General features: G+C 40.1%; 2 protein-coding genes across 6 annotated transcripts; one reads left to right on the forward strand and one right to left on the reverse strand.

Moving 5' to 3' along the window:
* Window positions 1-23,788: 23,788 nt before the first annotated feature.
* Window positions 23,789-43,152, reverse strand: LOC127456093 (E3 ubiquitin/ISG15 ligase TRIM25-like). Of its 4 annotated transcripts, XM_051724443.1 has the most exons (8): window positions 43,064-43,078; window positions 41,013-41,091; window positions 40,259-40,915; window positions 39,884-39,979; window positions 38,762-38,995; window positions 38,579-38,601; window positions 28,989-29,134; window positions 23,789-25,332 (listed from the first exon to the last, which is right to left on the reverse strand). In XM_051724443.1, exons 3-8 carry the CDS (start codon window positions 40,880-40,882, stop codon window positions 25,112-25,114), a joined length of 1,344 nt encoding a protein of 447 aa, XP_051580403.1. In that variant the 5' UTR covers window positions 40,883-40,915; window positions 41,013-41,091; window positions 43,064-43,078; the 3' UTR covers window positions 23,789-25,111. The 4 variants fall into 4 exon arrangements, with proteins under 4 accessions (XP_051580403.1, XP_051580395.1, XP_051580387.1 ...); XM_051724435.1 differs by lacking the exon at window positions 41,013-41,091 and having other exon boundaries at window positions 43,064-43,152; XM_051724427.1 differs by lacking the exons at window positions 41,013-41,091; window positions 43,064-43,078 and adding an exon at window positions 41,660-41,800.
* A 7,550-nt stretch (window positions 43,153-50,702) lies between these two features.
* LOC127456143 (zinc finger protein 160-like) lies at window positions 50,703-59,249 on the forward strand. 2 transcript variants are annotated; one of them, XM_051724481.1, is made up of 4 exons: window positions 50,703-50,916; window positions 51,269-51,315; window positions 56,895-58,000; window positions 58,417-59,249. In XM_051724481.1, the coding sequence occupies exons 1-3, from the start codon at window positions 50,781-50,783 to the stop codon at window positions 57,978-57,980; spliced, it is 1,269 nt and encodes a 422-aa protein (XP_051580441.1). In that variant the 5' UTR covers window positions 50,703-50,780; the 3' UTR covers window positions 57,981-58,000; window positions 58,417-59,249. The 2 variants fall into 2 exon arrangements, with proteins under 2 accessions (XP_051580441.1, XP_051580438.1); XM_051724478.1 differs by lacking the exon at window positions 58,417-59,249 and having other exon boundaries at window positions 56,895-58,197.
* Window positions 59,250-72,089: the final 12,840 nt, after the last annotated feature.

Consider the following 72,089-nt stretch of genomic DNA (forward strand, 5'->3'; position numbering starts at 1 on the left):
TGCAGATGAGGACTTTGAGATTTACGCAGTCAATGCAGAAAATGATAAAGTGGTTTGGGAAGCCAGTATATGGTAAGGTAAGACAATAACTGAACTTTGATTGTATGTTTTATTGTATTTTTAATTTTATTTTTTTGGAAAATAAATTAATAAAATGTAATAAAAAAATTAAATAAAAAAAAAACATAAAAAGTTTAACAATAGGGCTGTCAATTTAGCATGTTAATTCTGTGCAATTAATTCTAAAGAAATAATAATTAAAAAAATAAAGCAATTGGTCAAATGACCACTGACACAGATGTAAATTTAATACAATTGAAAAAAAAACAAAAAAAAACACGGGGCTCATGGCGTGAGACACTGAAAAACAATGAGACACGATACAGCAGGCAAAGATGTCTTCCTGCAACATGTTTACATATATATTTGGGTGATTTTTTTTAAGCAAATACTGAAGTGTGATTAATTGCAATTAATTTGGTTAATCCAAATCATGTAACTTGTCTAAAAACTTGAATTGATTGGCAGTTATATTAAAAAGTCTATTAAAAAAGCCTTAATGCAAAAAAATAAAAATAAAAAAATAAAAAATACTTTATATTCAAGGTACTTTTACAGTAATTGTAAATAAATTGATAATATTATACTTCTTTTGTTGAAGAAAGATCATATAGGAATGATTCATTTTCATTTTAAGATTAGTAAACCTTTTCTGCATTGCAGGGGTATATTTAAGGGGAGATGGTAAGATGCTTTATATTATGTTAAAGCACATATCTGAGACTGGTAGTGCTCCCAAAATAATTGAGTCTGCATGGGGTTTGAGTTAATGCATCACTTCCCTAATTTAGCTGGATATAAACATTTTATAAAAAAAAATAAATAAATAAATAAAACAAATTAGGCCTTTAATATAAAGATATTAAAATCTGTCCAAATCAAAAGTTGCCATCATTTACTCATCCTCATGTTGTTCCAAACCCGAATTAATTTTTCAGAACACAAAAAGAAAAAATCAGAAAACAGTGCTGATCGCTCTTTTCCATTACATGCTATTTTCTATTACAGTAAACGGGAACTAGAGCTTGGTGCCAGAATCATCATGGCTTACAATTTCCGCTGATGAAAACGTTCAGATCAGCATGCGATCTTGTCAGTTCTTCAGTAAAAGAAGAAGCTCATTGGTCACTTAACGAGAACACAAGAGCCCGCCCCAGAGACTGAAAATATTTTCTATCATGTTTGATGTGCTTTTCCAGTTGCTGGAATCATTAACTCAGCAGGGAGTCCTGTCGGTCAAGGATTTAACAACCTCCCACAGGTAGATACTGTACTAATCCAACCTCTGTCTCCATTCTACTGGCAGGCGATTATGTAAATGAAGGTTCCGCCTGAAAATCATTAAAAAAATCAGCTAGTGTCTAGTATCGAATTGACATGTTCATAAGAGAAGTTGCGATTTCCGATTTATGTCTTGAGTCAGATTTTTTCAGTGAATCGGTTGATTCCGTTCACAAAATCAGTCTGAATGTTTCATTCACAAATTAGATTGATCCAATTCTCAAGTTCAACTCACTGACTCAAAAGCTGCTTTTCCACCATGGGGCCAGTGCGAGCCAGGACTATCAACTGCCTCTGCCCTTGAGCCGCGAGACCAAAATTAGGGCCAATAGTCCCGTAGCGTTGACCTAAAACCCGCCCCTTAATACGGCACCCTGGTGCCAACGTCACACATCCCGCCCATTTCACAAGCAAGAGGGAAACTTAAGATGAGGTACCAGACTCTGGAGACTAGCTAGCCCTCAAATTAAAATGAATTAAATCACTGACAAAAACGCTTTTTTGATTTCATCAACATGAACCAAAACGAGACGAAAAAGATGCATCATGACTATAATTAAACAATTTTATTAAAGCATACTGTTGACGAAAATGGGATGAGAAAAATTATATTACTACAAAATATTAACAGTGCAAGACATAAACAAAAGAATAAAAATCTAGCGAAATATCTGTTTTATAAAAGAAGATATTAGATATGGATTCATCTGATCTAATAACCCAGTATGTTGGGGATTTCCCTGCTTGAGGTGTGTGAGTTGAACGCACTGAACACTGGCAAAATGAACCGCTTAAAACGGGTTAATTAACTTACTCAAACATATCCTATTTATTCATGAGATTAATCACTATATCCACAACATATTGTAATTTTACGACTTGCATACACAGACAACGAAGCGAATGAACAGGTGAACTTGAACTAAATTACGCGCTAGTCATAATATGCAAAACTTGCGTGTGCGTTGTGAAATGACATGACGAAATATTGAAAAATTTTAAAGGACATTTTCATCAAAAGACTAAAACTATGACTAAAACAAAAAACTGTGAAAAAATTAATAATGTTCGGCAGACGCCGTTGCTCTGATTTTGCATATTTTCATCAGCCCAAATATTCAGAAGAGCCCTGATTTCATCTACTGACCAGTACTGACGATTCTCCTTTCTTCGTTGATCTGTTGTGGTAAGCTAGATACTGTATGAAAAATTGAGGAATGAGTATCTTGGTGCTGAAACATCTGAATTGACCCCGTCTCAAGCCCCAGTTGGTCTTCTTTGTCCCAAGGGTAATCGGGGGGCCAGGGCGCATGGCCGTTGGCCCCAAGCAGGCACGATGAAGCCCCGGAAGTGAAAGTGGGAACGCAACTGGTCCTGGCACACACTAGCTCGCCCTCATTTGGCCCAATAGTGGAAACGCGGCTAATGATCCTGTCAGAGCTATCATATGACTTCAGAAGACTTGGAATATAACGCATGAGTCATATGGACTTATGTTTCTTATACATTCATGTCTTTTTTGTAGCTTTAAAGTTTCAGTCCCCATTCATTGTAAATGTATGGAAAAGAGCAACCAATACATTCTTCAAAGTTTCTCCTTTGATGTTCTGCATTGGAAAGAAAGCCATATGAGTCTGGAATGGGATGGGGGTGAGTACACGATGACATCATTTTCATTTTTCACTTTTCCTTTAAGGGCAATTTTGATGTGGCATTCACTTGCATTGTATGGACCTACAGAGCTGAAATATTCTTCTAAAAATCTTCATTTGTGTTCTACAGATGAAAGAAAGTCATACACATCTGGGATGGCATGAGGGTGAGTAAATGATGAGAACATTTTACATTTTTGAATGAACTATGCCTTTAATTCAATTACCATTATTTTTGTTAGATACCGAACATAACTACAGCATGCCCAGAGTAATGGCAGCCTTTTAAATTTCTCAGTATTACTTTCCATCTTAAAAACATATCAGAGAATATAGGGATATTGATTGAATTTACATAACTGCAATATGTGGTGCTTATTGCTGTATCTCTAAACACTGAAAGGCACACTTAACCCTGCATTTTTTTCTTTTTTTCTTCTTTTCTTTTTTGTACTCAGAAGGACCCAAAGCATGCAGTGATCTGCTGTTAGACTGCCTGGAACAGCTGGGAGATTTAAATGGTATCTCAGTCAGAATGGGAAAGGCTTTCCACAAGTCCTCAGTGGCAAACTGGAGAATAAATCATTAGAACTGAAGAAGTGCTTTAGTAAAGTATTGTGAGAAAGTTGGAGGAAGGCCACTACAAACATTTAAATCAAAGTTAAGCAATTAAATGTCTGTGCCACTCAAATCTAACAAAGTGCATGTAAACTTAAGCCACTGAAAATCTGATAAATTAATGAATTTATCTGATGAAAATAAATCTGTCTCTTTGCTTTTTTCTTAAAAGTCCTCTTATGGAAATTAACCCTTAAAAGCATGGTCATTTTCCCAAACACTTTTACATACACTTACTGTATATACATTTATTCTGTTACATTTACTTGAGTAACTTTTTGGAAAAAATTTACTTTATGAGTATATTTTATTTAGTCAAGTAAATTTCAAATGACTTTTTTAACTTTAACTTTGTTACAATGGGCGACGTTCCTGTCGTTTCATTACTGGTTTTCATTTAATTTTAAGTGTTAATAAATGCATCATTTATTGAGATTTTTGAATGGGACTTTTAGGACAGCGGAACTTTACAGCGGCGCTCTGTCACTCGAGTCGAGCTCATCACTGCTGCAGCAATGCGCAAAACAAACACTATCTTTTGTCACGCAATGCCTTCATTTTACACCAAGGCAAGCGGATATTTCAAGATTTAAATTGCAGCGCAGTAAGTGTTGGCGATACTGATAACGTGGGCTTGTCTGTGTCATGGTCATTTTTAGGGTGATTCTGTAACTATGGACTCTTATGACCTCAGATTAAAAGCATACATTTTATATTAGTGTTTGACTTCTGGAGAGCGAGCTGACAGTATGTGTGCGCTTGCACAGCATTTCTGCATTTGACAGATGCGACGCATTTTCCCCTGTACAACAGAAAACAAGCTCTGAACGTAAATAAGCCTAATACGTTTTCTAACATGTGCAGTTTTCCCTTAGTGTACAGAACTAATGATCTAAATTATTTTGACATTGAAAATACTGTAACTACATTGATCTAAGAATCAATACAGGACTTTAAAAAGTGACAGGACTTTTGAAATAGCGACAGTAGCCATTAATAAAGCATGATCTTTATTATACAGTACTGTATATTATTGGGCCTGTGGGATGATTTTAACCATAAAAATGACTAGAAACTGGTTTCCTAACTTCTCTTCTAATTGAAAGATTCGTCCAAATCTGAAAAGCGTCCTTAAAGTGATAGTTGATTTATAGTAAAAAAGGACTTAAATATTATGCACACCAGAGTAAACAACACTTGCGCCTCTGTGTTTCGCATGCTGTAATTCAGCAGTTGTACATGTCCAGGGGAAGGAGACTATATCTGATGCTCACAAACTATCTTTTTTGAGAACACTCACTCACATGTATAAAAAGAACCTCATCTTTTCTGTGTCCTACAGCGTTTCCCTTCTACTCATGATGCATGTGTGTGTTTGTTTGTGTGCAGCTGATGATGTCATCATGCTTAAATCGACATAAACACATGCGCAAGTCATTTTACATCCTGAACAAGTGCAGACCTGAGTACAGGTTGCTTTCTCACTCATGCGAACCGTGCCACTCAGTCCACCTCCTACAGGTAGTCTCGGGTTCGGTACTGCGGTCTACTCCCTGGTCCGCAAAACAGCTTTCACATTACCAACTTTTCATGTGAACCGTGCACTGTTTCGGACTAAACTGCCAGAGTGAAAGCCCCCTCAGTCACCATTATATGGAGGAAAAATCATGCAGTGAAAGTAAATGGAGACTAATGCTAACATCTCCTTAATTGTGTTCCATGGAAGAAAGAAGGTCATATGGTTTGAAACAACATGTATGATGAAAATTTCCAATAATAATTGTTAAGAAGAAGAAGAAGAAGAATGATTAGTAGTATAATTATTGTGTAATACATGTTAAATGTGTATTATGTAATGTTGGGGAGTAAACGTCTATTACTCGCTACTTGAGTGTTCTTTTAATTGGATACTTTCTTACTTTCTTACGAGTAATTTTTTACATGACTACTTTTACTTTTTACTTTTACTTGAGTAAAGATTTTGGCTACCTCTACCCACCTTTGCTTATATCTATAAAAAATGGATGTACAAAATGCTCATAGTGTCAAATTATTTTCAAGACTATTCGAAAATAATAAAATAAAATATATTTTGATACATTTTGATGGTTTATTTTTCATAAATCAAAGAGAAAATGCAACAAATAAGGACAAATCTAGAACAGAATTCATTATTTTTGTCACGTATTCCCTGTGTTTTTGCTTAGATTTTATTTTGAAATTTTTGTTTAGTTCCCCATTCCTGTTTCCTGTTAATTTTGTAATCCTTTGTAGTTTCTTTTTATGATTGGTTTTCCCCTGATTGTTTTCCCCAGGTGTTCCTCATTTCCTTGTTTGCCCATTTGTATTTAAGCCCTTGTTTCCCCTGGTTTCTTTGTCAGTCTTCACATGTGTTGTCATGTTCTGTGCCTGCTTTCCTGTGTTTTGTTACGTTTTATTCTGAGTACTTTGTTTATCTTTGATTTCCATTAAAAGCTGCATTTAGATCCTCATTCCTCATTCCTCACCTGCCTCTTCACAGAAAGACTGACCAAGGAATGGATCTAGCGGCTGTCAGAATTCTACTCCTTCAACAAGGGGATCATCCAGTTGAGGATCATGTCCGTGAGTTTTTAGAGCTGGCAAATGAAGTGCACTATCCCGACCGCTCTCTGGTGGTTTTCTTCCGGGACGGTCTGAATAGTGCACTGAGGGAACTGATGCCTCCGACTGATCCTCACTGGAATATGTGGAGAAGGCTCTGGAACTTTGCGGTTCCCATTATACAGTGGATTATGGCGGGAACCCCGGTGCCAAAACCTTTGTCTTCAGCTCCCTGTCTCGAAGCCTTCCACGGCCCCTGTCTCCAAGTTGTATGATCTGCCACTGATGTCGGTGCGTAGGTCCATGAAGACCCTACCTCAAAAATTGTCTGCGCCAACGCCCACGGCCAACAAGCCAACGCCCACACCCGCCACGGCCAATGAGCTAGAAGCCTCGTCCGTCCCGGAGCCTGCTTTGCCAGCCTCGTCCGTCCCGGAGCCTGCTTTGCCAGCCTCGTCCGTCCCGGAGCCTGCTTTGCCAGCCTCGTCCGTCCCGGAGCCTGCTTTGCCAGCCTTGTCCGTCCCAGAGCCAGCATTGTCAACTTCGGCCATCCAGAGAAGGAGAAGAAAAGTTTCTGTTCCCGAGTCTCCGCCCGTGCCCACGACCACGGAGGTCGTTTCCCAGTTTCTGCCCATGTTCTCAACCACGGAGGTCATTTCCCATTCATCCAGGACTCTTTGTCTCGAGCCTGCCATGGCTTCGCCACCTTCTGCCAGAATCCATTATCCCTGAAACATGTTTTATTAGACTGTACTGGTCTTAACCCCGTGAGAAACCTTTTTTATTCAGTCAGCACTCTGGAAGAAATTTTTAACAAAGTCAAACCAAATGCAATTTTAGAGTTTTTAGGAAAAATAGATAAAATTCATTTATAAAATTCCTTACACATTTCTCACCATGGAAATAGCCGTAGAAGCTGGCATGGCATTAAAAACAAACAATCCACAGCTTTGCCCCTCGAGCCAGCCATGGCTCCGCCTTCCACGGCTTCGCCCTTCGAGACTGTCATGACTCCGCCTGCCACAGCTCTGCCCCCAGAGCCTATTCCTCCAGCGGCTCCGCCCCCAGAGCCTTCCACGGCTCCACCCCCAGAGCCTTCCACGGCTCCGCCCGCTCCCCCAGAGACTATTCCACCTGCGGCTCTGCCCACTCCCCCAGAGACTATTCCTCCTGCGGCTCCACCCGCTCCCCCAGAGACTATTCCTCCTGTGGCTCTGCCCGCTCCCCTAGAGACTGCTCATACAGCGGCTCCGCCGCCTGTCCCTGTCCTGCGGCCACCTCCCAGGCCTCCTGACCCTGTCCCAGCCCTGCAGCCGCCTGACCCAGTCCCCACCTTGAGGTCATCTCCTTGGTCTCCTGGCCATCCGCCTGATCTGCTCTGGTCTCCTGGCCATCCGCCTGATCTGCTCTGGTCTCCCTGGTCTCCTGGCTGTCTGCCTGATCTGCTCTGCTCTCCCTGGTCTCCTGGCCATCCGCCTGATCTGCTCTGGTCTCCTGGCTGTCCACCTGATCTGCTCTGGTCTCCCTGGTCTCCTGGCCATCCACCTGATATGCTCTGATCTACTTGATCCTCCGAGCCTGCAGCGTCGCCCTGGCTCTCCATCCCTCTGGCTCCACCTTGGTTCCAAGCCTCCCTGACTTTGCCTTATTCCTCTGCTCCCCTTGCCCCTTGTGCCCCCCTGAACTACCTGTTTTCCCCCACCCCCCATGGACAATTTCTTTGTTTTTGTTTTATTTTTGGAGTGTCTGGAATCCGCTCCTTAAAAGGGGGGCTCTGTCACGTATTCCCTGTGTTTTTGCTTAGACTTTTATTTTGGAATTCTTGTTTAGTTCCCTGTTCCTGTTTCCTGTTAATTTTGTAGTCCTTTTGTAGTTTCTTTTTATGATTGGTTTTCCCCTAATTGTTTTCCCCAGGTGTTCCTCGTTTCCTTGTTTGCCCATTTGTATTTAAGCCCTTGTTTCCCCTGGTTTCTTTGTCAGTCTTCACGTATTGTCACGCTCTGTGCCTGGTTTTCCGTGTTTTGTTTCGTTTTATTCTGAGTACTTTGTTTATCTTTGATTTCCATTAAAAGCTGCATTTAGATCCTCATTCCTCGACTGCCTCTTCACAATTTTCACACTGAAATTTCACTAGATACAACTGACTGACAAACACATATTGAGCTACATATAACGTATACATATAATACACATCAGCTACACCTAAGTTACACAAACGTTATACATATGTATTTTCTCAGGCACTTGTAGTGAACAATTTACATTATTTCAATAGTACACCTAAATGACAATAGTCATATAATACTGTTCATGTGTTGTTCTTGCTATAGTTTACTTCAATATAGTCTTTTCAAGTGGCGTACCCTCCACGAAGTGCCCTTTAAGAGTGCAAAATGCTGTTTAGAATTTGCCCCTTATATGGTAGTTTATTTTTCAATGTGTGGTTTTCCCATACTTCAAACACACGTCTGAATCCCAGCATGTTAATTTGGTGGCCGTGACTCCTAATGGATAATATGAATTTAAATAAAACTTTGGAGAGTGAGAAACTGTTTAAAAAACACAATTCACATAACGAGATTTGGAATTATTTTGGGTTTTGCCTGATGAGACCGGGAAAACCCATCTGCCGTTAATGTCGACAGAGATTTCATGCCAAAGGGGGAAATGCCAGCAACCTTATTAAACACCTCCGGACACATCCCACTGCCTCTGCAGAATACATACGGTTTAGTGCCACTTCATTTAACCTAAATGCTTTATCTTAACATTTACAGATTCTCTGAAAAATCAAACAGTTGCAGTTGTTTATTTTTTTCCAATTACAAATGCATGGTGGTGGTAACTTCTCACTTATGTTCACCTGCATTTCCCAAAAGCATCGTAAGCCTAAGTAGATCATAGAAACCATTGGTGCCAATGGTCTCTTCGATCAGCTTAAGGTTGCAATGCTTTTGAGAAATGCAGCCCAGATCGTTTGATCGCGTCCCTGAGCCATGCGATCAAATCGGTGTGTGTGTAATCTGCATTTGTGCTGCTGTTTACTAGGAAAGAGGGGCTGAAGCAGTTGTAATAATGAAACAGTTGCTCAAAACAGTATTTTCAACATTACAATATCTGTGTTTTTATGTTACCAACATTCAAATAATCAAATAATGGAATAAAAGTTTAAAGCCGTTGCCGTTTGAACTGGCTGTTTTGATATGGCAACGTTTTTTTTTTCTTTTTATTTTATTTTTTTACATCAAACTAAGAATGTTATAGGTAACAAGTTAGTTCATTTGAGCCTTCAAGTTCATCCATCAATTATTTTCACCACTTGAGAAACAAGTGGCTAGTTTTTAAGAACCACCTTTGCTATGACAAACTGTGTTAAGAATTAACACTATCTTGTGGTATCTTGATACTTTAGCTGGTATAGTATTGTAAGATATGATTATGGTATCGTGACAACCCTACTTCAAAGTTGTTTCTTCATCAAATAGCAATGTCAAATGTAAATGAAGTTAATCACTGAAACATCAGCACCATCTTGAGTAAGAAATAACACGTATAATATGTATGTGTATACGCATATAAAATACTGATAATTCACCATTGTTGATAGTTCATTGTTGCACAGAAAGTCAACATGATATAGGGTTTATTTGTATGAATATAGTACTAATTTCTCTTGTAATAAACAAAGAAATATATATTCTGTGATAGTAAACTTAAATAGATATGAAATAATGGGGTTCACCCAGGGCACCATACAAGCTAGAACCGGCACTGATTTAAACCATTATAAAAAAATTAAAAAAACATAAACCTCAAAAGGTATCAGTCAATGCATTTATATGTATCTGATTTTCGCCGTTATTTATAACTCTAATCTCTTTGAACCAAACATTCTATCACAATATACAGATCTGAGAGGCAGGGGACACCCCAGTGCTTCAAAAGCTTGTAATAAAGGCTCTGTTTGCTTGATCCCCTTACTTTTAGTCTTAGATCAATCCACTAGATGGCAGCAAACACTAGAATTTTTTTTCTATCACCTTCTTGTCACAATATACAGATCTTAAAGGCATTGGGCGCCCCAATGTGTTTTGTGATTCCGCCCACAGACATCCAGTCTTTTTTGCAAAACCTCACCATAAAATGGTAGAAAAGTTCAAAATTTTATTATAAGTACACTCACACTCATCACTTTACACACACACACACACAAAGGGAGAATAAATGCAAATTAAAGTTATTAGTTATTGGATTATTTTGTTCAAATAATCATCGAAAGAAAGTCTGGGTAAATAATCCACTGTTATGTCTCAAATGTCCATAATAAATGCAGTTCAGCAAAAAAGTATTATAAACAAATCACCATTTGAATATGCTCCTGACTATTGATGATAAAAGGCATTGCAAACCTGAGGCTCTTAGCTTTCAAATGACACCAAGATCACGTGTGTAGTCCATTCACAGGCTGTGAAATTCCACAAAATATGAGGAAGGGTGGGGCTTCCCAAAAAAAAGTCACAAATCACATTGGGGCACCCTTACTTTTCAGATCTGTATATTGTGATAGAGAAAAAAATATTTTTTCTAGTGTTTGCTGCTACCTAGAGAAACAATTTAAGACCAAAAGTAGAGAGAATGAGCAAACAGAGCCTTTATTACAAGCTTAAAATAAAAAATAAAAATAAACAAATGGGTCAATTTGACCCTGTAGGTTCAAATTAGGGACTTGATCGTTAAGCCCATGGAAGTGTTAATGGACAAATCCTTAAGTAAACATTCACAGAGCCTTCAGGATCAGATTGACAATAAAGGAACAGCTTTAATTTTGGTAAGAACAAACAAGTTTAACGGGTTTGGCATTTACCAAGAAAGATAACAAATGTTATTCTACTAAAATGTTCATCCACTTGAAAACATAGATCCATACTATAAACTGCCAATAATGTCATTTGTTTTCCCGTAAATGTGTTCAAAATGCTGGCATATGTATTTAAAAGCAGTCCTTGTTTTGATACTATTTTTAAGTCGCAAAGTAGCTGAAAGCTCCGTTGCACACGGTTTGATATACATGGATATTCAAGCATGTGGGGCAGAGAGTCTGCTGGCATCCAGAACTCCACAGAGCCTCTCAGATTTTCCAGTGGAAAACTGTGGTCAAATATAGTACTGCAACTATTCCTCATTGAGACATATTGGGGCAGAAATTAATCTGCCCATAAAAAAAACCAAAGGTAACATTAGTATTAGTGCACGGCAGCAGTGTGATGGATCGTGAACATGGCGAGCACTATTAATGAACGTGTGTTTAACAGTTTGTCGTTTCTATTGCAAACTCAAGACAAATTGACCATCAAACAACTTGGTCCTGAAGCACCAGACATAAAAAATAGTTTGGCAATGAAAAGATAAGGGTTGGCGATAAGACATTGTATGTTTTGAATGACGACAAATTGTATGTCAAAAAGCCTTGGCTCTTGAAAATTCTGTTTTAAATTTAATGTGATTTAAAACATTTTTATCATTATAAAGCATTTAGTGTTTTTACTCTGGAAACGTGTAAATGGCATGTAGTTCTGTTTCTCTCCATCTCCTTCCAAATAACATTTGATTTAGATTTTGATCTACATCAAGTAAATATTCTGATATAAAGCGTTCTTATTTCGAATATTAGAATGAACATTATTATGTAAGGGTGATGTGCCCCACCTCACGAGCCGCTACTGGTGACTATGAATTATTAACAATGGTGAACTATAACTATCTCATGCATACACACACATAATGTACATGCTGTTTCTTACTGAAGATGGCACTGATGTTTCAGTGATTGACTTGATTTACATGTTATTTGATGAAGAAACAACGTGGAGGTAAACTATAGCAAGTGTAACACATGAACAGTGTGATTTGACTATTGTCATTTGGGTGTACTACTGAAATTATGTAAATTATGCATCTAATTAGACTCAACAAGTGCCTGAGAAAATACTTATCTTATGTGTAGATTATGTGTTATGTGAAGCTCAGTATGTGTTTGACAGCCAGTTACGTCACATGAAATTGCAGTGAATCCTGTTCTAGATTTGTCTTGATTTGTTGCATTATCTTTATAGTACATGATAAATAAAACATCAAAATATATCAAAATATAATTTTATTCTATTATTTTCTAATTGTCTTGAAAATATTTTGAAAATTCTTCACTATTTGGGCATTTTATAGATCCATTTGTGATGTATAGTGTATATGTGTGAATTATGTACAATACGAGTGTTTGGTGAAATTCCCATGCATTACAAGTTAAAATGTGTTATCAGTGACTACATACCTCATTCTCAGATTTCAACTTTAAATCATCATCAAATGGTTAAAACAGCATCTTTTACTGATCTTGTCTGGATTCGCAGTAGATAAAGTGTAGTCTTTCGTCAGGACAGTGGCGTGGACGGTATTCAAATGTTCAAAAACAGTTGCACAGCTGTTTCAATTTTCTTTTTAGCTCTGAGCGAAGAACACTGTGAGTGTTTCGGAGCCTTTAGGCGATGTTTTGTGTGCCATCTGAACAGACTGTTTGAATTAGATTGAAGATTATTGGTGAGGGGCTGAAATTAGGATGTTCACATCCAAAGAAAGGCTATTCCATATTGTAGAGCACATCTAAAAGCGTTCAGTGGGTAACGCAGATATAAACACGGAGACAGCACGCATCTCCAAAAGCCGTCTGGGTAGCACACACTGATGGGATAACTGACCCCCTCTCCTGTCAGACAACGGACTGGAGGGGGGCACGCTGAACACATTTTGTACAGGGCCCAAGAATTCCTAACTGCAGCCCTGACTGAATACGTACACACATTAACATCACCAAACTTTCCAAGACAGGAAGGCCAGGAATCATAGTCAGCTCCCACTCTAGCGTTGAAGTCACCCAGTAGTATCAGGTGCTCTACTTTGGGGATCCTGCCGATGAGTGAGTCTAACTGTCTATAAAACTCATCCTTGATATCCTTGGTGGCGCTGAGGGTCGGTGCGTACACACTGATCAGGTTGGTGGGCCCAGTGGAGGTGTGGAGGCGGAGTGTTAGCAGTCTTTCAGTTCCTTGTTGGCAGGGTTCTGTCATCCCCAGCAGTGAGTTCCGGACGGCAAATCCAATGCCGTACTCTCTGACTTCCTCAGCACTCTTCCCTTGCCAGAAGAACGTGAAGTCTTTTTCCCTGAGGGACCCAGAGTCCAGCAGCCGTATCTCCTGTAGTGTAGCGAAGTCAATCTGGAGCCTTGCAAGTTCGTCGTTGATGACTGAAGTCTTTCGAACATTGCTGATAGCCTGAAATTCATCTGACAATCCAGATGTCATTGTTCGTACATTCCAGTTTTCCTTGTCAATTTCCTTTTGTTGTTGTCTGGTGCGAAAGCCGCAGTCCGCTTGTCAGGTACTTAATTACCCCAGTAAGGCAGGTGAACTGTGGTGAGACAGCACCTAATTGGCTGGGCATTGCCCAGCTTGAGGCAGGCGGTAGCTGTCCATTGAGATATGGTGATCTCTCCCACCGTCGGAAGCAACCCCTGGCGCCAGCTTTACGCCAGTCGAGCAAGTGGCTTATAACCAGTAACTGCTGCTTCCCGTGTTGTGTCAACGCTGTGAGGCAAAGCTGGAGTGACCTTTCCAGGGCACAAGCCTGGGCTGGGTGGTATAGAGAATCCGCTGTTGCCCATGCAGCAGATCCCCTCACTCCACGCAGCTGATGAATCCAAGGGAAAGGCAAGGCCGATACAGCTTGGCACCAGTGGCGTCACAGGAGTTGCTAGAATGATGTTGTAGACAACATCAGACCACCTTAGGGACTCCGGCTCCGGATTTGATGTCGAGGTTTACTCCCCTAGCCTTTCACATGGGTGGGTCTTGCTGCAAGGCAGCGGAGGTTTGATATCAGAGTTTTACTTCTCTTAGATGAGCAGCCATCCATGGCTGACGAGCCCCATCTGCCCGAAGCAACTGGTTTTAAGGCGCCACTGGTCCACCTTTCACCCCTTCTCCTGTTAGTTTGAAACAGGTTCCGCCGGACTTAGTAACTAAGTCACTCGTGAAGGCCAGGAGCTGTCAGAGGCACACAGAGACGCAAGCCATTGGAGCATTTCTTGAGAAGTGGGAGCTTGTCCCCACTTCCACCACCGGCTATGACAGCCCTTAGAACCCAAGATGTAGAATATAAGCCAAGTATTGTATGTGTACAAGAACCATGGCTTAAGCCATATCTAGAGTTTACTTTATCATGATATAACTCTGTCCGGAAGGATAGAATGGGAGCACATGGTGGAGGGGGAGTGACATTTATACAAGAAGGAATAGCATATAGAACACTTACAGATGTAATAGAATTATAATGTGTCAGGCCTTCACGAGTATTCTATGAAGGGTAATCAATTATTGTATTTAACTTTTACAATAAATGTATTCAAATTTCATAAAATTTACTTGAAAAGGTTAGTGGGAATATAGGGAAAAGGGACTTTAATGGACATAACTGGTTATGGGGTAGTACAAAGACAGATTGCAATGGGGAAACAGTGGAACAATTTATGAAAGATAGATCACTAGTGTTTAAACACAGGGGAAGGCACTAGATATAATGTAACAGGGAATTCAACATCAAGTATAGATGATCTCAAATGAGATGGCAGAGTTGTGCGAAAGGTACATGATCAGTGATACCACCATTGGTATTATCTGCAAAGAAAATGGATGTATGATAAAACAGACTGGGATTCCTTTAATAATGATTGTGAAATAAATATAAAGTGAATTAAAAAGTTTTTGTTTTTGCTTTTTTGAGAAAAACAAATTTGAGAGAGGAAAAAAATGTAGAGAGAAAAAATATTTTTGAAAGGAAAAAAAAATGTATGTCATAAGCTCAGAAAGGCACAAAGACACCTAAAAATGTTTTTTCACCTAGTGAAAAATGTTTTTTCACCTAGTGAAAAATGTTTTTTCACAGGGCTTCCATACAAGCGTGAAATGTCTCGAACACATCTGCGAATTCGCTGTTATTCCTTCTAAATGTAATTTCAAGCCAGCTAGCCCATAACCAAGGAAGTTTGGGATAAGAAACAGGAGTTTTGGAAGGAAACAGCCAAAAAATACACCTTTTCATCTCTGCATTAGCTACTTTGACCAGAAAGTTTGTGTATAGTGTCCCAAACGACACACTATACACTTACAAAATATACTATGCACTCAGCCATGTAGTGTATGAATTTTCAAAGTGTAGTTTCATCCCAAATGGAACACTTAATGTTTTTTTACTACATAGATGCATTCACTGTTTAACAGCTGACGGAAGTGACGTTTCAAGCACCTGTGATGTGTTGCCGCTAGCTTTAGCGCGTTAGCCAATCTCAGTTCAACAATTGTATCTCAAACAATGTACATAATCACACAGCTTGGGTGCTTTATCCACTGAAGCTTCACTAGCTGCCACATTCATCATTATTTACAATTGTTTTGTCAGACCAGCAGCGCAGCCAGGTATCTTTGCCCCTTCCACTATGTACGGCAGGGTTGGGGAGTAACAGAATACATTTAATGGTGTTACATATTTAAAATACAAAATATGAGTAACTGTATCCGTTAGCTTTAGAGCATTAGCCAATTTCAGTTCAACACTTGTATCTTAAACAACGTACAAATTCACACAGTTTGGGTGATGGCAAAGCATTCAACTCACATTTGTAAGGTGCTGTATCCACTGAAGTTTCACTAGCTGCTACAGTCTTCATTATTTACAACTGTTTTGTCAGACTAGCACTGCAGCCAGGTGACTCTGCCCCTTCCACTATGTACGGCAAGCCGTGTGCCTTGAGTGCATGAAGTGTCCAACATTCCACACTCCGTTTTGATGAAGATGTGCATCATCCGTGTACTTAAAGTGCACTTCTTGGCGTAGAATAGTGCAGAAGTGTGCGGTTTGGGATGCACCTTCAGTCATTTCTCTGGAAGAGCACGTTATGACATTTTTATGACAAAGATTACAAGGTCATTTTTTTATTTATATTTTTATACAAAATAGCAAATATGCATGGAAGAATCCTTAACAATAAGACCAGAAACATGCATTAATAAAATTAATAGGGTCAATTTTGATTTCATGCCGAATTTAAGTGACAGAAATTGGTCCTGTGTCATCTCAGGCTGTATAATTTAAACTTTAATCAGTGGTTTTCTTTTCAAAGTTTTGGATATTTTGTCTACCCTGTTACACATGTACATTAATAGAAAGTCTAGTCAATTGTCAATAATCAATACTTGTATGGAAATTACTTTAGTCCCTTGCTTCATTGAGTTTATTTTTTAAAATCAGCAATATTTGTTTCCCTTTCGATTATGTTGCATAATGCCGCTGTTGGGACACCTCAGTGGTCATGTGGTCTGAAGCCCTATACAGTCACGCTAATTCATTGGCTGATGGCACTTAAGTGATGCCCATAAGGAGCTATGTCATGCTTCGGTGCCATTTCCTCAGATTTTCTTTACTTCAGTGCACGAATATTGTCTCAGCCCGTGTTGTTTTCTGGCGACTCACATCGAAGCGAGGACGAATTTTTCTCCCTTTTTGAGTGCCAACACGTAAGGATGATGATGAAAACAGTGTTACTTTCAGAGCAAATTTCCTATGCGACTTAAGAAAACCAGCATTTCAAAGAACCAACAAAGACAACAGCACTTCATTGAGGCTTGCATTTTGTCACCACGAGGCACTATTCATAGCCAGTTTGGAAAATTCCAGCTCTGTGCTTGATAAAATGTAGTACAGACAGACACTGGACTTGTCGCCCTCCCCCTGAGCGAAAGCACCACTCTCGCCAGTCGAACATGCTTGTGATGGCTGCTATTTGGCCCAGATCGGTGGCCATTTTCTGGTGAATCTGTGTGCTGCCACCACTAACAAATGCTGCATAAGAATGGTAAGAAAGCAAAATGGGCCCTACTGCCCCCCATTGTCTTTTTTCTGTGTAGTTCCGAGAGAGCTCACATGAAAGAAGCAGTTGGAGAAGCGGCCTCTGCCTCTCTTTCTCTTTCTCCCCTGTTCAGAGCGCTGTCTCATGGTGGATGAGATCCTGCATGGACCGTGAACCCTGGCTGCAGAATAAGGAGGTCGGAATAAGAGATAATTCCCCAAATGTGTGATGGCGAACAAACGCGCAGAGTGCTTCATCAGTGCCATCAGGGCCGTAGTGGCAGATCAGCTTGTTTCCAATTTCCACCATGTTTTCACACTCATCCCCACTAAAAACGCCAGGGTAGACATTTTCTCAATGAGCGTCCCTGCTGTATACACACTCAGGGTGACTTTTATACATGCCTAAATATCATAAAGGCAGTACCCCCTGTATTCTTACCCATTCAACATGCCAGGGAAAAGGTTTTATCAATTAGTATTCCTGCTGTATACACACTTCAGGGTGACTTTTGTGTATGTCTTCATATAATAAAGGCAATTCCCTCTATATAATCATACACTTTTTCCCAAACAAAATACCAGGAAAGAGAATTTTTCTGGGTACGTCCCTGCTGTGAGTACATTTCAGAGCAACCGCCATTTATGCCTAAATACAATAAAGGCAAAACCATTATTAAGCCCCAGTCAATCAGCCACAGTAGCAGAGGCACAAAAGCTCCCCTCCGCTCTGCCGCTGATTGCAGGGCAGCCACCAAAAGTAGGCCAAGAGTGCCATCTAATGGTTACACATTGCGCTACAAGGGATAATCATGCATGAATTCCTCTGTCTGCCCATCGATTGGCTTAGCAACAGTTAATAAATGTATCAAGTTGGGTAATTATTACGATAAAACATGGTTATGTCATTCAATTCAGGCAGGCATTGCCAATGTTCAACAGGGTTATTCCAACAGATGTTTCTATTTAGGAATCCCCGTTCTTGATTTTGGAAATTCAGACTCTTTTGAGAAAAGGTACAATAGAAAAGATTCCCCCTTCTCAGAGAGAATGCGGTTTTTACAGCCGTTATTTCCTAGTTCCGACAAAGGATGATGGACTGCGTCCCATTCTGGATTTGAGACGTTTGAATTTCACTCTAATGAAATGCCGATTCAGAATGTGGACGCAGAAACAAATAATGTCACAAATGCAGCTGGGGGACTGGTTTGTGACAATAGAACTGAAGGACGCTTATTTCCACAGCCGTTTTCTCAGATTCGCTTTTAGGGGCAAAGCATACCAGATTCGCATCCTTCCATTTGGACTTGCTTTGGCACCACGCATGTTCATGAAATGCATGGATGCAGCTTTGACCCCTTTGAGGCTTCAAGGCATCCGCATTTTGAATTATCTCGACAACTGGTTGGTGTTAGCTCACTCGGAGGGTCTGGCTGCCCAACATCGAGATGTCATTCTCAGCCATTTAAACAGTCTAGGGCTGCAAGACAACCTAGACAAGAGTGTCCTGTTGCCAAGGCAACAGACTCTGTTTCTAGGTCTGGAGTTGGACTCATTGGCAATGCGGATGCATCTGTCTATGGCTCACGTTCAGAAAAGGGCATGTTCTCCCTTCAAGAACATTTCACAGGCTGTTGGGGCTAATGATCGTGGTGTCCGCTGTCATTCCCCTGGGCATTTTGCATGCGAGACCTTTCCAGTGCTGGATGGGCTTCATCCTTTCAAAGTGATGCGTGGATGATGCCAAGCTCTGTTACCATGGAGACAGACCTTCTTTCTGATGTTGGACGTTTCGTTGGGACAGGTGGGTTGCGGCAATGTGATAACGACATACGGCTCCTCCGTTTGTTGGGAGATTGTGAATGAAGGCCATCCAGTTTATGGAATATGGACAGGCCAGCGGCTGGATTGGCACATAAATTGCCTGGAGATGTTGGCGGTGCTGTTTGCATTAAGATTTTTCCTTCCAGACATTCAGCACAGTCATGTCATCATCGGGTCGGACAACTAGACAGTGGTGTCTTATATTGATCTCACTCCTCTATGGGTGCAGGACAATGTACAGTCTCTATGAGCCGTACATGTCCTGGGCCATTTGAATTGGGGGGGCAGATCTCCTGTCCAGACAGGATTTGATATCCGGAGAATGGACATTACATCCTCAGATTGTGGAACAAATCTGGAGGAGGTTCGGCAGATCAGGAGTGGACCTATGAGAAATCACATTGTCCCCTGTGGTTCTCACTCTCGCCCCCAGCACCGCTGGGCAAAATGTTCCTGTGCCTGGCCGTTCTGGTGCTCAGTGCTCTGTTGCACTGGTCAGAAGGCAACAGTTCGAAAAGGAAGTGTGCTGGGTGAATGGGGTCAACAGTGATTTTACCAACCCTTTTTGTCACTCTGGATGTGTACAGTTCTATCAGGGTGGGTACAGGAGTGCCAATAATCCTCTCAGCAGTCCAAACTATCCTTTGAAGTCTTCTGATGTCTGACTTGGTAGCTGAACCAAACCAGACAGTTATAGAAAAGTAGAGGAAATACTCAATGACTGCTGAGTAGAACTGTATCAGCAGCACCTGTGGTGAAGGAAGTACAACCTCTGCTGGGCCTTTCTCAAAATTTAGTCTATGTGGGTCTCCCACTTCAGGTCCTGTGAGATGGTAGTGCCCAGGAACCTGAATGACTCCACTGTTGCCACAGTTCTCTTCAGAATGGTGAGCGGGGTTAATGTTGGGGTGCTAAAGTCCACTATCATTATGGGATTTATCTGTGGTGTTAGAGGCGCTCTCGGGTGCCCCATCTGAGCCCTTAGCATCAGTTTCTGATACGTTTTTGACTCTTAAAACTGCCCTGCTTTTGCACTGGCATCGTTTAAGAGGGATGGTGATTTACATGCCCTGTCGATCAACCCTTTGTGTATTTATTTCGAGCCAGGGTTTTTAACGGGGTTACCGCAGACTATTACTTTGCAGTCTCTCTCTCCTTTGTTAGGGCTCTGCGGGTTTATGTTGACCGCACTAGCCAGTGGCGTAAGTCAGAGCAGCTGTTTGTATGCTTTGGTTACCGCAACAGAGGTGTTTCAGTCTCTAAGCAGAGGCTGTTTCATTGGCTTGTTGATGCAATTTTGAGTGCTTATGAGGCATGCGTTTTGCCTTCACCTCTGGGTATTCAGGCCCATTCTACGAGGAGCGTGGCATCCTCGTGCTTTGGCTAGAGGTGCGTCCTTGGATGACATTTTCATGGCAGCAGGATGGTCCTCTCTGCATACTTTTGTCAGATTTTATCATCTTGACCCTTTTTGACTCTTGCTTCCCAGTTTCTCTCTGTTGGAACAGGAGTAAAGCCATAGTTTTTATATTGTTAAGCTTGATTGTGCACCGCTGTATGCTTTCCACAAGGGCCGAAACAATTGGCAGCAACTCTTCGCATGGCGTGAATGTGTATCGTTCCCCATTGCATCATTACGCGATATAGAAGTTCCTTTTAAAGGAACTCAGTTATGTACGTAATCTTGGTTCCCTGAGAGGTAACGGGACATTGCGTAGCTAGCCATATTCACTAGTTGCTGCATAGGCTCATGCCATTTGCTGAAAATCTGAGGAAATGGCACTGAAGCGGGCACCTATAAGGAGCCCATGACGTAGCTCCTTATGGGCATTGCTTAAGTGCCATCAGACAATGAATTGCCGTGATTGTATAGGGCTTTAGACCACGTGACCACAGATGTGTCCCCATTGCATCATTACGCAACGTCTTGTTCCCTCTCAGGGATTCTCCTCTGACCTTTGTCATTAACAATCCGTTTTCACCCACAGAACTACAACTAGCTGGATGGTTTTTGTTTTTCACACTATTCTCTTTACACTCTAGAGACTGTTGCATGTGAAAATCCCAGAAGATCAGCAGTTACAGAAATACTCAAACCAGCCCATCTGGCACCAACAATCATGCCATGGTCTAAATCACTGAGATCACATTTTTTCCCCATTCTGATGGTTGATGTGAACATTAACTGAAGCTCCTGATCCATATCTGCATGATTTTATACATTACACTGCTGCCACATGATTGGCTGATTAGATAATCACATGAATAAGTAGATGTACAGGTGTACCTAATAAAGTGGCCAGTGAGTGTATATTCCACATTAACATACAGTAGAAGTCTACAGTAGTATAGCTCTTATATAATCCAGATCTTGTATAATACATTTTATTTTCATTCGTGTTGAATGTGTTTGCAGATAGAAGCAGAGAAACTAAAATATTTTATGGCAAGTTTCCATTAAATTGAAGAAAATACAGTATATTTCACATTATAGGGTTTGTCAGATCTGACCTGATTTTCATTCTGAGAACAAAAAAACAAAAACAAAAAAAGCATTTGATCACTCATCTAGATGCATTTGTTGTGTCATCCAACTTAATTGTTTTTTTCATTAGCTGGAGGCAACTATCAATGAAATTCTCTTGGAGCACTTGAATGAACTGGAATCTGAGGATCAGAAAACATTAAATGGCATTTGACTCAAGGTGTAAAAGACTTCAAGATCGCTTAAAGTCGACTGGAGAATAAATCAAGATGTGAAGTTGTGGAGTGCATGATTGATCATAATCGTCCAAAAGGAGCCTCTGTAATTACTATGATCATCTTGGAAAAAATGAAGAAGAACGATCATGCAGAACAACTGCGGGAAAAGCCTATTGTGAATTAATGTGGGTTGATGATACATTATCTCCTGTCAGTTGTAGTTTTTATGAACTAAACACTGTTTAACCCTGCAAACTAAAATACTAAAACTATGAACACAAATTTGTACTGTATATGGCATAAATATTATGTACATGTAAACAGCTAGAATATGACGTTGAAGTTTTTTTAAGTCATAATGTAGCTGAAACCTCCATTACACTTTGTGTGAAAGCTACGAGCATGTGGGACAGAGAATCTTCTGTCCACCCAAACTCAACTGCGCCCCTCATTTTTTCCAATGGAAATCTGTGGTTAAATATGGAACTGCAACAAGCCCTAGCTGACAGTCGTTGGGGCAGAATTTAACCTACCCCACCTGCCACTTAATGCAGTGCCAAACCTAAGGACAAGGTAACCTATATTAGTGCACACTAGCAGTGTGTCACAGATTGCGAATAAACAAACGAACAGATGAAGAGCAATTCCAGTGAACACGTGTGTTACAGCATTACGTTTCTATTGAGAACCTCATTAGGTTTGTTCGTTAAACAACTCAGTCAAGACTGAACATACCAAACCGACTGGAGAACATTGAAAAATGAACTGGCAAACAGAGGAAATAGGGAACTTACATAGAAAGACATAGCGAGGTTTAGAATGAGAAACAGGTGACATTGACTAAACAAGAACTGATGCCAAAGGATTCTCATTGAAAACACTATACAGATGGTAAGGGGTGCATAAAGCCCATTCACACCGCCGGCGACATCGTGCAACGAAGCAACAATGGTCACATAATGGGTCACATATATTTTATGGTCTCCGCCGGCCATTACGATATCGAGTGAAGCCCGACTGAAGCCTCGTTCACACCGCCAGCAGCATAAAGCGACAAAGCAACACAATCCCATTCATTTACAATGGGAGCAGAGCGACTTCAGGCGAAATTAGCTGCAGTGACCGTTAGCAACAGAAATTGTCATGGCGAGCGACAAGACAAAGTTGAGAAAATTTCAACTTTATGCCAATGATGAGCGACATTCGGCAGTGACTACCAATGAGAATGAAGACAGTCGCGCTCACGTGATCCATCTGAGTGTGTGAGATACTGGAGTCGAGTGCGGGCAAGATGGAGAAGTTAAAAGTCTCTGTGAGTGGTTTCACTGTTCTATATCATTTGTCTGTAACCACAAACATGGATATAGCCTAATAAAAATCATGTGTGGAAAACCATGTCGGCATTCCGAGTGAGTTTGATTCCTACATTGACAGACCGTTGAATACATGTGATAGTAAACAACTGAATCATTATGTGCAAACATGTTTTCAAACAAATTTAAACGATGTCGATGTTTCCATGTAGGCTTGAGCATCCTCGTATTTAAATGCTCCTCTAAACACATCCGACAGCGATGTGGCCGGTGTCTGAATGTTCTCAAACATTATGCCTTGCACAGCTGTTTCAAACTTCTTTTTGACTCTTTAACGAAGAAGCACTTCACTGTGAGTGCATAAGAATAAACAAACAAACAAAAAAATTACACGAACAATTCTTCAGATGTAGCTAAGTTTGCAGCAGCTCGCTAATAACTCTGCACGCTGGTGTGTTTATGTTGACTGATCGGGAATTAGTTGTCGGCCTCAAAGTGGAGCTCCAGGTTACACCTACCGATGACACTGACCAATGGCAGTAAGGCCTTTAGAAGCCGGTAAGAAGTTTTCATGAAAGTTTGCCCTGGCGAGCTGTTATGAACCACCGAAACAAATTCGAAAACATCTTTGTTTTGGCTAGATTTTGTTCTAAATGATGTCAAACCCGTTCCTTCTTTGATTTCATATGAATTGTACAGGACTCTTAAGCGGTTAACCTCATCTTTCTGTTCCAAAACACTGAGTAACTTTCATTTGAAAAATAATTTAGTAAAAACCCAAAACCCATGAAACGGTTGTAAATAAATAAACTATACTTTATTACATATTATTTCCCAAAACATCACATCACCTCACCTCTTCTTGCAAAGTCACTATCAAAATTTGGTTTTTAACCCTTGTGCGACCTTCAAGACATTTGTGTCTTTTTCAACTTTGTTTTTTTGATCATGTTAATGCCAACGGCATACATTTTGCCAAAGGTGTATATTTTTGGGGGATTTTTTATATTTCAACCTCAGTTCCTATAATACATCTATAATACACTGTGTACACATAATAGTTACACTTAGGACATTCAGGACAAAAATGTCCGCATTGAAACCCATTAAAACTGTAATATTTGATCCCAGTGCCATTACAGCATAAAATCATGAATTCTATATTACGCTTTCATTCCGGAGCCCTGGCTTCAAAATTTAAATGGTTTAATATTTTACACCAGATGGCGCCATTTTTCTCATGTTTAGCCTATGGAGCAAATACATGCTTTTTTCCTATTTTCTGTTTGCTGTATTATAGAGCACTGAAGGCCAATTGAATAATTAATGTAGCTAAATTTGTGTGGGTGTGTTTTGTATGTGTGTTTTGAGAAATTTGTGTGTGTGTGAAAAAACAACAGTAGCATTATGTAAACAAACTGGCATTTAAAGGGTTAAAATCTTGAAAATGAATGAATATTTGGTAGTTATGATCAGGACTGATGTTGGTTAAAAAACTCATTGAAAGTGGAAAATAATATTAATATAAAATATTATGGCAGTATTTTGACACTGATATTTTTGTCCTCTAAGGACCTCTGATTAACTTTTTTTATTGACGCACAAGGGTTAAACATATTGACAGAAAGACAAGAAAACCACCAAAATGAAGTGCAAATTAAGCCAATCCCAAAGAGCAATCTATATTAACATTTGTACCCTGAGCTTTTTAACAGATCCAACTGGAAATATATATATATATAATATTATATTATATTTTATTCCTCAAACAAAAAATACTGTCAAGAACATACAATTTTTTTTTTTAATATCTCTAGTTCAACACACAAGCCATTCTCTTAAATATACTGGCAGATGGTCACTTCATGGAGAGAATTCATGTCAAATTGACATAGTGGAATCACGTTTTTTGTTAAGAGATTTCATACTTATTGCTTAAATAACAACAAAACAAACATTTTACCAAAAAATGTATAACTATAAGAACATTCTGTATAATGCTCCTCTCTCTCTCAGCACACACACTTCAAATGGCAATCCAGTGCATCATAAATGCATTGTGTGTGAACACATGAGATTGTGGCTGGTTTGGGATCAGTCTTTGGCTCTGTGAACTCTGCAGTGCTAGTTGTCGTCATCCTCCTCCTCTTCCTCCTCTGGAGTGTAGTCTTCATCTACTGACTCGATGTGGTTCTGCTCTTCTTCTTCCTCACTCCTCATTTCCTCCTCACCCTCTATATCACTGCTGCTGTCAATGTCTTCATAAAAGCTTCCATCATCTTCATCTTCTTCATCATCATCATCATCTTCCACCTCTTCCTCACCATCTCCACCATCAAATTCACCTTCAAAAAGGAAACAAGAGACAACAGAACGATAACATATTAAATGTTCATAATACCACAGACCACATTTACACCTGGTATTAACATTTGTCTCAGGTAATCTGATCCCAAGTGATCATGTGAGACACATCACTGTTTTAATATGCATCTCAAATGAGTTCCTTGGAAAAGTAAAATATAAATAATCTTAAATAGTACTTCTTAAAAAGTCAATTTTGCTTACATACTAATGAAATGCTCTCACAGCTAATGCTGCTAAATTATTTAGGCGACATTTTGACTTCAAATATTGAAATGTACCTCTTCAACTCTGCCAAAAGGGGGTGCTATGTCATGAAAAAAGTTTAAGCTTAAAATGTTAAAGTCTCTGAATACATAAGTCAGTCATATGTGGCATTGTTTGAAAGCTGAACTTTTCATAGATAACCATTACATCTGTATTTATGGTACATAAAATAACAAAATAAGGCCTGAAAACATCTGCAACACAAATATACCTAGAGGTCATGTGGCAGAAATATTAATATGAATATAAAAATCTTTCAAATAGCATTTAATTAGACAAATCTTATCAAATAAAAGCTCTTGTTCTCAATGCAAATGTATAGCTTATTTTGTAGCACTAGTACCACAGTTTTTAAGATTTTCAAAAGAATCCAAAGTAAAATATGATTTCTGTAAGTCAGCTAAAAACGTTATATCTGCTTTTACCGTAGGCAGTTTTCTAACAATTAGCTATTTTTTACTTGTCTGTGAGCTTGCTTGCGCGATTAAACCAATGCTATATCTTAGATGTCCAGAACAAAATATGCGGTTCCGCAGGAAATGCATGCTAAACAAATCATCGGAAATACATAATATAAATTATTGATGATAAAATGTTTTATATCATCACAAAGGCGAAGAGCTCAGCTTTCTGGGGCTGACACCTAGATTGAGCTTCTAGTCCACTCAGAGGCCGAGATATTAAATGAAAATACACTTATATAACAATGAAAAGGGTGGTGCTTGAACTGAAAATTAGACTGAATGTCTATGGACGCGAACATCTGTGAGGGCTAAAATGCATTAGAGCGCCACCTACATTTCAGATCGGCATTTTGTGACGAAATGTGATGGAGAAAAAAATACTTGCTGCCATCTAGTGGGGTATACAGAACCAGAATTACATGCTTACAAAGTTAGGACCAAAAAAATATTTAAACAAAACCTATTCAACATAAGACTGTAAACATATTAGCGGCAGCCCAAAAACGCACCATAGTTGAAGAAGTTAAATTTAGTTAAATTAGTACAATTATTAGTTTTTCATCATTTTAGCTTTTTTTTTGTTTTTTTTTTTTTTTTAAATGCACAAATTCCATTTACAGGTGCATCTCAATAAATTAGAATGTCGTGGAAAAGTTCATTTATTTCAGTAATTCAACTCAAATTGTGAAACTCGTGTATTAAATAAATTCAATGCACACAGACTGAAGTAGTTTAAGTCTTTGGTTCTTTTAATTGTGATGATTTTGGCTCACATTTAACAAAAACCCACCAATTCACTATCTCAACAAATTAGAATATGGTGACATGCCAATCAGCTAATCAACTCAAAACACCTGCAAAGATTTCCTGAGCCTTCAAAATGGTCTCTCAGTTTGGTTCACTAGGCTACACAATCATGGGGAAGACTGCTGATCTGACAGTTGTCCAGAAGACAATCACTGACACCCTTTCACAAGGAGGGTAAGCCACAAACATTCATTGCCAAAGAAGCTGGCTGTTCACAGAGTGCTGTTTCCAAGCATGTTAACAGAAAGTTGAGTGGAAGGAAAAAGTGTGGAAGAAAAAGATGCACAACCAACCGAGAGAACCGCAGCCTTATGATTGTCAAGCAAAATCGATTCAAGAATTTGGGTGAACTTCACAAGGAATGAACTGAGGCTGGGGTCAAGGCATCAAGAGCCACCACACACAGACATGTCAAGGAATTTGGCTACAGTTGTCGTATTCCTCTTGTTAAGCCACTCCTGAACCACAGACAACGTCAGAGGCGTCTTACCTGGGCTAAGGAGAAGAAGAACTGGACTGTTGCCCAGTGGTCCAAAGTCCTCTTTTCAGATGAGAGCAAGTTTTGTATTTCATTTGGAAACCAAGGTCCTAGAGTCTGGAGGAAGGGTGGAGAAGCTCATAGCCCAAGTTGCTTGAAGTCCAGTGTTAAGTTTCCACAGTCTGTGATGATTTGGGGTGCAATGTCATCTGCTGGTGTTGGTCCATTGTGTTTTTTGAAAACCAAAGTCACTGCACCCGTTTACCAAGAAATTTTGGAGCACTTCATGCTTCCTTCTGCTGACCAGCTTTTTAAAGATGCTGATTTCATTTTCCAGCAGGATTTGGCACCTGCCCACACTGCCAAAAGCACCAAAAGTTGGTTAAATGACCATGGTGTTGGTGTGCTTGACTGGCCAGCAAACTCACCAGACCTGAACCCCATAGAGAATCTATGGGGTATTGTCAAGAGGAAAATGAGAAACAAGAGACCAAAAAATGCAGATGAGCTGAAGGCCACTGTCAAAGAAACCTGGGCTTCCATACCACCTCAGCAGTGCCACAAACTGATCACCTCCATGCCACGCCGAATTGAGGCAGTAATTAAAGCAAAAGGAGCCCCTACCAAGTATTGAGTACATATACAGTAAATGAACATACTTTCCAGAAGGCCAACAATTCACTAAAAATGTTTTTTTTTATTGGTCTTATGATGTATTCTAATTTGTTGATAGTGAATTGGTGGGTTTTTGTTAAACGTGAGCCAAAATCATCACAATTAAAAGAACCAAAGACTTAAACTACTTCAGTCTGTGTGCATTGAATTTATTTAATACACGAGTTTCACAATTTGAGTTGAATTACTGAAATAAATGAACTTTTCCACGACATTCTAATTTATTGAGATGCACCTGTATTCCATCAATAAATATGATGTCTTTACAATTGCATATTATTGCATTTAAACAAATTGCATTATTTATTTGTATATACCGTATTATGTTTTCCATGAATAATGTGTAATTTACAAGTATTTACATTGGCATGTAGAACACAAGTAAAAAACTGGTACTGTCTCTTTAAAAACAGCAGCAGTTCAGCGAGTGTCTCACAGAAGTGTTTCATTTGAGCGCATATTAACAAGAATGGAGTCGCATCCGCACTATTCGTGATTAGAAAGAAATGTTTCTGTATTTGTTGTTTTGATCAACAACTGACTGTAAGGAACAGGAAAGGGTATTAAAAGAGACATTATTCAATGACAAATGGATTGTGTGGATCTTGTCTTTGGACACACATTACACAGAACAGGACCAAACTTTTACGCTCAACACACATCCATATGCAAGTGATTTACTGTCATTGTAGAGGGTTGCACATAGAGTAAAAGATCGATCTTGGGATTTAAGAATCAATATCGTTCAAATGCAGATCACGGTTCATCTGAAAATTTATATTTTTACCAAGCACTAAACTGCAAGCATTTCTATCTGTCAAATGCTCCATCAGAGCTTTCCCTAGTGTTAAAGTGCCCTTACTCTATACATGCGATGTGGCCGCATGCGTTTCTGACTATCTCTGAATAATAATAATACCCAGTGTGCACGGGATCTCAGACTCACAGATGTTGCTGATGAGTGTGGTGGCGTGCTGCCGTAGTTCAGCAATGAAATCCCCCATCTTTCCTTCCATAGTTTCATACAGCGGCTCAGTGTCGACTGTGGGCTCATCAGGGAAGTACAGAGGCTTTCTCAGCTGTCTCCGGTACCTGACACACACACATTTACAGTGACATAACTTTCAAATAAGGCTGTTAATAAATAAAAAAATAAAATAATTAACATAATCACTTGTATGTAAATTCCATGATAAGGAATTTTCCACCTTTATGTTTTTGCACTCTACACTCAGCAGGGGGCTGTCAGCACAGCACCTGCATTTGCCACAGGATGTTTTTCAAACTACACATAACTTGACATGTGAGACACTAAAAACTAGTTAAAAACAATAACCACAGTGAGTACAGTAACAAAAATAGTGCAGCTGCCAGACAAGAATGAGTCCTGTGAAAACAGTCCAAGCATACCTGTGGCAGATTGACAAACTCAGTTGCAGGATTGATGTAAACTGTACAACAGTCATAGGCTTACATAAATGATATGAAAATTAAAAAGAAAACTATATATCAAAAGCCACTGTTTGTATTTTCTAATCAGTGCTTTAGTCATCCGTCACAATTTTGTAATATATTTGGATTATCTGAATTATATTTATTACATATGTGTGTTTCTTCAATTTTGGGCACTTTCATGTCCCATGGGTTGAATTTTATTACAAGAGATTTCAACTTTTTTCTTTTTGTTAAATGAACTGAATTGGAATTTTTTACCAGGCTTTAATCACTTATTTTAGGTACTTTTCAAATATCTTTTATGTATAGATTTGACTGTTTTAGCCTTCTCCCAGACCCATTAATATTAAACTATGGAAATCCAATATAAAAATACAAATTATTACATGTTTAAATTAGGGCTGCAACTATCGATTATATTGATAATCGATCAATTTAACGATTATTAGAACGATTATTGCACCAATTAATCATAAGCTCTTAAACGATTATTCAGCTTGTGCCCGACTTAAAAGGTTGTATTAAACATGCTTACTAACAATAAAGAGGGCAAAATCATCTTTTAAAAATACCTCTAAATGACATTCACTGAATAAAGGGGAAAAAAATACTTTTATAAAGTTTAATTCAGTAAAGAAATTCACAGCAAAAAATCCTATTGTTATCAAGTGTTTTTGTCTTGTTTTCCATTTAAAACTGTCTAAAAATCATTAAAACAAGATGCATTTACTTGAGAAGCAACATATAAGATATTTAGACTTGCTTTAAGAGAATGTATCTTAAATACACTATTTTGTATATAAGTGTATTTTTTCACCGTTATACTTCTGCGAGTGCAATAAAGACAAAATATACTTATATTCAAGATCTAAATATCTTATGCTGCTTCTCAGGTCAATGCATCTTTATTAAAGGATTTTTAGATATTTTAAAATATTTGTATTTTTAATATTATATTCAACATTCTCAGTTAACAATTTTTTCTTCTGCAGTATAGCTGCTAAAGTAAATGTACATTGTTTTAAAGGAGTTTTAGATATTTATATTGGAAAACAAGCCAAAAAACAAATCAAAAACGTATTTTGTTGCCGTGTATAAGACTACCCTCTCTCACCTTTCTGTTCACTTCAATCCATCTTTAACTCACAAAAAAAATAAAAATAAACTCTCTCTTATTAGTAAAGCTGTGAATTGCCCATTTTCTTCATGATAGGAAATGCACAGTGACATATATTATGATTCAATAAGTCTCGAGTCATCACGTTATAATCTAGCTGCATTAAGCATGTGCGCTCGAGGGATGAGCGTCCCGTGACAGAGTGTACATCAGCCGGGTACAGTTTCAATCTCTCCCCCTTAGATCGGGACACTTCACACAACTCATTGAAGAGGCACTGACCACACAGAGAAATGCCAGTTTCGGAGTTTGTAGTTATTTACATGATCTGCTTCCATATTATGTGAACTTTAATAAAGCTGTAACGCATTAAATATAACTGCATTTAAGATGTAACGCCGGGGTGTTTCCTTTAGAGGCTCCGACTCTGGCTTATTCCACAATGAGAGTGCTTCTGTATTTACATATTTTGTATTTTTGCATTATATTTCCCTCAAATTTTACGATCTACACCACCTGAAGCTGTTTGGAGTGCCTGATGCTTCAAGATGGTGCTGAGTATGGCTGCTGTGCTGCAAGTGCCAACCCAATGTTGCAGTTTTTTGTTTGTTTTGTCTCAAATTCTTATGTTTGTTGTCTTGGATGTCGTCTGCCTTATTGTCTACGATAGACAAACACTTTTGGACATTGGTTCTTCAATAGCACACTGAAAACCAGACTATAAATTCCTCAATGCTGACCCACTGTTTTCAAACACAACAGCGGAGCCCTTTGTCTGGGCAGCCCGACTGCGGAAACGCAATCGGATAAAGGGAAGGAGAGCCAGCGTTCTCGTCAGACTAAGACGTCATGCAAATCGACCTCCGCTACTGAGCATTCTACTGGCAAATTTTCAGTCTCTGGACAACAAGCTCTGCGAGTTGAGAGCGCAGATCTTTTTCCAATGAGAGATGAGGGACTGCTGCATTATCTGCCTTAGAGAAACTTGGATGTCTGCGGAGATTCCAGAATCAGCCATCGAACCCGCGGTGTTCTCAGTGCACCGAGTGGACAGAGTGAAAGACCACTCAGGTAAAAGCAGAGGTGGTGGTGTATGTTTTATGATCAACAATCCAAGTCTTTCTGCTCTCCTGATCTGGAAATTACCATGCTTCTGTGTCGACCATTCTGGCTACCGAGGGAATTCACAGCGGCCATTATCACAGCTGTGTACATCTCCCCACAAGCCGACACAGACTGGGCACTCAAGGAACTGTATGAGAGTATAAGTGAGCAGGAAACCGCACTGAACCCACATTCATTGTGACCGGAGACTTTAACAAAGCCAACTTCGAGTCAATAGTACCGAAATACCACAAACACATCAGTTGCAACACACGAGGGGACTGGGTTTTGGACCATTGCTACTCTCCCTTCTGGGATGGCTACAAATCCCTCCCCCACCCACCATTTGGCAAGTCGGACCACTCTTCCGTTCTCAACTGAAACAGGAAGCACCCGCCCTCAGAACGATCAAGTGCTGGTCAGACCAATCAGATTCTATGCTACAGGACTGTTTTGATCATGCGGACTGGGAGATGCTCCGGTCCGCCTCTGATGATGACATCCGAGGTCTACGCTGATACCCTAACGTGTTTCATCAGGAAGTGCATTGATGATGTAGTACCAACCAAAACAATACGAATCTACCCTAAACAGAAACCGTGGATTAATTGCGATGTTTGTGCGGCACTTAATGCGCAGACCTCTTTTAATTCCAGGAATGCGGAGGAGCATAAACAAGCTAGTTATGAATCTGCATGTGCTTATGCCTCCTATTGGTTGGAGTTTGTTTTGTGGAGTATTTCTTGCAGGACATTGGAATGATTAGGTAATTTGTTGCACTCTGTAACAGTTGAATGGGCCGGCACACTGAAAATTCGTTTGACTGCCTGAGGAAACTGAACGGTTTTTTGGTGCTGGTCCTGCTAGCAGCTGAAGCTTGTTTTGTGGAGGAACACACCTTCGGGAGAGTTATGTGGCGTATCTACACGTTCTTTGTGTTTATCCCGCCTATTGGCTGGAGTTTGTTTTATAGATTATCTTTTGTTGTGTAATTCTGTCTCACAAAATTTGTATAGAAACACCGGACTTGAGCAATCCGACGGCAAAGTTGTCATGGGGGCTCTCGTAGGCGAACACGTACTGTTTGAGTTTAGAAGGATGGATGCCAGTTGGCACTGTCGTGCACGGGGTTAATGCGCATGTTTTTCTTTTTTCTGTTTATTTAGTTCTGGGGAAGTTCAGGGTTTCATTGTGCACTAATGTTGGAATGTGGTCTTTATAATTTTGTTTTTGACACACAATCTATTTTTTCTAATATGTCAAAATGTCAAATGTTAATATAAGTGGATTGTCTCTCTCCACGTGGAATGTGAATGGGTTGGGGCACCCCATAAAAAAGGAAGGTTATTTATTTTCTTAAACGTAAGAAATATGATATAGTGTTTCTTCAAGAAACTCACCTTTCTCCGCAGGAAGCTGAAAAATTTGGGAAGATATGGTGTAGGAATGTTTTCTTTAGTGCTGGCTCAAGTAAGAGCAGGGGAGTTGTTACATTGATAAGTAAACATCTACAATTCAAATGTCTCAAACAGATTAAAGATAAGTTAGGAAGAGTCATTATTGTTTTAGCTGAAATTCAGGGGCAAAGGTTGATTTTGGCTAATATTTACGAACCTAACGCTGATGATCAGGGCTTTTTTATAGATCTTGAAGGGATGTTGCAAGCCGCTGGCACCCCTCATGATATAATATTGGGAGGAGTCTTTAATCTTTTGATGGACTCAGTCCTTGATCATAGTGAAACAAAAGTGTGTAAGCCCCCTAGAGTAACATTGACGCTTCACAGGATGTGTAAAAATCTTGGTCTTACAGATATTTGGAGACTTTTGAACCCATCTGGTAGGGACTATAAATTCTTTTCATCAGTCCATAAGATTTATTCTAGAATAGATTGTTTTTTTATATCTAAGTCCCTCATTTCATCTGTTGCTGATTTCTCAATTGGAAACATCTCAGTCTCAGATCACACCCTGGTGAGTTTAGAGGTGTTGCCATATACGGAGAAAAATAAATCATATAGTTGGTGCTTTAAAGTATCCCTTTGGCAAAATCCTGAATTCCAACAAATGTTAAAGGCTGAAATCAATGTTTATATGGAGACCAATTGGTCCTCAGTAACCTCTGTGGGTGTGGCTTGGGAGGCACTTAAGGCAGTTCTTAGGGGTCAGATCATACAGTATGCCTCATTCATCAAAAAATCCAAAGCACGAGAACTCGTGGAGTTGGAAGGGAATATTAAAAGTGCCAAAGCAGAGCTAAAGAGCAGAATGTCGTCTGATGGCCTCAGAGAACTGACCCGATTTAAATACAGATATAATACTATTTTGTTTAGAAGGTGGAGTTTTGGCTATTCAGGGCAAGACAGTCATACTTGTCGGGGGACAAGGCAGGGAAGCTTTTGGCTAGAACTATAAAGCAGAGAGAGTCTTTTTCTACCATTCCCTCAGTGAAATCTGCTGGTGGTGAAATATTTACCTCAGCCATTGATATTAACAATGCTATCTTGACCTCTATAGTTCCACGTCTTCGTCTACTGATGAAGATATTAGAAACTTTGTGGAACCATTAGATCTTCCTAAACTGATGACTGAGCAAAAACATTCTCTTGATTCTAAGATAACATTGGAGGAGCTTGATGAGGTAATTAAGGCCTTGCCTACAGGCAAGGGTCCAGGGTCAGATGGCTTTGCCGCTGAATTTCTTAGATCTTATGCTACAGAACTGGCTCCACTTTTGCTAGAAGTTTATACGGAGTCATTAAAGAATGGAAAGCTTCCACCACCAATGACACAAGCCCGGATCAGTCTGATTCTTAAAAAGGATGAAGATCCAAGCGAGTGTAATAGTTACCGTCCAATTTCCCTGATCCAGCTACACGTAAAAATATAGTGCAAAAATTTTGGCTAACCGATTAAGTAAAGACATCTCTTATACATACAGATCAGGTGGGGTTTATTCGGGGCCACAGCTCTTCTGACAACATTAGGCGTTTCATCGATATCATGTGGTCAGTGGCGAATGATCAGACTCGTTTGATATGGTAGAATGTGATTATCTTTTTAAGATTTTGGAAATATACGGGTTCGGGAATACTTTTATTGGATGGATTAGGTTACTTTATAGACACCCAGTAGCGGCAGTACAAACAAATGGATTAATTTCAGATTATTTTACTCTGGATAGGGGCACCCGGCAGGGTTGCCCTCTTTCCCATTATTGTTCTGGCTTGCCCTGGAACCATTAGCAGCCGCGATAAGAAGGGAACATGATTTTCCAGGGGTGGTGGCGGGAGGTATGGCGCATAAGTTTCTGCTTTACAGTATGCAGATGATATTTTATTATTTGTCTCTGACCCCAATAAATCTTTGCCTTGCCTCCACAGAATTATTATTTCCATTTCCAAGTTCTCAGGATACAGAGTCAGTTGGTCTAAATCCGAAGCTTTGGCTCTGACAGCGTACTGCCCAGTAACGGCTTTCCAGCCGGGTGCCTTCCAGTGGCCCAAACAGGGCATTAAGTATTTGGGCATTTTATTCCCAGGAAATTTGTCTGATTTAGTTAGAGTTAATTTTGACCCCTTAATAAAAACGTTTTTGATCGATGTGGGCAGATGGGCTACATTACATTTATCTATGATTGGGAAGGTTAATGTTATTAAAATGAATGTATTCCAAAATTTAACTGACTGCTACAATCTCTCCCTGTAAATGTCCCCCTCTCTTATTTCAAGCAATTTGATAGCATAGCAAAGTCCTTCATTTGGAATGGTAAACTTATTATTACATTTTAATAAGTTACATGGGCCGATTGACATAGGTGGGCTAGGCCTACCCAAGATTTTGTATTATTATGCATTCGGTCTCATTGGTCGCTTCCACCTGAGAGAGCCCCTGCATGGTTTTGTATTGAACAGGAAGTTCTTGCCTATATTTTGCCATTGCAAAGACTTTCTATCAAACTAATCAGAAAAGTTACACCCCGTTATCTCGCATTTGCACTCGGTATGGACAAAAGTGTCCAGAGTGTTTAATTCAGACATTTATTTAAAGTGCACCTATTATGATTTTTAAACATGCCTAATTTTGTTTTAAAGGTCTCATACAATAGATTTACATGCATCCAAGGTTAAAAAACACTTTAATTTGCTCATAATTTAAATTGCAGCATTACCTTTTTTTCCCACTGTCAAAAACGACTCCTTCAATGATCCGTTCTAAAGGATTCATTCTGAACTCCTCCTTTCAGAGAACCTACTCTGCTCTGAGTGGTCAGATGTCCCAGTCTGTTGTGATTAGTCTACCACTTACAGCGCGTGTCGGAAAGGAAGCGCCCACTACCATATCCGAGTTTCAGCTCCTTCTGAAAAAATTTCTGTTTTACCTTACCAATTTGAGCCTGAGTCCTATAGTGATACATCGGAAGATCAACCTGAACCACCATCGCAAGCACGACGAGAACAGGATGTTTCTCTGTGGTAAGTTTATATGTAGTTTGGCAATAAAATGAGTTAGTCGGTTAGCAGAGGCTAACAGCTAACAGGCTAACAGCCTGCACTGGCTGTACATGTAAACAGACCAGAAGCGGGTTTTTTGTTACCAAATTACGTAGGTTAGTACAGGAAGTAAGTCTGGAATTACTAACGACTCGTTTCAGGTGTTCAGAATCGGTTCTTTCTTTTGGGCGTCAATAACTCCACATTTCGTGCACTTTGATTTTTGAAACTTTGCAGACTTTTTTACATTCACAAACAGCTATATAATACACTACATGAAAGGTAATATTTGAAAAACCATAATAGGTGCTCTTTAAATGTTGCCTTGAGCATATGGCTGAACCCTAAATTATGTATTAATAAGTCCCCTTTCTGCTGGTCAGAGTGGATTGTGAGGGGGGTTATTACACTCGGTGACCTGTATGAGAGTGGAGTGTTGAGATCTTTTGAAAATTTGGTTCAACATTTTGGGATTCCCAGATCTCAGTTCTACAGGTATTTACAGCTGCGCCACCTGCACTGTATTGTTTTTGGGAGTGGTTTACTTTTCTAGTTTAAAGCATTATGATGGAAGTCAGTTTGAACCTCTCAAACAGTAGGCAGCCCTGACATGCCAAACAGCACCGAGGAGGAAAATAGCAACACTGTGCTATAAGCTAATTTTTCATTATACATCATCACCTTTACAAAACTGTTTCACGATTTTACATGAGTAAAAGTAACAGTTATATTCTGACAAAATGTTATAGTTTCATATGAAATAATCTAAAGGTAGAATCTATTAGACCTAATTTTATATCAGCAGTGGCAGTTGTAGTTAAAGTTTCAAGATGTGTTTCAGCTAATATTTATTTTTTCATAAATATTATAATGTATTATTATTATTATTATTATTTAAGACTAGCTACACTGACCTAACCATGGTAATGAGGTGCCTTTCCTCCTGTGTAATATGTAAGACGGTTTTGTTGACATCAACAACAAAAATAATGTCACTTGATGCATGTCCTTGTACTTGAAAACCATGAACAAACTATGCAACATAAAAGGAAATGCGACCCATGATACATTAAATACAGGTTATGTTTTTACTATGGTGGGTCACCACTTGATTTCCAATGTAAAATCTGTCCTGAAGCAAATCCAGTTGAGAACCACTGAGTTAAAGGTACAGACAGGAGCAGTCTGGCTGTGCTGTCACGCACCTACAGTATATGTTAATTATTAATAATCATAGGACATTAATTTAAAAGCTCACACAGCTGATGTTATTTTTCATTTAGTAATTAATTTAACATGCTATGCTAACATGTAAACTAACATGCTTTAGTTATATAACATGTTATAGTTACATGCTATTTTTTATTATGTTTATAATTCGGTTTATTATTATAATTCTGTTAGCTTTCTTAGGTATTCTATTTATTTTCAAAAAGGAGACTTTTTTTTACACATACTTGAATTAAAAAATTCAAGCGTTTGTTCAACCCCCCCCCCCCCAAAAAAAACCTTTCTGTTTTCACTCCTTTAAGGGCCATTGTAACTGATAATAATAATTGTGTAATACCGTATACCGTGATACAGTGAAACTGTGATATTTTCGGAGACGGTTATCGTACCGTGAAAATCTCATACCGTTGCAACCCTAATCAGTGTATTACTCCCTGCTAATTCAGAGTCTGGGGGACGGAGCTTTAACTTCTACAGGAATAGAGAAAGCATGTGTCACTGTGTCACTGCGTGTCATTAACACAGCTCGTCTGAACCATGAACATTTGCCATTACATGATGGTTTAAAATGAAACCGAAGCGCTTTGCGTTCACTTTCAAAGTTTATACTTGCTCGTTTATATTATTGCGGGAGTTTGGTGCGAGCCTGCTGACAGCACACGCATCAGAGCGCTTCACGCTCTCTTCAGGACAGGAGCTGGTTGACATCCGCAGTATGGCTCAGTGACGCTCGGACTCGTGCCGTTCATGGCATTTATACACTATATTCACTTAAAATTGCCTAATTTGGGCATTATAATGTGATTGGAATTAGAATGCTCAATAATCGCGGTTGTCTCAATTAACCATGCTCAGACGGCTATTTAATAATCGCGACAGACCTAATGAGAGTGTGGAAAATGTTTTAATGAGACTTTCCTTTATAGAAGTACACAGTGCTAAAAGTGCCCAAAGTTCAAGAAACACCCATATATTATATACAGAATTATTATAAATTACATTATCAATATTTGAGGCTTTTCTCAGCAAATATTGATGAAAGTGATTAATTACAGTAGTTAATTGGCATATAATGCTTGTTGCAAAACAAATAACCCTAACTGAAAGTGTGTGAAAGTGAATCAAATGTCTGTCTTACCTTTTCACCGATGAATTGTAATCCTGAAAGAAACCCAAAGAGAACGCAATAAATATGAGGATACCATTGAGAAAAACTTTTTAAAACGCAGGTTTGGTTTAATTATATATAAAACTGTGCTTTTTTTAAAGGTAATATTATAGTGAAACTAACATCATGTATTAGTGTGTGAATAAAACGAACCCTAATGAACTGGAATGGGTCATTCTCCAGTAGAAGCCTCTCTAGGCCTGAGTGGACCTCCTGCAGACGAGTCTGATCTTGTGCTATCCGGCTCAGATTCTGCTGGATTCCAGAACACTGCTCCACATCATAAGTGCTGACACATTCACGCAGCGAAGAGAGAAATGCATCCAGATGTGCAATGGAAGTCTCTCGGAAAGCACCCAGGTGCTGGTCTGTATCGTCCAGGTACACCTACAGCAGAACGAATGTTTTAAAGATTGGTGCTCGTGCGCACAAAACTCACCACAATGCTAGGGTGTAAGCCAGTGCGGTGCCATGCTCCGAGATGTTCAGAGCCTTTATTACCATTAACTCTACCTTTTAATATTGTAGAGTTATGAGTCTGTCATAATTCACTAGTATGAACAATAGTAATAGTGATGCTTGACTTAACAAACATCATTAATTAGAGAATGAAGAGTCCAAAGATTTGACTCAACTATTTTTGCTTCAGGATCCAGATTTTAATATCACCATGAACTGCATAGGCCTAATAATATGCACAATTACTGCCATGCAATAATTAATGCTAAATTACACCACACAAACATATCGGTCCACACACACCACGTTTATCCTCGCTGAGGTATATCTGGATATACGACCAGCTATAAACACTCTTCTCCATCATTTGATGAGCTACTGTTGCTTTAATCACCAAAAAAAATACATTAACATCTCTTTTTAATAGTGGTGGCTCAGCGGTTAAGGCTCTGGGTTACTGACCAGAAGGTCGGGTGTTCAAGCCCCAGAACCGCCAAGATGCCACTGTTTGGCCCTTGAGCAAGGCCCTTGACCCTATCTGCTCCAGGGGCGCCGTATCATGGCTGACCCTGCCCTAGCTGGGTTATGCGAAAAAAATAATTTCACTGTATATGTGCAAATGTATAATGTGTGACAAAAATAAAGGCTATTACAGTGCTGATCGTATCTGGTTTCATAAGATAGCAAGGTTAATGAATAAGATGCAGGTTTTTGCGCTCAAACCTACGTGCAAATGTGGCGCAACCGTTTAGTTAATTCGCCCTAAAGTGTTTTGAAGTCCATAAATTGTGGGGAATGGCACAGCACTGACTTTACCCTGTTCTGCCGTTCAATCTCTTTTTGTTCCTGGTGGTTCTTTTCCACCCTTCTGATCTTCCTGTTCGCCTTGAGCAGCTGAATGTCAAGATAACCCTATTGAAGAACAGACAGAAAGAGTTAACTGATGTGCACAATCACAACACACATTTATTAGCTTCATTCATGCACTACAGTCACAATACACATTATTCTGCTGTTCTTGTGTGTTCTAAAAAGCAAGTGAACATGCTGTTTTGTAACAAACTCAAACAAACATGCATTTCAATTTTAATTAAAAAAATGGACAGTCCATTGAATTTTTATTTCTATTTTATATTGAAATTTGTCCTTCCAGTTTTGTTGAATGGGAAGTCTAACTGATATTAGACCTACCTTGAGATCTTTCATGGCGTTCTTCAGGGTTTTTATGGAATGTCTGTCATGCGTTCCCTCTATGGTGCAGGCGTTACAGAGGAGCAGCCGCTCATCCAAGCAATAGTAGCGGAACATCTCGTCATGTTCTCCACACTTCCTTTTCCTCATGTCATCCAGCGGCTCCACCAGGGGGTGCTCTCGGAACGCCAGGAGCTCCAGGTGAGGTTGAAGATGCTTCGGACACATCGACACCTCACACTTCAGGCAGGTTTTCACCGCCATGCCACTTTTCCCATCTTCACCAGCGCCCTCTGGACAGTAATCGCAACGCACCTCAGCAGGTTTGCAGGAAGGGTCACTCTGGCTCTGGTTGGAGCGCTCCGATTGGCCGCGCCGCCGGAAACGGTCAGCGATGTTGGCCAGCTTGAAGTTCTTCTGCCAGTTGGCAGAGCTCCGGTGGCTTTGACGGCACTCCGGGCAGCGCAAACGACCGCGGTCCGAGCGGCTTTTGAGTCTGCGCAGGCACGGCAGGCAGAAGTTATGGCCGCAGGGCAGCAAGTGGGGGTCCCGGTAAAGCTCCAGACACACGGGGCACGTCAACTCTTCCTCCAGGATGCCGCTATCACCAGCAGATGCCGCCATGATGTGGCAAGGATGGTGGGAGTGGGACTGAAACTGAGAGATAATAATAGTCTAAGATTAACTTCCACTTTACTTTACAGCTCAGTTTGACGCATCTCAGTGACTTGGGTGGAGAATCTGTATTGGTTACCAGTAATATCAAATAGGCCTTCTTTTAAAATGACTGCAAAATGGTACGGCACAATTCAGAATTTATTGACTTTCAGTTCCTGAAAAGGAAGGAAAGGATTTTGAATGTGGATTGGAATGACAGGAACATACAATTTACTGAACTGTAATTCAACGAAACATACTTTCAGGATTTTGACTAATAAAGCCTATTTATTCTATCATGTGTAGGCTACATGCTTTCTCAACTGAACAGACATATTTGCTTAGTTCTAGAAGTGTTAAAATCGCTTACAGCATCTTAAATTTACAGTTGAAGTCAGAAGTGTACATACACAAGTCATTAAAACTAATTTTTTAACCATTCCACAGATTTAATATTAGCAAACTATAGTTTTGGCAAGTCATTTAGGACATCTACTTTGTGCATGACACAAGTAATTTTTCCAGCAAATGTTTACAGACAGATTGTTTCACATTTAATTGACTATATCACAATTCCAGTGGGTCAGAATTTTACATACACTAAGTTAACTGTGCCTTTAAGCAGCTTGGAAAATTCCAGAAAATTATGTCAATCCTTTAGACAAACAGCTTCTGATAGGAGGTGTACTGAATTGGAGGTGTATTGAATTGGAGGTGTACCTGTGGATGTATTTTAAGGCCTACCTTCAAACTCAGTGCCTCTTTGCTTGACATTATGGGAAAATAAAAAGAAATCAGCCAAGACCTCAGAAAATAAATTGTGACCTACACAATTCTGGTTCATCCTTGAGAGCAATTTCCAAACACCTGAAGGTACCACGTTCATCTGTACAAACAATAGTACGCAAGTATAAACACCATGGAACCACGCAGACATCATACCGCTCAGGAAGGAGATGCATTCTGTCTCCTAGAGGTGAACACAATTTGGTGTGAAAAGTGCAAATCAATCCCAGAACAACAGCAAAGGACCTTGTGAAGATGCTGGAGGAAATAGGTAGACAAGTATCTATATCCACAGTAAAACGAGTCCTATATCGACATAACCTGAAAGGTTGCTCAGCAAGGAAGAAACCAATGCTCCAAAACTGCCATAAAAAGCCAGACTACAGTTTGCAAGTGCACATGGGGACAAAGATCTTACTTTTTGGAGAAATGTCCTCTGGTCTAATAAAACAAAATTTGAACTGTTTGGCCATAATGACCATCATTATGTTTGAAGGAAAAAGGGTGAAGCTTGCAAACCAAAGAACACCAACCGAACCATGCAGCATGGGGGTGGCAGCATCATGTTGCTTGGTCGCAAATGGGTCTTCCAAATGGACAGTGACCCCAAGCATACCTCCAAAGTTGTGGCAAAATGGCTTAAGGACAACAAATCAAGATATTGGAGTGTCCATCACAAAGCCCTGACCTCAATACAATAGAAAATTTGTGGGCAGAACTGAAAAAGTGTGTGTGAGCAAGGAGGCTTACAAACCTGACTCACTTACACCAGTTCTGTCTGGAGGAATGGGCCAAAATTCCAGCAACTTATTGTGAGAAGCTTGTGGAAGGCTACCCAAAACATTTGACCCAAGTTAAACAATTTAAAGGCAATGCTACCAAATACTAACAAAGTGTATGTAAATTTCTGACCCACTGGGAATGTGATGAAAGAGATAAAAGCTGAAATAAATCATTCTCTCTACTATTATTCTGACATTTCACATTCTTAAAATAAAGTAGTGATCCTAACTGACCTAAGACAGGGAATGTTTTCTACGATTAAATGTCAGGAATTATGAAAAACTGAGTTTAAATGTATTTGGCAAACGTGTATGTAAACTTCTGAATTCAGCTGTAAATTCAGTAGTTAAAACATTCAAAACTTTCTAAATTCTCAACTCTGAATGGTACACAACTCTGGTCTACACAACTTCAAACTATTCAATAACAAAGACACTCATATAAATCATGTTACACGACCACATTTACAAACTGAGCAATTCTGAGGGGAATCTAAAGCCTCAAAAAGAGGAAGTAAGGCCCAACGAAAGACAGAAAACGACTTAAAACTACCATGAAGAATGGCTTGATTAAACTTACCCACGGCGAGTAAATATCTGTACTGTACAGCAGATTCTCGCGTCTGTTCTAAAGTGAAAGTAACAACAACACGGTCATGTGATCAGCGCTGCTGACGGGGCGAAAACCATAGCGACGGAATAATCTGGAAAATTACAATTAACACAGGTCCTATTTGGGCGGGCCTTAATTACAAAATCAGTCATTTGTATTTCAGTCATCCACTGTGTATTTTAAAATTTAATGGATATTAAATTATGTCTATATTATTGCATCGGTGAAATAAAGCAGGTCATGTGACATCTGTTACTTTTCTCAGCGCTGGTAAGATAGACCAATCATAGTTGTTTGTGATTACTAAAAACAGCAGTTTCTTTAACCCTTGTGCGTATATATAACCCTTGTGCGTAAATAAATGTTACTCCTTAGAGGACAAAAATGTCCGCGTCAAAAAACTGCCATTTTAATATTATGTATTTATATTATTTTCCACTTTCAATTACTTATATTTTTTAACCAACATCAGTCCTGATCATAACTACAAAATATTCATTCATTTTCAGGATTTTAACCCTTTAAATGCCAGTTTGTTTACATAATGCCACTGTTGTTTTTTACACACACACACACACATTTCTCAATAGACACATACAAAACACACTCTGACATCCATACCAACACACCCACACAATTTTATCTCCATCATTTATTCAATTGGCCTGCAGTGCTCTATAAAACAGCAAACAGAAAATAGGAAAAAAGCATGTATTTGCTCCATAGGCTAAACATGAGAAAAATGGCGCCATCTGGTGGAAAGTGGGAAATGTTAAAAATGTAAATTTTGAAGCCAGGGCTCCGGAATGAAAGCGTAATATAGAATTCATGATTTTATGCTTTAATGGCACTGGGATCAAATATTACAGTTTTAATGGGTTTCAATGGCGACATGTTTGTCCTGAAGGTCCTGAGTGTAATTATTATGTGTACACAGTGTATTATAGATGTATTATAGGAACTCAGGTTGAAATATCAAAATTCCCCCAAAAATACACACCTGTGGCAAAATGTATGCCGTTGTCATTAACACAGCCAAAATGATAAAAAAAAAAAAAAAAAAAAAAAACCACAAATGAAAAAGACAAAAATGTCCCGAAGGTCGCACAAGGGTTAATTATTTTTTTAAATAAAGATGCTGCTACTCAGTATTTATAGCTCATAAAAAAAAAAAAAAAAAAACATCTATTAAAATATTTAAAGGAGTATACTTTTTAGTGTATTAAGACAAAAAGCGTACTGGGATTATGATGTACTGATTATAAATACAGTATTTTTCATCACATCTGACTCTTCGTCAATATATTTAAATTATCAAATGATAAAGTTTTATATATATATATATATATATATATATATATATATATATATATATATATATATATATATATAAAACATTTTCAAAAGAGATCTAATGAAGACACCACAAGCCACTGCAAGACCAATAATTATATTTGATTAAACATTGTAAATCTTAAATTAAATCATTTACAATGTCAAAGAACATATGGTCCAAGGATCTTTCTTTGAGTGTATATTCCCTAAAATGGCCCAATGAAGATAAAGCTGATTATGCCTGACACGTGTTTCACACACATTTATCATCTTTCCCCACTTCTGCTCATTCATGCACTACAGTCACAATACACATTATTCTGCTGTTCTCCTATGTTCTGGTCAGCAAGTGAACATGCTTTTGTGTAACAAACAAACATGCTTAAACAAATAATACACACAACTGACCTGATTTTGATGAGTAAAATGGGTTTGCTACTGTCTGACTTTAGTCCAATGCACCTGTTCTTTCACCTGCTTGGACACATAAACTAATGACCTAATTTCCTGAGATCTTCAAAGGAAAGATGTCCACTCCAGATTCCATAAATGGATAATTAGTGATTTTCCCCACCTCTGTTTATTAAGAGAACTCGCAAGCAAGATGCCAAAATGACTTACATTACTGCGTTGTGGTATTGTTATAAAATATTATTAGGTCAGAGGTGCATTTTAAGTATAACTCTCAAAAAGATGACTCAGGTAAGAGTGGATTTGAATGCCAAGGAGATTATGGGATCAAAATCCCGCCAAAAGTATTGCGGTCACGGATCCAAAAATAATCATCGTGAATCAAAATAATAAGCGTGAATCCATAAATAATAAGCAGAGATCAAAAAATAACAAGCATGAATCAAAAATATATAAACAATATATAATTTCATATATAATTTAAAATATGCTGCTGCTGCAAAAAAAGAAAACAAGACAAAAAGCTAAATAATTAAAGCAAAGTCACAGAATTTTAAACAAAATCATGTTTTCCTTGGTTATATTACTGTTTTTTGCGCTCTATGACAATTTTGCTCATATTTTCTTTTTTTTTTTTTTTAATTTTTTTTTTTTTTGTACACTTACGCTGTATTTTTCTTTGCTTTTGTTTCCAAGTTCTGCGCTTGATTTTCCAAAACTTGTGAGTAGAGTTTCATGTAAATCAGGGGGCGTTTTGCGACAGCTCCTCCTCTAGCCAATCATTCGAAGAGGGGAGGTGACGTCACTCCAATGCAACTTCGACGGCTGCTGTTCAATATTATATTATTTGTGGTTGATAGATACACTGTTTGTGTCTGTTTTGAGTATTTTCTGCCAGCTCTAGGAAACAATGTGTCGTCCGAGTAGGCCATTAGTCCATTAACACATGTATGGAGTCAGATGAATTTAGTTAACAGAGTCTTTAGTTTAGGCATTATTTAAGACTTAATTGTTTGTAGGTTATTGGCTGCATATCTTAAAAAAAATAAATAAAAACTTTTGAGAGCTGCCTGTGACGTTTACTGATCGTGTCTGAGACCTGCCTGTGCCATTTACTGATCGCCTATGAGAGCTGCCTGTGCCGTTTACTGATCGCTTGTGAGAGCTGCCTGTGACGTTTACTGATCGCGTGTGAGAGCTGCCTGTGGCGTTAACGGATCGCGTGTGAGAGCTGCCTGTGACGTTTACTGATCGTGTGTGAGAGCTGCCTGTGACGTTTACTGATCGCTTGTGAGAGCTGCCTGTGACGTTTACTGATCGCGTGTGAGAGCTGCCTGTGGCGTTAACGGATCGCGTGTGAGAGCTGCCTGTGACGTTTACTGATCGCGTGTGAGAGCTGCCTGTGACGTTTACTGATCGCGTGTGAGAGCTGCCTGTGGCGTTAACGGATCGCGTGTGAGAGCTGCCTGTGACGTTTACTGATCGTGTGTGAGAGCTGCCTGTGACGTTTACTGATCGCGTGTGAGAGCTGCCTGTGGCGTTAACGGATCGCGTGTGAGAGCTGCCTGTGACGTTTACTGATCGCATCTGAGACCTGCCTGTGACTTTTACTGATCGCGTGTGAGAGCTGCCTGTTACGTTAACGGATCGTGTCTGAGAGCTGCCTGTGGCGTTAACGGATCGTGTCTGAGAGCTGCCTGTGACGTTTACTGATCGCATGTGAGAGCTGCCTGTTACGTTAACGGATCGTGTCTGAGAGCTGCCTGTGGCATTAACGGATCGTGTCTGAGAGCTGCCTGTGGCATTAACGGATCGTGTCTGAGAGCTGCCTGTGGCGTTAACGGATCGTGTCTGAGAGCTGCCTGTGACGTTTACTGATCGCCTATGAGAGCTGCCTGTGACGTTTACTGATCGCTTGTGAGAGCTGCCTGTGACTTTACTGATCGCGTGTGAGAGCTGCCTGTGGCGTTAACGGATCGCGTGTGAGAGCTATCTGTGGCATTGATGGATCACATCTGAGAGCTGCCTGTGACGTTTTCTGATCGCGTCTGAGAGCTGCCTGTGACGTTTACTGATCGCGTGTGAGAGCTGCCTGTGACGTTGACAGATCACATCTGAGAGCTGCTTGTGGCGTTAACAGATCTCGTCTGAGAGCTGCCTGTGACGTTTACTGATCGCGTGTGAGAGCTGCCTGTGGTGTTAACGGATCGCGTCTGAGAGCTGCCTGTGGCGTTAACGAATCGCATGTGAGAGCTGCCTGTGACGTTAACGGATCGCGTCCGAGAGCTGCCTGTGGCGTTAACGGATCGCATCTGAGAGCTGCCTGTGGCGTTAACGGATCGCGTGTGAGAGCTATCTGTGGCATTGATGGATCACGTCTGAGAGTTGCCTGTGACGTTTACTGATCGTGTGTGAGAGCTGCCTGTGACGTTTACTGATCATGTCTGAGAGATGCCTGTGACGTTTACTGATCGCGTCTGAGAGATGCCTGTGACGTTTACTGATCGTGTGTGAGAGCTGCCTGTGACGTTTACCGATCATGTCTGAGAGCTGCCTGTGCCGTTTACTGATCGCGTGTGAGAGCTATCTGTGGCATTGATGGATCACGTCTGAGAGCTGCCTGTGACGTTTACTGATCGCATCTGAGACCTGCCTGTGACTTTTACTGATCGCGTGTGAGAGTTGCCTGTGACGTTTACTGATCGTGTCTGAGAGCTGCCTGTGGCGTTAACAGATCGCGTCTGAGAGCTGCCTGTGGCGTTAACGGATCGCGTCTGTGAGCTGCCTGTGGCGTTGACGGATCGCATCTGAGAGAGAGAGAGAGAGATAGAGAGAGAGAGAGAGCTATTGCTTTACTTTCATTTGTTTTGTTATTCCAGAGTTATCGAAAAAGAAAGCGAAAATAAAAGGACTGACCTTGAACTTCGTTGTCCCCTGACTCCTCCATTGTTTTCATAGTGACTCTTCATTTTATAATGCATATTGCTCAAAAAGTTATACACCTAGAAGAGTGAAACCACTTTCATCTTAACCGGTCTGATTTGTGAATTTTTCACAGCAACGTTTTTGTCTGTCAACTCTTAAGTTCGCGGGTCGGGAAGGTGAAAAGTAAGCAAATTTATTTTAACGGCTATTTCCATTAAACCCACAGTCTGTGACCATACGAATTCAGTTGTTTTAGAGCATGATTTGTGAAAACGTTCACATTTCACCGCGTTTGATTACGTCTTACTATCCTAATTGCCTTGTATAATAAGAAACAGGGCCATAGCAGGGAATTCTGGGCCCCCTGACTGTATGCTTCTCTGGGTCCCTTTCTATTAAAAGCCTGTGACGTTAATGGATCACATCTGAGAGCTGCTTGTGGCGTTAACGGATCGCATCTGAGAGCTGCCTGTGGCGTTAACGGATCGCGTGTGAGAGCTATCTGTGGCATTGATGGATCACGTCTGAGAGTTGCCTGTGACGTTTACTGATCGTGTGTGAGAGCTGCCTGTGACGTTTACTGATCGCGTGTGAGACCTATCTGTGGCATTGATGGATCACGTCTGAGAGCTGCCTGTGACGTTTACTGATCGTGCCTGAGACCTGCCTGTGACTTTTACTGATCGCGTGTGAGAGTTGCCTGTGACGTTTACTGATCGTGTCTGAGAGCTGCCTGTTACATTAACGGATCGCGTCTGAGAGCTGCCTGTGACATTTACTGATCGCGTCTGAGAGCTGCCTGTGACGTTTACTGATTGTGTGTGAGAGCTATCTGTGGCATTGATGGATCACGTCTGAGAGCTGCCTGTGATGTTTACTGACCGCGTGTGAGAGCTGCTTGTGACGTTTACTGATCATGTGTGAGAGCTGCCTGTGGCATTGACGGATCGCGTCTGAGAGCTGCCTGTGATGTTAACGGATCGCGTCTGAGAGCTGCCTGTGGCGTTAACAGATCGCGTCTGAGAGCTGCCTGTGGCGTTAATGGATCGCGTCTGAGAGCTGCCTGTGGCGTTAACAGATCGCGTCTGAGAGCTGCCTGTGGCGTTAATGGATCGCGTCTGAGAGCTGCCTGTGGCGTTGACGGATCGCATCTGAAAGAGAGAGAGAGATAGAGAGAGAGAGAGAGAGAGAGAGAGAGAGAGAGAGAGAAAGAGCTATTACTTTACTTTAATTTGTTTTGTTATTCCAGAGTTATCGAAAAAGAAAGCGAAAATAAAAGGACTGACCTTGAACCTACTTCGTTGTCCCCTGACTCCTCCATTGTTTTCATAGTGACTCTTCATTTTATAATGCATATTGCTCAAAAAGTTGTACACCTAGAAGAGTGAAACCACTTTCATCTTAACCGGTCTGATTTGTGAATTTTTTCACAGCAACGTTTTTATCTGTCAACTCTTAAGTTCGTGGGTCGGGAAGGTGAAAAGTAAGCACATTTTTTTTAACTGCTATTTCCATTAAACCCACAGTCTGTGACCATACAAATTCAGTTGTTTTAGAGCATAATTTGTGAAAACGTTCACATTTCACCACGTTTGATTACGTCTTACTATCCTAATTGCCTTGTATAATAAGAAACAGGGCTATAGCAGGGAATTCTGGGCCCCCTGACTGTATGCTGCTCTGGGTCCCTTTCTATTAAAATACAATTTTGTATTTGTTGTGGGCCCTCCTGGACCTTTGGGCCCCTAGAATCGTTACCACCTTTCACCCAACTAGCTACGGTCCTGATAAGAACAGTATAGGTTGTGTCAGTAATGGTCTTTTGCCATAGAGAACTCAGCTTATCTCTAAAAACTGAAACAAGAAACTTTGGACGATATCGCCAAAAGTTCATTTTAAAGTAGCAAAAGTAAAAATGAAAATACATTTTCATCTCCGTTTTGACTGTTTATTTAAAACGAGGCAAACTTGGTAAAATTTTAATCTCCAATCTTTTAGCATCTTACATAGTCTTTTAATTCTCAGATAGTCAGCAGACGTGACCAGCCAGGTTTTAATCCCAGTTGCGCCAACGGGGCACGTTGTTACACTGCGTTACAGTGTGCCCCAATTCCAAAAAACTATATGCAATTCCATGCAGTCAGATATGTAATTTACATAATTCCCCTTAATGTGTGTGTTTTGTCATCAATCCATGCATTATTTAGGTCAATGTTGTGGCTTTGTTTTGTATTTATTGTCAAGTGCCAAAATTATTGTAAAGTTAATAAATGGCATTTATTGACATGAAAATTTAGTTTATCTTCTAGGCTTTTTAATTAGATCAGATAAAATTGTTAGAGGGGGATTTTAAGCTGTTATATGGTCTTGTTACAATGTACCCCGCCGCTGTATTCATGAAGCAAGACCACATGTGTAATCGACACGTGTGAAATTAATGTGAAAAAAGAAAAATACATCGAACCCAAAGTACATTTACACAAACTTAAGAAAACAAAAAGTGTTAGTTTGTGCCCGCTCTCCCCCCCCTCTCTTTTTACTGTTGAGTAAGTTGCACATCTGCATATATTGAAGCGATGTAGCCTGTACATTATGAGGATGGATCAAGTTTTCTTGTGCAAAAGACAAAGATTGTAGAGGCAACAGAATATGCAAATAAATGTTTTAAATATCCTAGTGTATGGAAACATGTGCATGTGCATTTAAAAACAGTGACAGAGCCAGAGAGAGCTGCCTGCAGCAATGGCAGGACGAGTGATAGCCAAGAGCTGGCTGCGGCGGCGGCAGGTCTCTGTGGCAGCTCTCCCCACCACGCTAAGATTTTACCCCCTCTCTTCCGCAATGACCAAGGCGTTCCGTAGCACGTGACACAGCGCGCCAATGAGTGGCGCAGAAATGCGTTTCTATCTGATTACGTCATGACGTGGCACGCACTTTGAAACGGACGCTTTGTGCACAGGTGTAATGAGTGTTTCATCTGCTGTGTCTGAACAGTAGTGGTTTGTTGGTGGAGATGGAGGATGTGGCAGCACTGGGCGGTTTCCAGGAGCGGGTGAAGTCTTTGCTCAGGTCGCTGCTGGAGGTTTTGTGTGATGAAATCACAGAGGCGTTCAGAGAGAGTTTAACACACAACATATGCACGAAACACTGTAAGTATTTCACACATAAAAACATCGCCTTTTGAGTTTGAGTTTCAAAATATCAAAATAATGTGTTTACAGATCATAACAGAAAGCTGAGCGAATTAAAAGGAAGAAAGAAACATCTATAATTTATAATTCTGTCTTTATTTACTCACCCTCATGTTGTTCAAACCCAAATGATTTTCAGGCACCATTCACTTCATTGCAATTTAAAATGAGCAGAATTTACATTTCTACATGATATGTTATAAGGGTTATATATATATATATATATGGTATGAAATGATAAAGAAATAAGCATCAGCATTACATTTTCCCCAAGCAGTTGGTAACCATTCACGTCATCTTGTTTTTCCAGGTGAGGAGTGCACCCGTAATAATTCATCTGGAATTAATAGCAATAAGGTAAAGATGTGTGTTAAACACCCAATTTTGCACAGAAAATTGTTACAGGTTACACCTAAAATATGTATATATATTTTTTACTTCTAAAATCATCTAACTTTTAACCTAAAATTGTTATTTTGTCAGGGTTGCCAACTTTGGTTACCTGATTGAAGTGAGATCTTTATGATTTTATTGCACTCAATACACGAGTCACTTTTCAGTCCTCCTTTGTACTATGCACAATATTTACTATAGATAGTATGTAAAATGAGACTCGCACTTGCACGGCCTGATCCGTGATTTTGAGTTTTCTGCCGCTGAAACGCACGAGGATGCACTAATGTTTATCGGTCAATCTGACAGACTGAGTTTGATACTATCTCGCTAAAGCCAACATTTCCTGTTCTTAAAGGTGCACTCAGTAAGTTTTAGCTAATTAAACAAGTTTTATACATAAAGATATTCTGAAATTTTTTTTTTTTGGCAAAATGCTTATCAAAATATATAATATATAATTTCATCAAAATAAAGATCTTTAATACACAATGTAAATCACAAACAAATACGCTTTCAGAAATAGTGGGCTACATTCAGGCTGATCAGGTGCAGAACAAGCAATAAAACTGATCAGAACCTGTCCTGAAAAAAGTGTGGAAGTGAATATAAATATTTTTAGAAATACAAAAATTCTACATTATATTAACTAATATTATATCATGAAATTGTATATATAATAATGATATGAACTCACTGTTTGAAATAATGTGTATACTTTACAAGTAATAACATTGAGTTACATTCATTTGTATAAGAAACGCTGAAAAGGTTACTGTCACTTTAAGAGTTCAATGAGCAGCTCACAGTGTTCCACTTCAGCGAACATCAACGAGAATCTCTCGGTTTATTTAGCGCATCCATGCTGTGTGAGATTAAAATTAAATATTTATCTGACTGTAAAGAGCAGAAAGGATATTAAGACACATTATTTAATGAAAGTGGACTCGCCTCATCTTTGATAGACACACATTACACCGAGGAAACAATCCGCTTTAATCTCAAGCACTTTTCATCAAAACAAGGAGATTTTCCAGGTATTCCAGTTCTTACATTTCTAAAAGCACTTAAAAGACCTTGTGTGAACCCTGTAAACAGTGGAGATAAAAGTGCAGTAGGGGTCAAATCAAGCGATGGAGAGATTGTGATGTTTTTGCTTTAAAAATTTAAGTCATCTATTGAAACCTGAAAAACATAAAAGACATTTCTAAATTCAAATTGCACTTCAAACGAAACAAAAAAAAGCCATGTGATCAAAAACATTTACCGTCTCCAATTTGCCATCACACAAGCATCCGTCAACGACAACAGGTGGAAAATGATTAATAGCCTACAGATTAAGAACTACAGACAATCATAAATGTAAAGATAATAATAATCATAACAATAAAGCCTAATAAATTCCCTTGTGTTCCCAAATAAATGCTGCCAAATGTGTGTTCTTCTCGAATATTGTGTTTTGGTAATACAGTTAATGCTGCCTAAAGCAAAGAAAATAATACTCAAGGTGAACGTGTCTTGTATTACTTTATGATTGAATCACTTTCGTCTTTGTTTCTTTAATACAAAGATATTTATTACTGAACTGGGAGTGAGAGATGCTTTGCCAAAGCAACGGCCCAAAACACAGTGTTAGAGATCTTTTATGTAATTATGAGAAGTGTAAAAAATATTTTCGGTTCATTTTGAAACTGTCTATGTAAAGTCATGTCAGTAGCTCTATAAAAGCTGTTTAATTTGACATGTTGTGGGTCGCCCCCTCATGGGCATGACACTGTTGACAGAGTTACTAGCAGTGTTGTAGTTGAGACCAGCTCATCCGAGTTCAAGACCAGTCCGAGACCAGAGCAGGCTGAGTCTAAAACTAGACCGTTTATGAATGTATTAAATGTATAGTTTAAACAACTATTGACTCTAGGCTAATATATCAAATATACCTAATTTATTATTTGCTCAAGATTATGTTATTTAAACAGTATTACCAGTTGAGAATAAAAATTAAATAAATGACATGTCCTAGGTTAAGTGAACTAATTGGTATTACAATTATGACATGTCAGTGTTAACAAAATGAAAAACTCAAAGGTTTAAAGTCCTTATGTGGCTTAGCATGGCAATACAAACTACCAGCTTCTGTTATATTCCATTCAAGTAAACATTTCTACTATATAAAATACAGTATTAATGTACTTCAGCTAAAATGGGCTTAAAGCAAACAATAGTGTATTAAATATGACTATGTTGATATAGGGAACAGAGCTGTCACAAGGGGAATCACACCAGAGAGAAGGAATTGCATTCCAAAAGATGTTTATTTGGTAGGAGTTGTGCAAAATTTGTAAATAAGTGTTTAAAAGCAAACCTAAAACCCCCAAAAAACTAGACCTGTTTTTGGTACTAGGAGCAGTACCTACTACCCTCCCTAAACTAGAGAGGCCAGAGTGTCATTGCAGATGAGCAAACAATGTGAAATAGACGTCTTCCAGATGTAAACACAAACATCAAACAGACGTCTGGGTGTTGTACGTGTGCTATCAGGGAATAGAGTATAACACGGGTGTCTCGAGACACGTTTTTAACAGATGATGCTCTTTTTAACTTGACAAAAGGACTTAAAAGAATTGTGGTGCTCCTGCACAAGACGCCAAAAACAGAGTGATATGTAATGCAATGGCCAAAGACATCCGTTTAGCACATTTACATAAAAAAGCAACTGAAAACAGCATGGATAGACGCAACATGTCCTGTGTATCCAGGACGATAGATGTCAGTACCAAAGTCCAAGTCCAAAACCACAGGCACAATTGGGATGAATAAAAGCCAGCTAAAAACGTACCGAGTGCACCTTTTAAAATTTACGGTAAAACAGGCAAGTTCAATTTAGTAATTTGCAGTTAGTGGAAAGTTACTTTTACTCACAAACACACATGCATCACATGCGCGGAGAGAGAAGGCACGTAAAGGTTGTTAAAATTATAACTGAAGTGTAGTATCAGATATACAGAATGTATGACAACAGTAAAGAGCATATCAATAAAAAACACTGCCAAATGCAAAACATTGTGGGCAATATAGAAGTCCCAACTGGATGAAAAAAAAAAAAAAAAGAGGTATTAAACTTGGGTGAAACAATCCTACATATAAACTAAATATTTACAGAAGCCTCCGACCATGAGTAACGGTTGGAATAACTGACATCAATGAGCTCATGTCTCAATCCTTTAGACATAAATTATGTTGATAATTAACACTTGTTTACATAATTGTTACATATTGTTTTGTTTTCTTTCCTAAGATGGAAATAAATGCATTTTGAAAAAAAAAAAAAGTATATTTAGAGTAAAATTACAGCACTTTTAAAATCGCCGATTAATCGCAATTAGTTACAAAAGATTATGGAATAAATCATTTTAATCATCTGACAGCACTAGTATTTATTTGTTGACTCTTATTAGGGGGAGAAGGACTTTTATCCCAGAGATCACAGTTATAGTTGTCTTTTGTTCCAGACGTGTACACTGTTTTACCATTAGCTGCATTTCCACAACTGTGATGCGCTCCCGTCATTTGAGTCAGAAGTGGCTTTTCGAGAAACATTTTAGTCTCAGCTATCGCATTATGTCAATTTTATCACAAAATACAACAATAAATGTTGTTTTGAGGCTCTTTAGTGATGTGTGACAGACAACGATAGGGCTGTTACGTGGCAATATTTTACCACTGTGGTGTTAGGATCCAATCACCATCAGTGAACGGTGTCATGCAGTAGTTTAAGGGCGGGGGATGGAGTGCGCACAAATTACGCGTTTATTGTGCATCATTGAACGCAAAATAAAAATGAAACCCTTTGTAAAATATCACAAAATACCCCAAATAACGTATTCAGAACTTTTTGCATTGCTTTAACATTTCTGTCTGTTATTGGACTGTACCACCAATTTTATACATCAGAAGTAAGGATTTTATCCCAGATGTCATATTCTGTTAATATTGTGAAATTCCAGTATTCAACACAACTAAATATCACTAACCAGCTGGATAATAATTAAATATTTCAGTCCGACCTTTGCTGGATGCTTTTCAATTGTCAGATGCTTTACATTTTTTGCTAGTTATTGTGTTTCCAGCTGCACTGAATACACGTCCAGAATGCGGCGTTAATCTCATCAACGAAATTACACACAAATGTTTGAGGTGTTATTTGATTCCATTAACAATGACGGGATTAAGGATAATTAACAATTTTAATTCAAACATCGTTGACAAAAATATGATGAGAAATAAAGAACACTGCAAGATAGTACCAACGCAGTAACAATGTTTTAGAAGAAGAAAAACTTGTTGAATAAAACCTTGTTTATTCAAATGATGCAGTCTTAGTAATATAAGGATTTTTTTTCTTCTAAGATGCATGTTGAGAGATGAAAGCGCCGATCACCAGTAAACTTAAATGCTTTTTTTAATCACCTATTTCAAACGCATCATATAAATATATGAGATAAACAAGCCATCAACAGCATAGTCTAATACTACGACTTACATTTGCAAAACGGAGCTTGAACAGCTGAACTTGTAGAGAGAGTATTGTGAGGATTGCCCCATGCAAGATCCCCAGTAAACTGAAGCGCTTTTTAAGAACTTAATAATTAATTTTCAACAACATGTCTTATATATGAGCTTAATCAGCTATATTAACAGCATTAATATAATATTATAACTTAAATCTGTGAATCAATGAAGACAGCGTATGCACAACGGAGCTCGAGTTCTAGATAGAGTGCATAAATGGATGCGAGCCCTTTTTTTCATGTTGTTTGTTGACATGATATCACGAATAAACTCTGAAGGAGTTTGTGAGATTGTAACTTCAGTCGGGGACGAATGGACATGTAGTTGTTACACCTAGTCGTGATGTGCGTTTGGCTTGACTTGAGTTAAATGGGAAACATCTCATGCTTTTCTCGTGCTTTGGATCTGCGCCTATGCACACTGCACGCGCACACACATCAAGTGATAATTGTGCTCCTGGTCTATCCTCTGCAGTCTGCGTCGGCATAAACATTACTTTTTTAAAGTATTATCGCAAGCCTCGTGAGCAGATTTGTAGCTATGTTTTATTTATTTTATATTGCATTACATTAGTTGTGTCCCAAATGAAACACTGTGCACTCGGCCATCTAGTGTATAAACCTTTAAAGTGTAGTGCTGTCCCACTTTGCATTTTCTGTGTGAAATTGCATGCTACTTGCACTACTTCAAAATTGTGTAGAATAGTGCAGGATTATGTGATTTGTCTTGTTAGATTTACTGGGGTGGCATGAGAGATTGCAACCTTTTTTTCATAAAACTCAAAATCCATTGACGCATAAACTTCTCGCATAGTGTAATCTGCTGTAATTTTACTCCTTGCTCTTTTTCTTTTTGCTCAGCAGACATGTTAATACTTGTTAATTCTCCATTGTTCATTTTACTTGCACAATAATTACACCACTGATGTGATTGATTGCCTTTTGTTTCAAACTCATACTATCTTTATGTCTAAGGGGGACAGGGACAGTGAAGATTTAGCAGATGAGTCACTGACATTAATGGGCTTGCAATGCAGTGACACCGTAATTCTACTGCAGATGACACCCAGTGAATCTAAAGAGCTGGAAGGTGTCCCGAACCAGTGTACCACTCCAAACAATCTCAGTCCACTTCCAATGCAGGTGTCACTTCCTGTATTAACTGCACTGTCAGAACAGAAAGAAATGCAGTTATCCACTGAAGACAAGAAGGCAATGTACACTACAGTAGCATTGGATGATGCTGAAAGACAGACCTCTCCAGAGATTTTGACAGTGCTCGTAAAACAGCCGGAAGAATCAGAAATCCACATTCCCGCAAGACCTGTGACTGCTTCAGTTGCGTTCGACACTCTAGACCGGAGAGTGCCCGCAGAAGACATTAAAGTAGAAAATACCGACAGGCCTGTAACTGCAAATGTAGATGTCACACTGCTGATGCTGAAAGACAATAATGAAGAACAGGAAATTAGACCTTTAGAGGAGATTCAATCTTGTCAAAACCCAGTAAAAAATACAGAAGCTGAGAATCCAGTGGAAAGTGAAGCTCAGCTGACGACTGGAGAGAATGAGCTCTCTGAAGCAGAAGAGTCGAGCCTGGTCAGGTCTCTTGGTTTGCAACAGATAAGTCAGGGGTCTACCCATGGAAGTTGCTCGGTAAAACTCCAGAGGGTCCAGATACTTCAGAGACCCGGCTCAAGACGGTTCCATGTTTGCAGCTATTGCACTAAAATCTTCAGGTTCAAGAAAACTCTAAGGAGGCATAAACGCTTTCACACCGGCGAGAGACCACACTGCTGCTCGCTCTGCCCCAAGGCCTTTATCCTGCGCAAGACACTCCGCAAACACAAGAAAGCACACTTCAGCAGACCGTACAGCTGCACTCAATGTGACAAACGATTCAAACACTGGAAAAAACTTCACAATCATTGGCGCTTCCATGATGGAGAGAGTCCATTTGTGTGTTCCCGTTGTGGGAAACATTGCAAGACACTGAAAAGCCTCGATTGCCACCTGGCTTACGTTGATCATGACAACTCGCTAATCAATCAAGAGAACTAATTTGTTACCATACAAAAAAGGTGTAAGGGCATATCTTATGTTTTTTATTATTGTGCCATTTGAGTTTGTGTTACTGTAGCATTTTTGTTTGGTTGGTTCTTTTTAGTATGAACATGCAGTCTAAATAGGTTGTAAGTGGTCTTGATATGACTATTAATTATTTTCCTTAATTGACAAGTAACAAAAATCCTGCAGTCAATAAAAAATGTGGACCATATTCTTTTTTTTTTTTTTGTGATTATTGTGGCAGTTTTTTTTAATTTTTTATAGTCATTGTTCAATGTCAAAATCAGCTTATTGCAGTATTCTTGATATTAAATGATTTTAGTTCTCTTCTCCCAAAAAATAATTAAAATTCAAATATTAAAATATTTGTTGAGTTTATGATGAAAATACACATTCAGATGCTAAAACTGTGCATTTAAATTTTGGATAGGTGCCAAGCCCTTACGATGACTTCAGACTGATCACATTCTTGCTTAAAAAAGGCTGGATGCATCAGAACAAATTTAAGTTAAGGATTTAAGTTATTCTTAACTAGGCAACTAAAAAACAGTGCTCCTGCACGAGAAGCTAAATAAACTACAAAGTGCAGCAAAATGTTCAGAGACGTCCGTCTAGCACATTTATATAGACCAGTAGTAGTTTTATGTTGCATTTCATTCTGAATGTTTACTTGAATTCTTAAAACTGCTGTTAAAAACGTTTAAAGCTGTTAAAAAAGCACTGAATTTTCTTTATTTGTTCTATTATTTTTAATATATTTCTATTCATTGCTGTTTTTTATTGTTATTTTATTACTGACTCTTTACTAGTCTTGAATAATTAAGAACTTGAAACCATTCTTCCATAATTAAAATATTAGTTAGTGTTATTATTTGTTGTGGTTTTGAAGCTGGTATTGAGAATCGTCAAATTTCACGACCGACTACTTAAATTTTGGTATTGTGATAATGTATAGCCTACATTGTACATGGTAGATCCCACGTTTACTTTTAACTTAACATTTGAGAATATAAACTATGTAAATCTATTTTTAAAATTATTATTTTTATTTCAAAATGGAACGCACTTTTTGTTAACAGCCAGGAATGTTCTTTGCAATAATATAACACCGTGTTGTTTGGCTTGTATGTATTCCTTGCGGCACCTTGTGGACCACGTAAATTAAAAAAATGTGGTGACTAAAATTATGTAGTCCGAATGTTGGTAATATTGAAGATAAAAATGTGAATTGTCCTGTTGACAGCCCTAATGTGCAATATGAATAGTTTCTGTCTTGTGTATGCAGTCAGGGTATGAAATTAGCACCCGCCACCCACCAAATGCAGGTATGTCATGTTCATTGGCAGGTAAATTTGCTCATCTACACGCTACTGTGGCGGGCGACCTGAAAGATGTCTCGGAGTGGCAGACGACAAGAAATGCCGTTAGACACAAAGACGCACACTTGAAGAAACAAACTTGATATTTTGAAGAACAGACGTAAGAAAACCTGTCAAGACGCGTGTCTAATTCACTGTGTATTCAGAGGGTCATTGGTGCTGCGCGCGTCTCGCAGAACGTGCATATGACGAGTTCTCACTATTTCTTATCTGTCAGTCATCTCTGAACAGTTTGAAAAAATAGTGACGTGCATGAATGCTGTATATGATTTCAGACCATCTCAGCATACATACGCAAATAACATGCGACAACATTGGGACTAAAGGTTATTTGTCGTGTTATATTTCAGTACAGCCTCAGAAATGGTTCTTGAACAAGAAGTTTCTCTTCTGTGCTTGTCTACTCTTTGTCCTCCATTTGTATGTATATACGTGTGTGTGTGTGTGTGTGTATATGTATATATATATATATATATATATATGTATATATATATATATATATATGTATATGTATATATATGTATATATATGTATATATGTATATATATGTATATATATGTATATATATGTATATATATATATATATGTATATATATGTGTATGTATATATATGTATATATATGTATATATATGTGTATATATGTATATATATGTATATATATGTGTATATATGTGTATATATGTATATATATGTGTATATATGTGTATATATGTGTATATATATGTGTATATATATATATATATGTGTATATATATGTATATATATGTATATATGTATATATATGTATATATGTATATATATATGTATTTATACCATGGTCTGCTCGAATACTCAATGCTGATTGGCTGTATTGCGTGTGGATGAAACCGTTGAATGCACAGGTAGTTCCAGTCAGTTATAATCACGTTCTATATTAATGTGCCTACTCTGCTGTTCTTCGTAATGAGACATTGTGAGTTTTATGCCTTGGTTCGAACAACATCCGGACACTAATATAGTCTCAGAGATGGGATTAACCGTCACATCACAAAACATCAAGTCGTGCAGTGCAGTCTTAAATTCAACTGTGAAGTGCTGCAGGAAACACGGAAAAGACAATAGTGTTCATCAATCAGCCCTGTATTAATCACCCATAGTGCTTGTGAGGAAAGTATGGTTTGGCATTCAGCTGTTTTGCACAGAGGGGTAGAGAAGGTAACCAGGACCCATCAAATGTGTCTTTCCCTGGCAAGACGAGGCAAGATGATTTATATATTAATATGAAAACATCAGCACTGCTCAACGTGCTGCTAGAGCTAACCGCTGGAGGGTGCCCCGCTATCACGCATCGAAGCGCTGAATGAATGGAAACCGTTTCATAACACAACCTTTTGCGGTGTAGTAATGGTGCATGGCCACATCATGATTTTATTCATTCAATCAATCTTGCAGCCTTAATGGATACCATATAGATGTCTCAGAGCTCGAAGTCTACAGGTTTGGAGCTTTTTCGATGATTTTTCTCCTCGTCATGAACAGTAAGTGCTAACTGTCACGTCAGCAACCTTATTAATATGAAAATGACTAAAAATAGGAATGAAATATAACTTGTTCAGAGGAGTGCCAACCCTTCTACATTATGTAGCTTTTATTATTTCTGGATTGAGTATTGAAATTAACAGTTTTTAAAAAGTGTTTGGTCTCCAAATAACACTATCTCTGTGTCTGATTTACAACGGGCAGAACTCTAGATCATTTTAGAACATTTTAAGTGGCTTGTAAAATTGGTCATTCACCCACCACTGTGGCTGGTGGGCAAAAAAGTTAATTTCATACCTTGTATGCAACATACATTAGGCCCCAGTGTCATTCCACTGCCACCATCTATCAAAATTATAAAGAAATACACGACCTTGTTGTTCTTGGGGTCATCTGTAGTTGAGGTTGACCGATTTTTAATTGAGCTGATACCGACAACTAAGTTGTTGGAATAGAGCCGATAACCGATTAATCTGCCGATAGTTTTTAATGAGTTATAAAATGTTATTTTTCTTTCCTGTGATGGGGTGGCCCAGATATAGAGGCTACAAGAGTCCAAATTCAATGAAATCACATATGCTGTTTATTGAGCAACAAAAATCCCAAGAATAACCAGGTAAAAATACAGTTTAGTGCATAGCATGGGACTTTTAACAATAAGACAGATGATTCTTGTTTTGAAATTTCTGCACTCCTAGCTGCTCACACAAACCAGTAAGGGACAGAAAATATGAACTTTTACAATCATAGGTTTGCTTCATTCTTTTGAAACACTTTGCGAATTCAACAAGAGAGACACGTGATCGATTCAAGGACTGCAAGAAACTCTTACATCAACGGAAGGTCGCTTTTGCACTGATGTTCCCGGCTAAATTGAGAATAGATACTAAGGATGGCCATAAAATATTTATATGCCCACAGCAAGCTATGTCTTTTGTAAAGTCAATGAAATGAGCAAGTTATTGTGTGATGCTGTCTATGCAGCCGAGTGGACCTGACTCACTGAAAATTCACTTGATTGTCCGAGGATACTGGGCACCTTTTTTGTTTCTTTTTGTGCTGGTTCCGCCTAGCAGCTGGAGTTTGTTTTGTGGAGGAACACACCTTTGGAACAGTGTGGATGAATCTACACGTCTTTTTGTTTATCCCGCTGTAAGGAGGAGGCGAGAAGCAGCTTTCCTGGTTCAGGTAGGGATTTATTTTCTCTCTCTGCAGCACAAATTACAGTCTCACAGTCTTGGCGTTATGCAGTAAGTTAACCTACAATCACACACCGTTCCACAAAATAAACTCATCATTTGTAATAAAAACTCTTTGCTTCTTGTTCAGGTCTGTCGTGCCCAGGCTCTCTCTCTCCTATTTGCGGTGTGTCTATTTATGCCGCTCTCCCCGTGCTCACTGAAATTAGAGACAGGTGTTAGACATAATTTAGCTCAGGTGTAAGCGCCCTTACCGCTTTCTCTCTCTCCGGAGAGATGCTTGACCACGCCCCCGCTGCCACATATCCCCACCGCCCGACTCAGATCGGGGCGGCATCCGGCCTGCCTACCACTCCCCCCTATTCCTGGAAAGGAAGTCGGCGACAGACATCTGCGCCCCCGGTATGTGGACCACCTTGAACTTAAACGGCTGAAGAGCCAGATACCAACAGGTGATCCGGGCATTAATATCTTTCATGCGGTGGAGCCACTGGAGTGGGGCGTGATCCGAGCAGAGGGTGAAGGCCCGCCCCAGCAGGTAGTATCGGAGAGTGAGGACCGCTCACTTGATGGCGAGACACTTCTTTTCCACGGTGCTGTACTTAGTTTCCCTTAACGAGAGCTTACGGCGAATGTACAGCACCGGGCGCTCCTCCCCCTCCACCACCTGCGAGAGTACGGCCCCCAGCCCCCTGTCTGAAGCATCTGTCTGTAAAACAAAAGGGAGAGAGAAGTCAGGTGAATGTAAAAGCGGCCCCCCGCAAAGTGCAGCTTTAACTTGCGTGAACGCCCGCTGACACTGCTTCGTCCACTGGACCGGATCTGGAGCTCCCTTTTTAGTGAGATCAGTCAGCGGGCTGGTGACATCCGAATAATTAGGCACGAACCTTCTATAATAGCCAGCCAGCCCCAGGAACTGTCTCACCCCCTTTTTGGTCTTGGGTCTCGGGCAGGTCGCAATCGCCACTGTCTTGTCAATTTGGGGACGCACCTTCCCGTGGCCCAAGTGGAACCCCAGATACCGTACCTCCACCCGTCCAATCACGCACTTCTTCGGATTCGCTGTGAGTCCCGCTCGGCGCAGCGATCTCAGAACCGCCCTCAGATGTTGCATATGCCGCTGCCAATCATTGCTATAAATGATGATGTCATCTAAATAGGCAGTGGCGTAAACTGAATGCGGTCTGAGGATTCGGTCCATGAGACGCTGAAACGTAGCCGGGGCTCCAAACAAACCCAACGGAAGTGTCACAAATTGGTGTAATCCAAACGGTGTGGAGAAGGCGGTTTTCTCATGGGAAATTGGTGTCAAGGGGATCTGCCAATAACCCTTCGTCAAATCCAATGTTGAATAAAAACGAGCAGTGCCCAACCGATCGAGCAACTCAACGCGAGGCATTGGATATGCATTAAATTTAGACACCGCGTTGACTTTTCTATAATCCACACAGAATCGTACAGACCCGTCGCTCTTAGGTACTAGAACAACTGGGCTGGACCAATCACTGTGGGATTCTTCTATTACCCCCATATCAAGCATTGCATCTAATTCTTCCCGAACTATTTTTTTTCTTGCGTTCGGGTAATCGATAGGGGCGGCTACGTACCACGACCCCCGGCTCGGTCTCGATGTGGTGATGGATGAGGTTTGTACGTCCTGGTAGAGGGGAGAACACATCTGCAAACTCCTGTTGCAACCTAGCAACCTCCGAGTTGGCTCGGCGAGAGGTGGTCTCCGCAAATGACTGGGGTGAACTGTGTATGTTTTGAACTCGCCTCTGGTCCGAGCTCCGCCTTTTCGGGAACTACTGTAGCCAACGTCACGGGAATCGCCTCCCTCCACAATTTCAGGAGATTGAGGTGGTATATTTGACGTGCGCCCCCTCTATCGGTTCGTTTAACCTCATAATCGAGATCTCCCACTCGTCGTGTGACCTCAAAGGGTCCTTGCCACTTGGCGAGTAATTTAGGGCTCGATGTGGGAAGCAATACAAGCACTTATCTCCCGGTGCAAATTCCCTTAGCTGAGTTCCCCTGTCATACAGTCGGCGCTGTCGTTCTTGAGCTTGGAGCAAATTCTCCTGTGTTAGCTGTCCCAAAGTGTGGAGTTTTGCTCTAAGATCAAGAACTTACTGAATTTCATTTTTGCTGTTTGAAGGTCCCTCCTCCCAGGCTTCTCGCAATACATCAAGCACGCCGCGTGGGCGTCGCCCATACAGCAGTTCGAATGGAGAGAAGCCAGTGGAGGCTTGCGGGACCTCTCATACTGCAAATAACAGGGGGTAGAGCCATTTATCCCAATTTCTAGCATTGTCGTGTACAAACTTACGAATCATGTTTTTGAGTGTTTTATTAAATCGTTCCACCAGGCCATCCGTTTGAGGATGGTATACACTGGTGCGAATCGATTTAATATTTAACTCGTACAGTTCGCGTAGTGTCCGTGACATAAATGTTGTGCCCTGATCGGTGAGGATTTCTTTCGGAATCCCCACCCGGGAGATTATTTTGAAGAGTGCCTCCGCAACACTGCGTGCTGAGATGTTGCGAAGAGGCACTGCTTCCGCATATCGCATTGCATAGTCCACTAGGACCAATACAAAGCGATGTCCGCGTGCTGACTGTTCTAATGGCCCAACGAGGTCCATTCCAATTCTCTCAAAGGGGACCTCGATCAAAGGGAGAGGGCGCAATGGCGCTTTTGGGGTGGCCGGTGGGTTAACCAGTTGGCATTCGCGGCATGCCGCACACCACCTGCGGACATCGCCGCCAACGCCCGGCCAATAGAAACGGGCTATTAGACGGTTCAGTGTCTTCCTTTCTCCTAGGTGACCCGCCATGGGATTATAATGAGCCGCCTGGAATACCATTTCCCGACGGCTCCTTAGAATCAAGAGTTGGGTTGTATCCTCTTTGGTCCGAGTGTCCTGTGTCACTCTATACAACCGCTCATTTATAATTGCAAAATAAGGGTATGAGAGGGCGATGTCCGGCTGGAGTCGTTGACCATCGATGGCTCTCACTTGGTCAAAGGCGTGTTTGAGGGTTTCGTCTCGCAACTGCTCCAAGGGGAAATCCCCGTCAGGGAATTCCCTGAGAAGGGGAGGGGCTGCAGCCTCTCCCCCTCTCTCGTCATTATGACGTGGAGCTGTCGAGGACGGCCCCGGCTCCCCTCCCCTGCCAGAGCATCGCACATCACACATCTCCCTATTTTCGTACAGGACCCATCCGTGCAAATTCCCTTTAATAAAACTCTAAAATCAGGCCAATCAGTCCCCAAAATCAGCGGATGGGTGAGGCGGGAACTAACCGCGGCCTCCACTCTATGCTTTTTCCCCCGAAATTTAATCGTCAGGGTCACCACCGGATACTTGTGAATATCCCCGTGTACACATTTCACCTTCACCGTTTTAGTAGTGACCAGTGCCTCAGGTTGAACTAGGCGTTGGTGGATAGTGGTTTGATTACACCCTGTGTCCACCAACGCTTGGTGAGTACCCCCCTTGACACTTACCGGTATCCGGTACGCTCCGGCCCGGTCGGGGGCAGCCTGTGGGAGGTCAGAGACCCGCACCACCGTCCCCAGATCCATCAGAGGGCACTGATCTCGGAAGTGGTTCGGGTCTCCGCACCTCCAGCAGGCCGGCCCAGGCGCTACGCCCGCACCTGCGTCGGCGGGCGCCCCCCCCCCGAGGGGGAGAGCGGCGGGGCATAGGGATAGGGGTAGGTGTCGCCTCCCACACCCGGGGAACTGGTCTCAGGGGCTGAAGTCCTCCTCGTCTGCGTGGGGCAGGAACGGGACCTGGAGAGAGAGCAGAACGAGAGGGGAGGGGGAAGAAACAGAGGGAGGAGAAAAAATGTGGGAGGGCTCTTCCGCCCTCAGGATCGCCGCCATGTGGTCCTCCGCAAGCCGGACAGCTTCCTCCAACGACGCGTGGCACTGGACCCACTCCGCCGTCCCTTTTGGCAGTCGATGTGTGAATTGCTCCAGTACCACCTGTTCGATAACTCCATCGACGTCGCGGTCCCCTGCTAGCAGCCATCTTCGGCAGGCGTCACGGAGCCGCTGGGCAAAGGCAAACGGGCGGCCGGAGCTTTCCAACTTCAAGCTCCGGAAGAGTTGACGACTTTCCTCCGGAGTGCGACCAACCCGTTGCAAGATGGCTCTCTTCAAATCTCCGTAGGCCAGGAGGCTCGTTGCTGGCAGTTGTTGAGCCGCGAGCTGGGCTTCCCCGGACAATAGTGGGATCAGTCAGGCCACCCATTGGCCGAGCGGCCAGCCCCAGATCTCGGCGGTCCACTCAAACAAATCCAGGAAGGCCTCAGGGTCGTCCGCCGCCCCCATTTTCTGTAAAGCTGGCGGGGGTAACGGCGTGGGAGCGTCCGGGGTCGCGGCTGAGGACGCCTCCTGGCTGAGGAGGCTCCGGATCGCCTGCCGGTCCTCGGCTTGAGCGTGCAGGAGCTCGACAAACCGGCGATCTTGGTCTTGTTGGAGCTCAAGCAGTGTCTGTTGGTGGCTCTGATGTAGGCTAGCGAGGGCTTGGAGGATCTCCGCCAACTGGGAGGACTCTACGGGACGACTTCCTTCCATTTTCAACCCAACTTCAATCCCGGGTTTCGGCACCAGTGTAAGGAGTTCAGATAGGGATTTATTTTCTCTCTCTGCAGCACAAATTACAGTCTCACAGTCTTGGCGTTATGCAGTAAGTTAACCTACAATCACACACCGTTCCACAAAATAAACTCTCATCATTTGTAATAAAAACTCTTTGCTTCTTGTTCGGGTCTGTCGTGCCCAGGCTCTCTCTCTTCTATTTGCGGTGTGTCTATTTATGCCGCTCTCCCCGTGCTCACTGAAATTAGAGACAGGTGTTAGACATAATTTAGCTCAGGTGAAAGCGCCCTTACCGCTTTCTCTCTCTCCGGAGAGATGCTTGACCACGCCCCCGCTGCCACACCCGCCTGTTGGCTGGAGTTTGTTTTGTAGATTATTTTCTGTTGTGTAATTCTGTCTCACAAAATATGTACAGAAGCACCGGACTTGAGCAATCCGATGGCAGAGTTGTAGCGGGGGCTCTCGTACATGGACTGTGTGAGTTTAGAAGGATGGATGCCGGTTGGCAATGTCATGGGGTTAATGCACATGCTTTTTGTTTGTTTGGTTCTGGGGGAAGTTCGGGGTTTGTTTGTTGGCACTAATGTTGGAAGGTGGTCTTTTATAATTTTATTTTTGACACAATCTTTTTCTAATATGTCAAAATGTCAAATGTTAATATGAGTGGATTGTCTCTCTCCACGTGGAATGTGAATGGATGGAAGTCAGCTGGAGCACCCTCATTTCGGGAGTGGTGCACGGAGTTGGGCAGGGTGGCTGCATTTGAGGGGATGATATATAGAAGGCTGGTCAACATGGGTTTATTTAGTAAAAAATGGGGTAGTTATTTGGATTTTTTTGGAGGGCTCTCGGGGGGGAGACAGTGGAGGGAGATAGTCAGTGTTAAATGTGTGTGTGCATTCTTATTGTTTTTGTTATTTGTTGTTGTTGTTTTTTCTAAATACTTTCTGTTGATTGATTGTTTATTTATGTGTCATTATTAATTTACTATCAGACCACTGAGGTGTGTGTTTGTGTCGGGTGGGGGGAAATGTTCGGAGGGAAGGGTTTAAGTTCATATTTGATTCTGTATTTTCTGTCATGTTTAATTAATCTGTCACTGGAATCAATACAAATTGTTAATAACTAAAAACTAGGTTGAAAAAAAGGTGTTTAAAGAGTCTTGGATCAGATCAGATGTTTAAGAACACATAACAAATAAAACGAAGACTAAAATCAGGCTAATTTAGTAATCAATGTGTGTACTAAATTCCCATTTAAGGTAAAACAAAACTAAAAGTTGTGTTGAGAAACTGGATGTGAAACAATTTTCTAAGACTGATGCTCAGAGTCAGAGTTTCTTTTCCTCAAAAGGTTTAATTGCATACAGCCATGAGTTCACAGTATCATCACATTATATATAATTATTAAATCAGTAAAATGCTGGTGGCAGAATACAATTGGTCAGAACAAACGTATTCTCTTATTAGATTTTAGTTGTTAAGCAATGCAGTATGTGGAAAAGGAGTGTTAGTAATATTTTGTTTAGATTCAAAGCTAAAAAAAGACATTTTTGGCCCTATTTTAAGAGCGCTAGTGTTTAGTAATTGGTATGACCATGAAGTTTGGTATTTTCGTACAAGTATGTGCTAAGTCCAGGCACAAGTAGGCTTGGTGAAATTGGCCACGTAACGTGCAAATGGAATGGGTAAAGTGAATTTAATTCTTCTCTGGTTATTCCGTCATCTGTGTACTATTATATATTCCATTCCCTCAAGCACTGATTTAACAATTAAACAAAGACAGCAACTTAAGTGAGTAGGCCTAGTGTACATTGACTGTATGCAATGAATTGAAAATTACGTTCTTTTGTGCATTAACTGCGTCCTTGGTGAATGTCAGGCATATTTATGACAGTGATACGCTCCTTATAAACGCATGAAAAATGAATTTGTATGTAGGCTTCGTTAAACTATAGAGAATGTAAGTATTATTAATAGGGATGTCATAAAATATTGATATATCGATTATTGATTGGCACATTATTTTATCGCTATATTTTTGAGGCATCAGTATTTAAATATTAGCCATCTTTTACATTAGAAGCCCAATTGGCGTGCTTTCCAATTCACTCACACACACACACAGGACAAGCTGAAGCGGCGCAGGAGATTGTAGTCCAAAGTGACGTAGATGAGTTTGCTGCAGGTTAGTTGTAGTTAGTTGTAACTGCGTAAACTGAACGATTAGAAATGGCGACGTTTATTATGCAGTTTCTCTGTATGTACAGTAGCCTTTAACTGGTCTTTCATTCAAGTTGTTATACCACAAAAAGACAAACTTATAACTGAAAATACATTGTGCAGGCTCTATGAAAGATACACGTTCACAATAGATCATTCAGTGATGGCTAGAGCAAATAATCTTTGTCCTCTGATAATTATTTGGGTCAAATTGCACTCCGTGGCACTTCTGAGTGTTGGCGGTGTGTTCATACCTTTTGTAGAAAAGAAATAATTGTTTCTAATTTTAGAAAGCTCCATGTTGTCAGTCAGATATGTCCAGTGTGTGACCCCCTTTAATTAACCCTGCTGCTCACAATTTACCTAAAGTTGTGTTGAGAAATATGTCTGAAGAGACGAAAGACTATTGTGCAACGAGCAGCCATATATATATATATATATCTGAAAAAATCCTGATATATATATATATATATATATATATATATATATATATATATATATCGATAATTATCAGGAAAATCTTCTGATTATCGATGCGTGAAAAAGGCAATCGTATCGTATAATGGACTCTAGATGAACATTTTAATAAAAACAGGAAATTTATTTGAAACCCGATGCCCCCCTCTCTACTAATTTGCTCTCAGCGCACGCTGGCATCCTTTGAACGCTCACTGGGGGACAGTACCCTCTATCTAGAGGTTTGCCGATAGTCAAAAATCACTACAGATAGTTGGTCAGTGCATTTTCATTGGCTAAGAGGCTCTACATCATTTGCTTTGCCTGTTTATTTAAACTAAATTGAAAAAAAGGTGTTTAAAAAGTCTTGGATCAGATGTTTGCAAACACATAAATCAAACAGAAGACTAAATTTGGACTAATTTAGTAATCAATGTGTGTACTAACTTTACATTTAGGTGAAACAAAACTAAAAGTTGCACTGAGAAGCTGGATGACCAAGACCATATAGCGTTTGTTTCACTACTGTGGTTTTACAAAGTAAAACACCCAGAGATTGTGTTTACAATATTGAACTAATGACCATGACACATTTTGTTTAATTATGTAATTGAATAATTTTAATTTACCATACTATTAAAAGGGGCAGCTTACCACATCATTGGCACATTCCTGGGTCAAACTAACCACACTCTCTGACCACGCTCTCTGGTGGGAATTACAGAATTGTGGATGTTGAAGACCCTTGTGCAGAGACGTGCTCTCTTGGCGTAATTCTGTGGTCCTGTGGTTGATATGATGATGATATATATTGTGGCGGCGATATAAAGTGTCAACTGATAGAGATTTTGCTATATCATTTATACTGTGGTAAGTAAATATTCATGTGCGCAGCGTGAATATCCGTGTGCAGGGCCGAGAGAATTGAAACATGGACAGGGTTTTTCCAGCTTTTAAAACTTTTCTGCGGCCGTCCAAGCAAATTTAATGACCTTCATTGTGCTTTTGGCGCTACAAAATCGCGAAATATTCTACTAATTTAACACGTGAATGTTTCACGTGACTGTGGCGCACGCTGTCTCTGGAGCTCCGAAGTGCGCACAAATCCAGCAGGCTTTCTGATATTTGCACTCCAGAGACAGGAGAGTGCAGAGTGAGATCGCTCACGCTACTCAATCATTTCTGACCCAGGAAAACCCCAAATGGAGAAAGAAATCTCCACAGAATGGGACGACTCCCAAACAGGTCAAGAAAATGAAGAGGAGCTTGTTATTAAAACATGTGCGACATCTGTGGTTCGCACAACGATAATCACTTGTAATACAAGCAATCTGTTTCACCACCTCAAAATGAAGCACACAAAAGAATATTATGAAATATATGGATTTTTTTTAAAACTTGTTTTATTTATTTTCTCATTGCTTTGAGTCTCAAGTTTCTTGAGGAAAGTTTATAATAATAATAATATTTACATTTATGCATTTGGCAGATGCTTTTATCCAAAGCGACTTACAATGCACTTATTACAGGGAGAATCCCCCTGGAGCAACCTTGAGTTAAGTGCCTTGCTCAAGGACACAATGGTGATGGCTGTGGGGATTGAACCAGCAACCAGTTATGTGCTTTAGCCCACTATGCCACACCGCTCACCATATTGGTCAACAACATTTTAAACTGAAATGTGGCATACTGTTATATTTAGAATTTTGATAAGGTTGCTTTTTTAAAACAAGTTGATTTTTGTAAATTTATTTACTTTGACATTGTTTGTCTTGTTCCAAATAAAGAGGAAGCAGTTTTAATTTATAAAGTATTTAATTCACTGACTGGACTTCCAAAAATAGACATTACAATATGGTTATTTTTTTATTGATTGTCCAGAAAACTTTTACTATATCGTAGACTTGCCACAATGTCATAATTTTCATTCGTATCCGCGTTCAACACAGGTTATACCTGTAATACCGTTGGTTGGACACACAGTGGTGCTGCGGTGGAATTTTCGTTGCTCAATAGCCTACACAATAATACAAGGCAGCTTGATTTCAGACTTGAGCAGTGATTTTCAAAGCTTGAGCAGTGATCTCTTGAGGGGGTCACTTCATTCCCCACCGTTTCAGATGCTGTGCTTGTTGCGCAGATGCATAAATAGCCTATTTTTTTGCCACGTTTGGCAGCAGCAGGTAATGCGACTCGTTGGCTTTCCACGGGAGATGTCACACTTTTATGGGAATCGTACACTCGTTCATGGCGATAATGGGTTTGGCGCCGAACGCGCCTGTGAAGGCGGTCGATAAGGAGGACACGGGAGGCAGGTTGCTCCACTCACAGGTAAGGATTTTAATGACCACACTTCAGCGCTCACAGCTTCACACACTATTCTCTTCAGCTTCACAATAATAGATTCTTAGCTTCACAATAATCTCTTCAGCTTCACAACAATAACTTTCTGGACCCAGGCTCTCTCTCCTCTGCTGGTTGTGTGGCTGCTTTGTAAACGCCCTTACCGCTTTCTTTTTTGATGTGGGGAGTAATACGAGTACCTTATCTCCCGGTGCAAATTCATGCAGCCAAGCTCCCCTGTTATACAGCCGGCTCTGTCGTTCTTGAGCTTGGAGCAAATTCTCCTGTGTTAGTTGCCCCAAGGTGTGGAGTTTTGCTCTAAGATCAAAAACGTACTGGATTTCATTGGGGCCGCCCATACAGCAGCTCG

The sequence above is a fragment of the Myxocyprinus asiaticus genome, chromosome 2 (genome assembly GCF_019703515.2).
Source record: "Myxocyprinus asiaticus isolate MX2 ecotype Aquarium Trade chromosome 2, UBuf_Myxa_2, whole genome shotgun sequence".
Lineage (NCBI taxonomy): Eukaryota > Metazoa > Chordata > Actinopteri > Cypriniformes > Catostomidae > Myxocyprinus > Myxocyprinus asiaticus.

Coding starts and splice junctions, on each gene's coding strand:
- LOC127456093 (XM_051724427.1), bottom strand. CDS start 41,689: ATGTCAAGCAAAGAGGCACTGAGTTTGAAG. Junction 40,916..41,659: donor AAGAGGCACTGAGTTTGAAG/GTAGGCCTTAAA, acceptor ATTATCTCTCAG/TTTCAGTCCCACTCCCACCA. Junction 38,602..38,761: donor ACCCATTCCAGTTCATTAGG/GTTCGTTTTATT, acceptor GGTTTCTTTCAG/GATTACAATTCATCGGTGAA.
- LOC127456143 (XM_051724481.1), top strand. CDS start 50,781: ATGGAGGATGTGGCAGCACTGGGCGGTTTCCAGGAGCGGGTGAAGTCT. Junction 50,917..51,268: donor CAACATATGCACGAAACACT/GTAAGTATTTCA, acceptor TTGTTTTTCCAG/GTGAGGAGTGCACCCGTAAT. Junction 51,316..56,894: donor CTGGAATTAATAGCAATAAG/GTAAAGATGTGT, acceptor TTTATGTCTAAG/GGGGACAGGGACAGTGAAGA.